The sequence below is a fragment of the Rattus rattus genome, chromosome 4, assembly GCF_011064425.1.
Source record: "Rattus rattus isolate New Zealand chromosome 4, Rrattus_CSIRO_v1, whole genome shotgun sequence".
Classification (NCBI taxonomy): domain Eukaryota; kingdom Metazoa; phylum Chordata; class Mammalia; order Rodentia; family Muridae; genus Rattus; species Rattus rattus.
The window spans coordinates 4,769,761-4,841,849 of NC_046157.1; the positions used below are offsets into that span (position 1 = coordinate 4,769,761).

Genomic DNA, 72,089 nt, shown 5'->3' on the forward strand with positions numbered 1-72,089 from the left:
TCTGGTTGAGCCAGCATGGGGGCATGTGCTTGTAATCCCAGAGCTTGAGAGGCAAAGACAGACCGACCTGTATAAAATCAAGGCCATCATGATCTACATGTACAGGCCAGTCATGGTTACAGTGAGACGCTATTTCAAAAGGGTCCTAAACATACATCTGCCACTTTTGTTCTGAATATTTGTGTGAAGAAGCATCCTCAGCATTGACAATTACAAAATAATAAAAGTTTCAGCCAAATCTAAATACATCAGAGATGCCCTGTGCCCTGCCATACCACGTATTCTCCCAAGGTTTAATTCTTTATGTAAAAAAAAGAAACAAGATGCTGGGCAGTGGTGGTGCACGTCTTTAATACCAGCAATTGGGGGACAGAGGCAAGCAGGTCTCCGAGGGTCCAGCCTCCTCTACAAAGCAAGTTCCAGGACAGCGAGGACTACACAGAGAAACCCTGTCCCCCACCCACCAAAACACAAAAACAAAACAAAACAATCTACCCCATGAGTGTTTGAACTTGCTTTCCTCTTAAATAAATAAGAAAATGTGTATACTAAATCACTTCTAAAATAAACCTAAAAAGCCTAAAGAAACCCTCATGTTGCCCTGCTTTCAAGATGTGGCCACTGGAGCTGGGAACCCACTGACACAGCGGGCAGCCTTCTGGGGTGGCAGCTTCACAGCACACACCTCTAGCCTTGGTTTGCCCTGAAGATTGTGACCCAAGAAGATGCCTTCTCTAAAATCACCTGGAAATAACATTTTTAACACCTAAATATTGTTTCCTGTAGCGATTCCTTCCAGCCCCCATGCTCCCAGAAATAAGACTTAGACTCAAAATACGTTTACAAATACCTTGGCCATATAGTTAGGCTCTACTCTAGATCATAACCAAAGCAAACCGATTAAATAACCTACAGTCTTCCTCTTGGCTAGTTACCTGTGCTCAGGAACCACATGTCCATCTCATCACATCCTCTGGGTCAAATCGCCCACCCCGCTTTATCCCAGAACTCTTTCTCCTCCTAGATGTTCCACTTCCTATTTTCTGCCTAAGCCATAGGCCATCAGATTTATTATTGACAGGTGCCACATCCATACAGACATAAGATATTCTCTCTATAGTTTCCAGCTATTTTAAAAATAGATTAGTGCTTGACATCTGAGAAATTTTATTAGTGTTTTTCTTCAGTACCTGTGGGAGTTGAATTAAGGCGCCTATACAGCTACAGGAACACTCAAGCTCCTTATATAAAATGATACGATATTTGCCTATCATCCATGTATATCTCAAATAGTTTTGATCCTGTCTAAATTAGTATCTGACATAATACAAATGCGATGTAAATAGAGTTGTTATGTTCTTTAGGGATCAATAATAAGAAAGTCAACATGTTCCCCAGAGATACAGCTTGTTTTTAAGTATTTTTCATCAATGATTGAATCGATGGGTGCAGAAACGTAGACAAAAATGAGCCAATCATTGTTTTTGTATTTTAATGTGTGGGATCTAGGCTTCCCGGAGGTCACTGACTGTAGAAGTGTGGGCTTTGGGTCCTGACCCCAGTAGGATTCAGAAGGAATGAGTGGGTGTGGTCTGAATACTTCTGTCCTCATTTCTACTGGCAGTGAGTAGCACATTTCTGTCATCTGAGACAATTACCCCAGACACCCTCGGACAACTTGACAAGCAGTTTGAAGAGCCTTCTACAGCCCAGCTGGATGTGAGTGTCCAGAGCAGGGTCAACAAGACCAGTAATACATGAGGTCAAAGTTTGTTGAGTTCACAAAACTTTGGTGGTTTTTTTTGTGCCAATTTCCTAAAACCACCTATTAATCCAGCCAACTCAGATTTGCAAGCTGAAGGCCTTACCCTTTCCCTTCTCTCAAGTCTCTGTCCAAGCAAAGGCGTCTCTGTTCATACTATCTCGTGACAGGCGCAATGTTCCCCTGCTAAACAAACAGCATTTGTCACAATAGTGTGTGTGTGTGTGTGTGTGTGTGTGAATGTGTGTGTGAATGTGTGTGTGTGAGTGAATGTGTGTGAATGTGTGTGTGTGAATGTGTGTGTGTGTGTGTGTGTGTGTGTGTGTGTGTGTGTGTGTGTGTGTGTGTGTGTAACCACCTACTTGGTTATCCAAAACTAGAGAGCAGGAGCTTTCTTTGTTCACAGATGGAACCTGAAAGGCCTCAGATATAATTTCAAGAGGTACACTCAGACAGATTGTTGGGATAAAGAATTTATTATAAGAGTTATTAATGTTATGAACAGACAGACAGTCTGAACAACAACATCATGGAAACTCCAAGGAAAGTTCTGGACCCAGCATCAGAGTTAGACAGCATGATGCAACCCTGCACAGAAGAAATCATGGCCCATGTGGAGAAGTGAGAATCTCTTAGGCTTTTCTGAGGGTGAGGTGGTTTCCCACCATAACCTTTTGTCAAGCCTCTCTGACTCCCAGTCAGGGAAGGGGCTGAAAACAGGACCTTTGCCAAAGTCCCTGTTTATCCTAGCAATCTGATAACTAGGAGTCCACGGACCATGTCTCTGGAGGGTGCTTGTGACAGGGAAGGCTGCTGAAGGGTCCTGTGGCCTAACAGCAGTTGGATTCCATCTTACATTCTTGTGGAACCCTGGTGCTTAAATGTGTCACTGTCACACAGTAGGTGTTCACTAGCTATCTGTTCACTACTTCATAAAATCTCAACCAACTTTTTCCCACTCCACTGTCTGCTTAAGACCTAGGACAATGTCTACAGTATGCCTTTTTCTCTGGGTTTCCACAGTTGCAATAGCTAGGTTTATGTCACCTGGACATGAAGTGTTCTGAAAGGAAAGTTTCAATTAAGAAAATGGTTCCAGGGCTGGAGAGATGGCTCAGTGGTTAAGAGCACTGACTGCTCTTGCAGAGTTCCTAAATTCAACTCCCAGCAACCACATGGTGGCTCACAACCATCTGTAATGGGATCTGATGCCCTCTGCTGGTGTGCCTGAAGACAGCTACTCTGTACTTATAAATAATAAATAAATAAATCTTTAAAAAATGTTTAAAAAACAAACAAACAAACAAAAAACAACAACAATGATTTCTCACGACCACCTATAATGGGATCCGATGCACTCCTCTAGTGTATGTCTGAAGACAGCTGCAGTGTACTTCATATAAATAAAAATAAATCTTTAAAAAAAAGAAAATGATTCCATTAGATTGGGCCACAGACAAGCCTGTAGGACATTCTCTTAATTAGTGATTGGTGTAGGAGATGCCCATTGTGGTGGGGCCATACCTGGGCTTGTGGTCCTGGGTTCTAGTAGAAAGCAGGCTGAGGAAGCCATGAGTCAGTAAGCAGCACCCTCCATGGCCTCTGTATCAGCTCTTGCCTCCAGGTTTCTGCCCTATTTGAGTTCTAGCCCTGACTTTTTTCAATGATAAACATGAAAATGTAAACCAAATAAGCCCTTTCCTGCTCAAGTTGTTTTTGACAACAGTAGATGAAACACCTACTCATGGTGTTTCATCACAGCAACAGAAACCCTAAGACAGCAACAGTCTACCAGGATGCAATTTGGCAGCTGAAAGTACTCAGCATTCGTGCCTACTAAAGCCTAGTACCTAGAGATATGGACCACACACTGTAGTCTACAGCCCATCTCAGACCCTACATTTATTTGCCCCTGGCCTACTCCCTTTTCCTGTTTCTCACTTGGCCTTGTGTTTCTGGGAAATTACTCAACAGATATGCCTATTACTACATTTTCATTATGAAAGAATAGAATTTCACCCACAGAACTCTTGTCTAAGGTCACACTTGTGTTTTTCTCTGCAGTCAGATAGGTCCCTCTGTTTTTTATGGAGTGCTGCTGTTGGGGGTTAAATCACACCAACTCTTTCCTCTCATCATCTTCGTACAGTCAACTCCCTCCAGCTTGTTTTTTTGGGTGTATATTGTGACTCCTGATGGTAGACAATTAATTGTCTGGAGCATTGGGTAGGCTGTGGTAGGTTATGAATAACACTGTAGAGAAATGCAGAATACTACACTTTATCTTGGTACATGTGAGGCTGTTGTTATTACTGTTTCAAATCTGACATGGTAAGTTCGTCCTATTGGTTGTGTTCTCTAGAGAACCCTGACTCAAACAGGGCTGCCCTGGTCCACTGCCATGGCTCTAGAGCTTGTCTCTCTGCCCTTGGGATCATCACTGACATGTGCCTAGTCTTGCTGATATGACATAGCCTCGAGAGTTAGGATAAGTCAGATCCTGAACACCTTTTTTAAAAAGAGAGTAATATTTTACTACAATATTTTCTGGTCTCAATACAGGCTGGGTGATAGAAAAGTTTGGGCAAAAAAAAATATTAACATCTAATACTATGCAATACAGCTACTTTATAGAAATCAAGGGAAATGATCTGAGATGCCTAATATACAGACTTTTGTGGCTCTCTACAGGATAGGGGGGAATCTAAGCTCTATAGCACTCACTTTTATGCCTCCAGTAATTCTCCCCAAGGGAAATGTCTAGCTTTTCAGGAATAACTAGAGCCCATATTTCTGTTTAAACACAAACCGTCATAGTACAAGAAGCTGGAAGGCTGTTCTGAGTCCTCACCACCCAGGACAGCTGTTGTCCACCAATGCCAGTCTGACTCAAGAAGAGTCTTATTTCCTTTTATTATCTCCTGACTTTTTCTATCAGATATTAGCCAGAGCTCAAGCCTTCTTTTAAACTCTGTAACTAATGCTTTGGACTTTTCCCTCTCTCTTTTCTTTTCCTTATGGGAACTCCTCAAACCCCAATTCTCTGTCCCATTTCATAACAGCTTCCTATCTTTTTGCCTTCCCGAATGGGTATAGCCTTTGCCCCAGGACGGTTTTACTTTTTACTGCTTAAAGACTATTCCTAAAAACTCAGTAACCCAAATGACTAGGCTGACACAAGGTCTTTCGATAATACAGAAACTCCCAGCTCCACACGCTTAGCTGTTGAACATTCTATTCTTTCTGTTAAACGAAGGAAACCTGGAGAACCCACCTATGCCATGGCCATCTTACAGAACTGAAGGCATTTCAGACGTAGGCTGACAAAAGGCAGCCTCAGAAGGGCAGGCAGACTCCGCTGAGCCTCCTGCTATCTCAGCCCATAGAGCTGACCTGGCTCCTAAGGACTGTGCTCAGCCTTCCTGGGAGAGGCTCAAAGCTGACCTGCCCATTGGATTAACCCTTGAAGGCATAGACAAGAGTGAATCTCCACCTAGCAGTAGGTTCCATTATTTACAGAATCTTACTATGTACTCCAAGTTGGACTCAAACTTTGTAGTCCCTCTGACTCAGCCTCCTGAGGGTTTGCACAGTTTATAAATTCTTTGACAGCTTTGACATATTCTAGGAAGGTATTGAACAGAGGGCTAGGTCATCTGAGCAGTGCGGCCTTGACCTTCAGAAAGATAAGGTGAAGCCCAGTCTGTATCTCTGGCTGACGGGTTTGAGGCTGAGCATCTCGTGCAGGGTGCTATTTGCTTAAGGAACTTAAAGACCAGGAGATCCGGCCACTTGCATGGATGTCAAAGCTACTAGTTTAAACGTTTGATCCTACAACAGCAATTTCAGTCTTTAAAACCAGATACCAAAGTAAAATGCACATTTCTGCCTTTCCAGATGATTAGAGTAACTTCCTTCCTGGCTTCAGTTACTCTAGGTGTCCTTGAGGAAGACTCCTGAGCAGAACCTCAAAACAAATGGAAACACTGGCTTGCGATCTGCCTACTCTAGGGCTCCCTCTCCCCAACAGCCAGTTTTTATACAACTGTCTTATATTGCCTTCCTCTCCCTCTCTCTAGGTTAGATTACAAAACTTTTGATGGAAGTGTCTGATATGAGCCTCTCTGAGGGTTTTATTTTGTTTTGTTTAGTGTTTCCTTGGAATAAGAAGGAGGAGTAGGGGGAGGAGGAAAGAAAACCAAAACAAACAAAGCAAACCTAAGTGACAATGTCTAAATGCCTTTGGCTCTTTTATTGTAAGTTGTCATTCAAGTTCAAAGTGGTTGCTTAGTTTCTGTGCTTTAAGTTTTGTTTTATTTAATCCTCAAGGATTTGTTTGCTTAGGTGTTACATTACTTTCTTGTTGTGGAGAGTGTTGTGGGGTGTCCACCAGCACACTATTTGGGTTTAAGCCAGTAAGAAGACATTACTAGCCAGCTGGTGACTACACTAAGTGTTTGGGATCCCAGTGTAGACCTGAGCCTTTCTTTGAGCCTTTAAAGCTCTAGGTTGACATGTTGCTTCAGTGAACAAGAACGGTTGCCAGAAGAGGAACTACAGAAGCCAAAAACTAAAGTTAGGAATTTAGAGACTTCCCCAGGCTGCAGACATTGATGGATTAGGTCTTTGTTTCCATTTTGGCAGATGGTGCTGTCAACTCCTTGCGTTTAATGATCTGAATGGTACTTCCACCATGGAATCAGTTGTGTCAAGGTCTCAGAGAGCCTGTTACAGAGAATGCATTTGAAAAGCCAATCAAAAGGAATCCAGAGTTAGCTTAGTTGCAGACCCTGCTTCCTGACCAGCAGGGGAAGACCTACAGGTTGCCTGGAAATCAGCAACCCACATAACTGCTTAGTTCTACAGTTAGTTTGTTTAGTGGAAAGAAAAAAAACTGACTCAAAATCTTACCGGGAACTGGGGTGCATGTCTCTCCCCACAATTCCAGAGTTACATTAATCAACAAAATCTAAACTTCCTAATCAGCAAGAGTTAAGAGCCACAACCAGCCTTGATCAGCAAGTACCAAGATCTACTCTTTCCCTCCCTTGTAGAAAATGTACGGTTGCCGCTCTCAGATATGTCATTAAGTATTTGAGATGTTGAAGAGGATAGTTTAAAAGAAAAGGCTGCCTATTCTGGCCACAACGTGTTGGGGGCACAGGATAAAGTAAATCTACTTTGTATTTTTAAATATTTAAATTATCTTATTTGCCATAAACCCAGTAATTATATAACACCCACCACGCACACGTATGCATACTTGAGCGCATGCGCGCATGTTTGTGTGTGTGTGTGTGTGTGTGTGTGTGTGTGTGTGTGTAATAACTACATAAACTAAAAGAACCCATAGTGCAGTTCTAGTATTACCTCCTTTAGATATATTGCTCAAGGGGATGCCTTATTATCTCTGTTCCCAAAGGTAAAGAACTGTCTTCAGTAATGAACGACCAAGAATTGAAGGTATAACAGGGGTGTAGGGGGATGTCTAATGGATTGCCAAGTTTGTTTTCTGCACAGGCAAACTCCTGAATATCTGGGAAAGACAGAAGAGCAACCCCCTCTCCCAAAGGAAAAGGAGCAACTTTAACCCTTCAGGATTAGAGAGGCCTGGTGCTGGAAGTCCATTAAATCAACTCTGTTGTGGGTGTTCTATATGATTCTGTGTCCTCCTGTTTCACCTATTGGTCCTGTTTAGATACTCAGAGCCAGCCTGTGCCCTCATGCCTTCTCTTCGCAGTCTTCTGAGAAGAAAGAGCCACCATCTCAGGAAGTCTGCTTTCACTGTCTTTGTTTACCATGTGCTTCAAAAGCAGTTAATGTTGGCATTCCTCCTACACTCCACCCAACAGTTACCTAGCAAAAGCCAGGCAGGCCTGTCTTGCTGTAAAAGGGACTCTTTGGTCTCTCTGACTCTGACTCTCTCTCTTTTTTTCCTCCCAATTCCTTCTTCCTCCTCCCCCTCACTATCCACATGTTTCTCTCTCTCTCTCTCTCTCTCTCTCTCTCTCTCTCTCTCTCTCTCTCTCTCTCTCTCTCTCTCTCTCCCTTTCTCTGCTTCTACTCCCTTCTCAATCCCCTTTCCCATGCCCCCAAATAAACTCTATTTTATTCTAGACCTGTCATATGGTTAGTACCTCGGGGAGGGAGGAATGTCTCAGCATGGGCCCCCTGAGGAATCCCCTCCCACTGTACCATACCATGCTCTATAAAACATATCCTGAGTTTTATAAAACACATTAGTTAGGATATAATAGACCAGGAAAAAATAAAACATGGAGTATAATTAATTCAGTCTTGAGAATGGAAAGAACCTATTATTTCAGTCTGACTAGAATCCTTTATTACTCCAGGATGAGGGTTTAGCCTTTAGGTAAAGTAGGTAGGACAATTCTCAGTCTGGCTTTTTGCCCTCTTAGGCTGTGTCAAGTGGCATCTCATTCTTTAATTTAAATCTATTGAGATAAGACCCCAGACTTTAAGTTCTTGTCATTTGGGATTGTCACTGTAGAGGAAAGAAATGTAATCTTGGAGACATTTGGAGGTATTATGAGATTCTGCAGGGTCAACATTCAACTTACAGACTTCCTTTATCTCCCTCCCAGGAACCTTCAGGGAGGGCAGGTCACAGCCCTTTATTCCTGATCCTGACAGTATAAAAAGGAAAAGAACACTGTATTCCTCTGGTTGCTTCATGCTGAGTGAAGGCAGAGTTGGGTTTTTAGGGTCTGTCTTCAGGATCTAAGTGGGAATGAAGAGTAAGACACCCAGTAGGGGTCTTACCCAAGGTAGCCATTGTCCTACTGTGAGTCATGCTCCCAGTGTTTCCTGCAATTTCTATGCTTGGTCTTGGAGGTTTTGTGGTGTCTTGGATGATTCTTGATTGGTTGAGGTAGAAGCAGCAGTCCTCTTGGAGAAAGAAGCATATGTCCCGCCCCCTCCTTCTTCCATTAGCTCTATGGCTTTCCTGTTTTGGAGAATAACCTATTCAAGGGAATCTATTTTGTATGGGAGAGTATTGATAGTGGTTGCCATCTCAGCTAGGGCATTGGAAAGTACCTTTGACAGTTGTTGAAAATAGTAAGTGGAGGTAGATATCCTTGCTGTGCCTATCCCCAAGGAGGATGAGATGCCTAACACAACCAGAATGAGCAGGAGGGGTAGTGTTCTCCTTGATTGAAAGTGTAGATTTAATGACATTGTTTGGGGGGATAAAAGCTGTCTGGTTGTGAGAACCTTTATGTCAGGGTATTATTGAAAGACTAGGGTGGAGATTCCTGACAAATTGGCTGACAGACGTATGTAGCTATCTGAGTCACAAAGAAAGATTCTTGAGGAATTAAAGAAGAATGAAGTGGGGAGTGTTGGGAGGTAAAAAAAAAGATCTTCCCTCTGACAGACCAACGTGTTTAGACAGTGATTTCATCTTGTCAGACATGATGTTCCTTTGACAGTGTGCTGCTTGAAGGGGTTGGTAGAGGAAGGTCTTGGGGGTGTGTAGACTTTACCTGTAAATGAATAGGAAAGTTAAACTCTGGAGTGTGCTGGTAAAGGAGTCAGAAATGGATAGGATCCAATAATTTGAGGTTCCATAGTATATTCAGGGTGCAGTGGTGGCAGTTTGACAATGGGTCAAGGTTGTCATGCAAGGGCAGGTAAGAGTCATGGGGGAGATAGTTTGAGACATGCAGAGACTCTAAGGGGGGGTTGTATTTATCATCTTGATGTCTTAGTGGGCCAGAGAATTTGGTGTTTCTGGAAAGGTCTGTATCTACATAATCATTAAAGGGCTGAAAATAGTTTGGGTTCCTGTCTAAGTTACTTTCTTTTTCTATAAAAAGATACCATGGAAACTTATAAGACACCAAGGCAACTTAAGAAAGCCTTTGATTTGGGGATCACTGTCCCAGTGGGTTAGAGTACATGACCATCATGCTGAGAAGCAAGGGCTGCAGGTAGGCAAGCCTGCTGTTGAAGCAGAATCTAAGAGACTACATCTGATCCTTGAGACAGGAGGCGAGGAGGACACTAATTAGGAATGACGTCAAAGCTCTCCCACTGTGACAAGCTTCCTCCAATAAGGCCATACTTTTTTATCCAGCTCAAAAATTTCTACCAAGTTGAGATCAAGCATTAAAATAAATAAGCCACAGTGACAGAGCAAAACTGAGAGAATGACCAGGAAGATGGAATAAAGAAGGAAGAGAAGAAGGGAGAGACAAAGAGAAGAACAATTTTAAAAGGAAAGAATGTGAGTATCTGTAGATATGAGCTCTCATATAGTGTCAGGGAAGGATTTGTATTGTGTCTCAAGGGGGAGGGGATATTTGACAGAGGTAAGTCAGATCTGAATGGAAAGGATGCTGGTAGAGTTAATATATAGGAAGAGAGTGATGGCTTATAGTTAGACATTCTAGAAAGGGAATGGAGAGGAATCAAGAAAAGCAAAGTGATCTCAGAGGTTATGGGTATAGGGCCTTGGAAGGAATCTGTCATTATGTAAAGATGTAGCTTGAGAGGGAGGGGTGTAGATAAACAGTGTTGACAGATCAGGAGAAGCCCAGGAATGCTAGACTTTAGTGGGTAGACAAACCCAGCAGTTGGATAAGTGAGTAAAATTGGCCACCTTTAGGATCTGGTGGGTTTGGTGTAAGAGAGCTACCCAGTACTTTCTTGAAAGATTAAGAGGAGAGTAAGAATATAGTCCATAGAAGAATTATAACTGTGGCTAAAAGAGGGGGAAAATGAAAGGGTGTGGCCAGTAAAAAGATATTTTAAATTGGGTGAGATTATAGTTGGATCATGAGAGCAAACAGGCAGTACACCACCTACAAGGGAAGCCACTGACTCTCCACCCTTGCTTCTAGGTGCTCTCTCTGTTCTCTTCGTTGAGTGTCACAAAGCTTTCACTATGAAAAAATTAGAAACAGAGGGGACTCTAACAGAGCTTAACTAAATGTATCAGTGTACGAAGCCAAGGATTGTAATGTAAGCAAGGTAAAAGAATGATAGAAGTTTGGTTTTCTTCCAGGTCCAGTCTTCAGGATGCAGAGTGCTGCACTGCAGTAAGCGAGCAGAATCAACAAGTAGGTAAAGAATGGGAGAAAATAGAGAGCCAAAGTAAAGAACCGTATCTGGGGGGTTGGGGATTTAGCTCAGTGGTAGAGCGCTTGCCTAGGAAGCGCAAGGCCCTGGGTTCGGTCCCCAGCTCCAAAAAAAAAGAACCGTATCTGACAACTCATCAAAATAAGTCAAGATCAGATAAATAATCTAAACTGGCCTATAACCACTAGAGGAATAGAAGCAGTCATTAAATCTTCCCCCACTCCAAAAAAGTGCCCGGGACCATATGGTTTTAGTGAAGAATTTTACTAGACCTTCAAAAAACGTTAATCCTAATGCTTCTCAAATTATTCCACAAAATAAAACAGAAGGAGCATTGCCCAATTCATTCTGAAACCACGGACAAAATTTCCTTATGAACATAGATGCAAAAATAATAATTTCTGGCAAAGAAAGTCCAAGAACACACCAAAAAGATCATCCACCATGATCAAGTAGGCTTCATCCCAGAGATGCAGGATGTGGAGAAAGACACTGCTCCATTGCTGTTCAGAGTACAAACTGGTACAACCGCTATGGAATCCAATCAGTATAGCAGTATCTCAGAAAGATGGGAATTCATCCACCTCAAGATACAGGTATAACCAATATACCCAATGATGCTTCATCCTACCACAGGGACAATTGCTCAGGCATGTTCATTACTACTCTATTTTTTTACACTCCAGATTTTATTCCCCTCCTGACCCAGCCTCCAACTGTTCCACATTCCATACTTCCCCTGCACCCCCACCTCCGTCTCCAAGAGGATGTTCCCACCTCACCAGACCTCTAAGCTTCCTGGGGTCTCCAGTCTCTTGAGGATTGGGTGAATCTTCTTTGACTCAACCTAGACCCGGGATTCTTTGACTCAACCTAGACCCGGGAGTCCTCTGCTGTATATGTGTTGGGGGCCTCATCTCAGCTGGTGTATGCTGCCTGTTTGGTGATCCAGTGTCTGAGAGATTTGGGGGTTCCAGGTTAATTGAGACTGCTGGTCCTCCTACAGGGTTGCTCTCCTCCTCAGCTGCTTCTAGCTTTTCCCTGATTCAGCCAGAGGGGACAGCAGCTTCTGTCCATTGGTTGGATGCACGTATCTGCATCTGACTCTTTCAGCTGTTCGTTGGGTCTTTTGGAGGGCAGTCGTGCTAGGTTCCTTTTTGTGAGCACCCCATAGCCTCAGTAATGGTGTCAGGCCTTGGGGCCTCCCCTTGAGCTGGATCCCACTTTGGGCCTTCACTGGACCTTCTTTTCCTCGGGCTCTTCTCCTTTCCATCCATGCATTTCTTCCAGACAGGAAGAAATATGGGTCAGAGCTTTGACTGTGGGATAGCAACCCCATCCTTCACTTGATGCCCTGTCTTTCTGCCGGAGGTGGGTTCAATAAGTTTCCTCTCCCCACTGTAGGACATTTCATCTAGGGTCCCCCCCCATCCCTTTGAGTCCAGACAATAACATAGGTGTCTTTTAACAGAAAACATAGATTTAAAAACCATTTGCATAATTGTGTATTACTCAGCTCTTAAAAAATGACATCATGTAATTTTCAGGCAAATGGATGGAACCAGAAGATAAAAATCATCCTGAGCAAGATAAGGCATTAGAGCTTGGTCCAGTCTTATTATAATTTACAGTTAGTTTGATATGAGTTTCTTTGAAGGCTCAGTGATGCATTTCTCTGACAGTTGGGCTGATATGGGATATGGAATCTTCAGGAAACCTGGAAGGAGGTCACAAATCCTTGGGTGATCATGGATCTATATTAAGGCAATTGCCTCATTGGAAAGAAGATGGGAGACTAAATTAGGAAATAAATTTAGAGAACAAGATATGGGACACCATAGAGGCCCTTTTTTTTTTTTTAAAGTAGTTAGAAAAGCCTCAACCTCTCCGGGAAATGTATTTACCAGTAGTAAAAGGTAACTCCCTTTTTACAGGAAGCATATGGGTAAAGGACAGTTGCTAGTTCATGTGTAGAAAATGGTAGAGTCTAAGGTGGATTCTTCTGCAGGTATCACAGGAGTGAGGTAAATCCCTTAGGAAGTGTTTGAAGGTGGAAGGGGCTCAGGAGAACACAAAAGTAAAAATAAAACAGAAGCTGTACACTGAGAGGCCAGGACACCAAACCATTGAGAAAGTAAAGAAATACTTACAAAAACACTTTCGACTTTTAATTCTATTTTACTTTTTTTAATGTGCCTGTGGCATGATTGTATTTATGTGTTCACAGTATGAAGGTCCAAAGTTGACGCCAAGTACGTTCTCAGTCATTCTCCACTTTTAAACTCTTGGACCCACACTCTCCCAGCAATGACTCTCCATTTTCATTTACTGAGGCAGGGATGAACCGGAGTCCTCAACTCTGACTAAGGATCCAGCTTGCCATGGGGAACCCCTGTCTCTACTTCCCAGGTACTGGGACCACAGGCAGCTCCCATGCCTGCTCAGCTCCCATGGGGACTCAAGGGCTCCTAACACTGATCTCCATTCTTATACAAGTGCATGGAGCCACCTCAAGCCAGGAATGGCAGTGAGAGTTCTAGTCCAAAATGGCATAATCAAAAACAACAGTTAAGATGTAGCGGGAAGCAGGACAAAACAACTTTCACCTCTTTCAAAACAAATGGGCCTGCCCAGACTAGTCACAACAGACCTGTTCAGTAGGGGATGCTCTTGACACAAAGTGGCCTGAAAAGCCCTAAGACCGGGGTTCTCCTGTTGTTTATGTACAAAGAATAAAAGGGAGACAGCACAGAGAGTTATCCTTAGTCCCTTATCTTTAGCAAACTTGCCAGCAAGCGACACCAGCCAAGTTTGGAGTTGGCTTTCTGTTTTCCCGTCTACGTTAAGCAGTGTGTTGGAATATACACTGACTAACATGGAAAGACCTGGGTTTCTTCTGGCTTAGCTACTTGCTTCCAGAGAGAGTGCCCATGAAAATTGGCCTGTCCGAAACTCCTTTTCCCTGCCTCTAAGACAGGCATGATACTATCTGGCAGCAGGTTATTACCATAGGTAAGTAAATTACAATGGATAAGTGCCTGGCACAGGCCAGGGTAAGTAGGGCATGTATGGAATGTTAAACATTACCCTTCATCCTGAGGTAGTTTACACAAGCATTCCTGGCTGGTCTCACATATCCCAAAGCTTTATCTTCCTAGGTGCCCCCATGATGAACCTTAAGCCCAAGCCAAGCCTATGACTCACGAGGGACGACATGGGCAGGCTAGGGTACAGAATCAGTGCTCAGAGACTCCAGGGGCACCCCTGATTCCCTTTGCTGTCACACAGACACTGCTCCAGGGACAACCCTCCGGATGTGAGTATATGACTTCCTGATGGTGACGCTGCCATGATGGGACACTCCTCGTGGTAGCACACATTCCTCAGTCAGCTTCTGAGCCTCAGGGTCCCAGCAGAGCACGGTGGCAATGACCTCATTCTTCTCGTCTCTCCCACCAGTGATATACAGCTTGTTGTTGCAGGGTGCAATGCCACAGCTGGCTCGCTCATGGCTGAGCTGTGTCACCAGACACCAGCTGTCTTCCAGAGGACTATAAGCATAGAGCGCTCTCATGGCACCACCTGTGGAGAAAGAGCATGCAGGGTGGAGAAAGATCTTTCTGGATCTTTTCTCACGAATCGTAGTTATACTTCTGATTAAGCCAAATCTACCATCTTACCAGAGAAACAGTAGACTGATGGTTTTCCTTTCCAGAAAGCCAGAAGGGATCCCCAGTCTACTAACCCGAATAAACTTCATCCCCTTTAAATTCTGATCAGTCGGGAATCTGATTCTAAAAGACACATGACTTGTCACTGCTGCAAAATGTACTGTAAGACTGGCTCCCTGGAAGAAGGCCTCAGGTACCTCAGCATAGCTACTTTCTGATCGTCTGCAACCATAAGCACTAGAATCACAGTGGTTATAAAGTAGCAAAAGGACTGTGCACACAGGGGGCTCCTAAAAGTCCTCAGCCTGGCATTAGCTAGGAATGGCATCGCTTTATAGATTAAGTATGGTCTAAGACACCAACCTTGGTTGCCTGTCTTGATACTGGACCTTTGAAACCTTCAGGAGCCTGACCACAAACAAAACCCGAAGCAAGGGAGAGCTGTGTCTCCCTTAATGTATTTCAGTGTTTTCCTCCCAGTGCCTTCTCCGATTAGCCCCGATTAGTCACTAATTGTATTCTGATTCTCCGATTAGCCCCGATTAGTCACTAATTGTATTCTGGCACTGATTTCATCGGTGGCTCTCTGGTGTAGCTGCACATTAGAATCAGCTGGAATTTTTAAAAATTACAGTTGTACTAGTCCCAGACACCCTCCTTCCTCTTCCCATTTCACATATCTGATGTAAGGCATAGCTGTCGTATCTTTATAAAAAGACTCAATCCTAAGGAATGATGAGGAGTGACGATTACCATCTAACAATTACATGCCAACTGCGGTCTGGCTTGCCAGGCTTCCTCTCAACTAAGTACATTTTTTTTCAAGGTCCCTAAAACCAAGCAGGAGAGGAGCAGATGTTCCCTATTTGCTGAGCACTTGTTACACTACGCGTTTCAGGTGCTGTGTATTTGCTTCCTTTGTTATACAACTTGACTCTGGCCTCTTCCTCTGATCTACCGTCTTTAGGCTTTGTGTGGCTGTGTTTATCTCCAAGACTTCCAGGGAAATTCCACCAAGGCCTAAGCCAAAACCATCTTCTCTTCCTTCCCATCCCCACCCACCTCACTCTGCAGTTCTCAAAGGGTTAATACCTGGTCTCCCAGGTGGCCACGTGGGCGAGGGGCTACAGAGAAGTTAGAAGTCATCCTGACTCACCAACAACGTAGATGTGATCCTGGAAACTCACTGCATTGATACACTTAGCCTCTACTGGCATGGCCGACTTCAAAACCCATTTATTGGTCGAAGGATCATAACACTGAGTCTTGTCCGTGGCCAGCTTCCCATTGGGTCCTCCTCCAATGACGTACAGCTTCTTCTTGTGGCTGGTGGCTGCAAAGGAACTGACATGGACAAGGAGGGGTGCAGCCTGCAGAGGCAGAGGGCATGAGAAGTCAGTGAGCTGCTCAGATTGCTGGAGGAGCTCACAGAGCACATAAATGCTCACAGAGCACATAAATGTTTGACTAAAATGACAAAGCCCATGGCTCCCCCTAAAGACGCAGAGAGAAACAAAGCCCAGCACCTCATTAGGCTCTAGACAGCAAGCCGTGTATTGGCTGTTTCTGCTTGCTTATCCTGGAGTTCAGGGAAGGAGGAATACAGGGAATGCTGAATGTCTATGTACATGAAGCCGGCATATTCATATTCATTCAATGGTGACCGAATATGACGTGCCAACAATGGGTTAAAGTTATGCACATATTCAGATACTCTCAGTCTGGGGAAACACTGCAGATTTCGGGGTTAAGGCAGATTTGCGTTTCTGAAGTTTGTGATTTCCCCAGAACACTAAAGGAGACCTCCAAGAATCTCTTGTCAATTTGCACAACCCTTTTAGTTTTGGGAACTAAGGATGGGACTTAATGAGTGTAGATCTTGCTTAGGCCCAACCCCCACAGGTCGGCCGGCCTTAGCTGGATTGTCCGGTAATGTGAATGATAACTTTCCCTTGGCCCGCAGTGACCACATTTCAAACTTTCTGAAGCTGCAACGTGGTCTGATAGTAAGAAAGAAAATCTGCACTTGACAACCATCTTGAACCGCTTCAGCTAAGGTGGTTTCTTGTCCTGGGGCAGTTTTTAACCAGCAGTGGCTTTGCTGGGTGCACCAAGGCCTGTAAATGGTTCATCATTAATGAGAAAATAAATATGGCTGACTTCTAGCCATAACCAAATGACTTTGGGTGCACAAATGGTGCAGAAAATGGATCCTGGGGTTTCTGGTAGGAAGAGGAACAGGACAGAAGGTGTCTGAGGAGACAGATTCTGGGCCAGGCTATGCCACCAACAGAGCTAACCATCTTGGAAAGGCCCAGCCTTCCCTCTATAGCTGAGGCTCTGGCTAGTGCAGAACAATGCCTATACAGAGCCCCATCCACCTTATGACTGGGACTGGATTAGCACCGTTGATACCATGGCTACTAGAAAGAAAGAAGGTCAAAGCATCTGAGAGAGCAAAGTAGTCAAAAAGCCTGCCGCCACCACCCACAGTATTTTTGTTGATATTGCTGTTGTTTGGGCTTTGAAATTACTTACAGAAACAATCTCCCATACCTCTGACCAGCAGTTGTGGAAGGGGTCATACGTCTCCACATTATTGATCCTTTGTAAGCCATCGAAACCCCCAATTACATAGACTTTGCCACCCAACACGACCATCTTATGTCTCCAGCGGCCTATATTTAAGTATTCAATCTGAATCCACTTGTTGATTGAGGAATTGTATTTCCAGACATCGTGCTGTGTTTCTTTACCACCTGCAAGAGATTCAGTGCATTTAAAAACACCAACTAGACGTCTCGAAATACAGTTTTCCCCAGCATTTCCCAAACTCTCAAAGTGCTAAACTTTCAGATGCCACAACAGCTGGGGTGGGAGGTGTCCCAACAAAGGTTGGGACGATGAGCAATTCCCTCCCACCTCCACCACTCAGGACGGGGAGCAAACTGAGAGGATCCAGGGAAGGAGGCTTCAGCAAGGTCCGCCTTTTGGTGGGTCGGAGCCCACTAATTTAGGGTTTGTGCCACCAAAAGGCTGGGCAGGGGCCTTGGCAGCAAGGAAGTTAAAAGGGAGCTTACGTTCTAAGTGTACTTACTTATAGAAGGGGGAAAGGAGGGGGATAGTTTAGAAGAAATTGTCAAGAGATCTTACAAAATTATTCGAGTTTATATCTTCAATCTATATAAAAGAGTAAACCGAGTAAAGAATGGAGTCCATCTCAAGGTAGAGACAAGCCTTTGTCTCTTCTCAAGGGGTAACCCAGTGGAGCAGCTTGCAATCTGGCTGGGGGACACTCCCAGGAAGGCCGCTCTACCTTAAGACAATGTGCTTTTTCCTTTCCAGAATTCCCACCCCAGAGCCTTCCTGGAGTCAGGCAGCCCCTTAAGCCAAGTCACCATTAGATGGGGCTGCATCTGCCTGTCTTACTGAGGCCCAACTAGTGCTAGTTCTTTTGTCTTTTTCTGTCAACTGCTGGCTAAGGCTTTAAAATCCCTAACCAACACTGCTGGACTCTGTATTCTTTCGAAAGCTCCCTACCAGCACAGGAGCTGTTTCTGCTCAGCTGCCTGTCCTCCAGAGACCCTATCTAAAGAGCATGGCTTTTGTTTGTTCCTCCCTTCTCCCTTCCAGAGAACATGAGAATTACTGCGTTCCTCTCCTGTGGTTTCTTTTAAACTCTAATAAACTGTCCTTAGCTTCCGTTTGTGTCTGTTCTTAAAATCTTTTATCAATAAGACCAAGAATCCCAAATAGAGAACACTGGCTTCTTGGTTGCCATCTGGTGGCTCTTTTGGGGCTCCCTAAAATTTCTAACAGCACCTCTTGGTCGTTTTTTTTATTTCTTTAGCTGGCAGAGCAAAAGAACCCATTCCTGCACCCACTAGTCAGCAGTAGGACGTGTCCTATTTTTAAATTAATTTTTTATGGAAATATGAAATGCCGACTGTTAGCATTTTAAGCTCCGTCCTCACAGTTACCTGGCAACAACCAGGTATGCCTAACACTATAAAAGGGGCTGCTTGCCCCACTCCTCATTCTATTGTTCTCTCTTGCTCTCTTACCCTCTTCCTCCTTTGTCCTTTCTCTCCCATTCCCCTCCCCGCTCTCTCTCCACATACTCATGGCAGGCCTCTACTTCTCTACTCCTCTTCTCTTCTCTTCTCTTCTCTTCTCTTCTCTTCTCTTCTCTTCTCTTCTCTTCTCTCCCCCGCCCCCCACTACCCTCTTAACTCCCATCTCCATGCCCTGAATAAACTCTATTCTATACCATCCTATGGCTGGTCCCTCGGAGGATAGGATGTCTCAGCATGGGCCCCCCAGAAGCACCCCTTCCCCCATACCTCACCACGCCTCCATAGAACATATCCACCTTCTCTTTACCTTTTTATAAACACATCACTGACAATTGATCATTTGAAAGTGAAATGGCCAATATTTTCTTTTAAGACTCTCTTAGAAGACAAAATTATGGTATCTAGGTCAAAAACACAGGCTGGTGAATTTTTATAGGTATTTCCAATAGTCCTCAGGACTGCCCGAGTCCCACCGTTGTTATAACGATGTAATAAGCATGCCAGGGATGAAGATAATCCGAAGAGATGCTCGTATCCCTCCGTCTATCTTACTACTGAAAGGAAACCATGGCCCCCAAGAAGTGAGAATTTCTCCAGGAAACTCATCTTGGGAGAAGAAAATGACTGAGCCCCTAGCACCAGCCAAGTCAAGAACTTGTCCGCCAGAAAGAGATGTCATGGAGTTCTAACAAGTTGTTAGAACACTTGGTCAGGTAAGATCAAAGCCCAGACAAGAATGGGTTTGCAATGGGAAGCACCACATCCTGACCGGGCCTGCTTGGAAGTGCACAGTCACATTAAGCTGACCGGGTATGGCAATGCCTTTAACCCCAGCACTCTGAAGGCAGAAGCATGGAATCTCTATGAACTTGAGGCCAACCCGGCCTATACAGAGTTCTAAGGCAGCCAGATCCACACAGTGAGACCCTATCTCAACAAAACAAATCAAACACCTGTAATTTCATTTTGGGTTCCCAAAGATAAACTTGAACAGGGTCACAGGATGTTCTTTCCAATGTGGCTACATCGAATAAATCTTCTCCTGCTTTTGCTATTAATTTGGCTGTTTTAATTGGCTTCTTGAGTATAAGTGTGGGTAAGCATGGCTCCCTGGTACGCAGACTGTGCCTCCTATGACTGCGAAGGGCTGCACTTCCTTTCTTAGTGTTTTGTACCCTGAGCATCTGCCTTTGCTTTGTACCTTCCAAAGGCCTCTATTGAAGACAGTGCAATATGGATAACATTTTGGGTGGTACTAAAGATTACGAAGCACCATGAAAACTTTCAATGAGATCTTTATTTTAAAAAACAACAACTGTTATTTAGAGACTTAGCACCTGGTTAGTTTGGAAAGCGTATTGCGTGCCCAGATGAGAAGAGTTGCAACTATAGATGTCCAACCTCACTCAGGTGTTTGTGTCTTCTGTTCTTTTAAGAGCACTTAGGGAACCTACAATGCTAACAGTCACTGGGAAAAGCTTTCCGTGCTTCGAGTGACAGAGCACACGCCAGGCAAGCGTTTGCTGCCAGAGCACTCTTGGGAAAAGAAGAATAAAGAAAGAAGCTACCTTACCAAATAGGAAAAGATACTGACGGTATAATAAAATGAGCGTAGTGTGAGTATAAGATTGGATAAACTGATCAATTAAAAATGAATACAGAAAACAACTCAAATATATAGAAAATATTAGATAAATGGTATTTAGCGATTGTCATTTGGAGACAAGTTAGATATTTTATACTTAAAACAACTGCCAACTGACTTGAAGAAGCAACTAGAGACTATAAGAGACAAACGCAGTGATTTGGAGAATGTGACATGAAATTCAGAATCACATAGGAAAGAAAACAGTTGTATAAATATAAATCAAAGTTAAAAGACAACCACAATCAAGAGGAAAAACATTTATTCCACAAAGCAAACTATATTTAACAAAGGATACAAAAATTAGTAAGGAAAAAACCATCACAAAATGGTATAGAAACAACCCAAGGGTGTAAACAGACATATTTTAAAATAAATACAATTAGTCAATAATTATATAAAAATAAACTCATCACTAAAGATACAAGAGTATAAATGAAAATATTCTAGTCTATTACATCAGAAATAGTCGGTGATGATAACTACTAGTAAGAATGTAGAAAATGGGCACTGGTTAAGCTACAAAATGTGTTACCTTTGTGGAGGACAATTTAGCAATTGGCAAATTCTCAATTCACTTACCTGAAGACCACGTCCAGGAGCCTTTCTACAAATTCATAAACTATTGTGTGCGCAAAGGTCTGCTACAGTATTTTCTTAAGGAGATTACAAACAGCAAGCACAGGTGCAGTGTAAGGGCCGAGATCAGTTCTGATCACCTTCCTGGATCTATAATAAACTACATCACCAAACCCACATCTATTCTTGGAAACAAGGGCACATTGCTGACTCTTTCCAGTGAACTCTTTGTGGCCTTTCTGGCTAAGGCTTTATAGAATAGATGTGTCTTCTCAGTCAGGCCACGTGTGGGAGACGGCAGAATCACAAGGCAGAAGGAGCCCGAGTCCCTGAATGGACTCCTGACACCGCCATTGCCAGACACTCTCGTGTTCATTCATTAAGTGGGACTTCCGGACTTGTCGGAAATAGCATTACTTATTCTAACAGATTATAAAAATATTTAATAAAAAATGAATACATGGGGAACAGAAAGACTGCCATATTTTACTTTCTATTCTCTGTATTTTTCAAATCCTAAAACATTTGAATAAAATGAAATGTATATAGCCTAATCAATATTATGAATAGACTTAAAGAATGGCTAATGTTAACCTCTGGAGGACACTAAATACATAGAAGGAAGGGAGTCTTTGCATCCTCCTTTGATCTGAATGAGGGCTAAGACTTGGGCCTAGCCCCTGGATTGTGACCCTGTCCAACACCAGGCTGTAACCTTCACTACCTTCTAGAATGTCTCTGAGCTCTCTTTTCTCCAACCTTATAATGTACCTTCCCATGCTGTGATGGGTTAGGGTTAGGGTTAGGGTTAGGGTTGTTAAAGTGCAGATTTACCTATTATACAGTAAAGAAAGTGGAGACTGTGTTATTCAAAAATATTTATTGAGCATTTGCATTGCTAGGTATGAGATGGTATTAACGCTCATGGAATTTTAATTCTAAGGAGAAGACAAGCACAAGTAACTGTTATTGTTAGTGGTTAAGCAACGATTTAGTAATGAAAAAGTATTATATCCCTCAGTACTTCAGGAGGAGTGTATCATAGAATTTATGAAATTATGAAATTTGGAAAGGTTAGGTTTATGGAAGGATAAGAAATTTCTCTTCTCTACTCTAGTACTACATCCAGATCAGTGCCCCGAACAAACACCAACATAACTTTCATGTTTGCTCCTGCATGAGGGCTAGAGCTGTCTGTCCTCATATATCTTAGTACAGTGTTGTTCATATTTCAGTGTTTATTAAGTGATAATGTTTTCTCCAGAATAAGACTACCTGAGCTCCTGGTTCCATATCCTGGGCCAGACAGATCTAGACCTCTGTGAACTCGGGTATTCTTATAGGGTGGTTGGTTGGTTTTCCACTTAGGTAAAGGAGGGATGCTTGCTACTGGGGAACTGCTTTAGTGCCAGCCTCCTGCTTACCTGATATGTACACCTCATTTTTTAATGTCACGCACGCAAACTCCACCCACTTCTTATTCTCACTTTCCAGCTCATGCTCTGTCAGTGGGAGCTTGGCCACCTCCAGGCGACTGCGCCTCAGGGGGTCCAGGCAGGTTACCTCTGCCACAAATCGTTCATCCTTCGTACAGCCACCAATGATCATGAACACCTCAGACTGGAACTCATGCATCCTGGGCTTGGTGCGCTCCGAAATAATCTAGAAATCAAGGAGAGGATGTGTGGGCAAAAGACGTACAATACGACAGTGCAGAGCTCAGGCTGTGGAATCACAAAAAGCAGGTCACAATTTCCATCTCCACCATTGTCAGTCACGTGATTTTACCTCTCTGACCATGATTTGATGGCAATTTGATCTTAACTACTCAGTAGGTTTGTTGTATTAAATAGCATAATATATGGAATGTGTTGACCCAGAGCCTACCGTAGAATAGTAAATGTTACCCGTCATCTTTGTTGCTATTTTAAGACAAGAGTCTGTTTGCCATCAAATGCATTTTCTGTCTCTACTACCTCATCAGAAACTTGAACTCCTGGAATGAAAGTCAAAGTTAATATTTATCCAGTATCCACTATCATAATATAAAAAAGAAAGAATAGAATGGCAAATCCATGGGTAGGAACTGACACACTTCACCCTTCCAAAGAGCTTTAGTAGGAGAAAGGGGCCCTGCGGGGAACAGGAGGCCTTCAGGTTCAAAGAGAAGCTTCCGAATGAGAAATGAAGCATCATGTCCACAGACAGCCATATTGTGGCCTTAAAGGGGTGTGTGTGTGTGTGTGTGTGTGTGTGTGTGTGTGTGTGTGTGTGTGTGTGAGAGAGAGAGAGAGAGAGAGAAACAGACAGACAGACAGACAGACAGACACAGACACAGACACAGACACAGACACAGACACAGAGACAAAAGAGAGCCTTTGTTTCAGAGCCTGAGAGCATAAACAGCAGAAAATCCATGGAGGAAGAGTGGGACCAGAGGAATAAAGAATTCGGAGACACTTGTGCAATGCATTGGTACCAAAGACAAACTTTGCTTCTCTGCACCTTTCTTCCCAACTTCACCTGCTTTCTGTCTCCAAACCTTCCCTCCCCACAGCTAAGACACAACCTAAAACATAAACAGACATCCTTGTTCAAGGACAGTCATGTAATTTACTATAAGGACAGCCCCTTCTCTCTAGTGGATCCTCAGCACCAGGAACGGTACATGGATCTTGTGGTCTTCCATGAGTCAGTGAATGGATGGATGGATGGATGGATGGATGGATGGATGGATGGATGGATGGATGAATGGATGGATAGATGGATAGATGGACAGATGAATGGATGAACAAGACAGGTAATCAAGGCCTCTGTGTGGACTGCTTTTTATAATGTAAATCACTACAGTACTCTCCAAAATGGCCTTAGGTAACGTCTTCCTCCCAGGACTCAGAGCACATGTAGTTCCTTTTATACTGTCCACAATCAGTCTCTCTAACTAAAATATTACAGTACAGTAGATGAGGGGAAATTATGAACAGTTTTATGCCACTAAATTCAACTACTTATATGGGTGAAGAAATTGTCTGCAACTCCATGTAAGAAGGAACAAACAATCCCAGCAGCATTACTGATGCAATTTGAAGTGAAAACCTCCTCTCTCAAAGAAAACCCCAGGCTCAGGAAATGCTGTAATACCAAACACCCAGAATACCTGTGAGGAAAAGACAGGTGACAGGTTTAAGAAAAACAAAAAAGTTGAGAGATCTACATGAGTAAGGGGACATCCTCTAGAGGAGTCCCAGACAGATACCATTCCAAACTTTTGGCTAAAGTTTCTACCATAATGGCTAATCTTAGAGCTTTCGCACATTGATAGGCACACAGGAAGTTTCATGTGTGTAAATCAGTAGCAAATTCTCATAATATAGCTTTCTCATTAGCTTCCTCCTCCACTAAACCTTACCTTGTCTTTATAAGATGCTGGGTAAAAGGCATCTTCAGAAATTGCAAAGGAGAATATATAGGAGTCGATGCATTTTGGTACCCATTTAATCATAAATATGGAACATTCACAACACACCAGGGATTTCTAAGCTCTAGAGATGAAAAGTTCAGTAGGTCCTAGTTCCTATTTTTAGCAAGTTACAACTTTAGATTATTTACAAAATTATGAAGTCAATGGTTATCATGTGGTATTTGATTGAATCAATAGCCATAAGAAAACAATGGGTTCTTTGGAGAAGTTGACCTTGGCTTGAGTTTTGGAGTAGAAGCAGAAGTTAAGTAGAGGAAGTAAAAAGAAGACGACATTTAGATAGTATCTGCCTTGTTTTAAAGGCTGGGAAAACATATTCTTTGGAGGAACTGGATGCAGTACATCAAAACTACAACAGAATGTATACATCAACAATTAAAGAAACAGAAACAATGAATTTGATCAAAAGAGGGACACAGGGCTGGAGAGATGGCTCAGCGGTTAAGAGCACTGACTCTCTTCCAGAGGTCCTGAGTTCAAATCCCAGCAACCACATGGTGGCTCACAACCATCTGTAATGAGATATGATGCCATCTTCTGCTGTGTCTGAAGATAGTACAGTGAACTCATATACCTAAAATAAATAAATCTTTAAAAAAAAAAAGAGGGACACAGCAGAAGAGTTGGAGTGAGAAGAGGGAAGAGGGGAAATAATATAGTTGTATTTTAATTTAGAAATACATGTTAATTAAATTTGTTTTTAATTAAAAAAATAAAACACCATAGAAGTGGGTGGTAAATGATGGCGGAGACCTGGGCAGGAGATATTCCATCAAAGTGGAGTTTAGGAAACTGTAGCAGAAAGAATGGGCATCTTCCTGAAAGTGAAGAACCAGAGAAAAGGTTAGGCCAGGGGCAAAGCTCACACCTGTGTCTTCTACCAGACCAGGGGCGGGAATGAGCTGGAGGCAGGACAGACTAGGAGCACAGTGATGAAGTCTAAGGGATTTTCAGAAATTCTGGAAAGAAATGATGAGACTCTGGATCTAGGCAATGTTAGAATAGAACAACAGATACAAATTCTCACAACAGCAGGAAAATGGAAGAAAGTAGAACCCCTTCATTAATGGTGATTTGACTAGACCACACAGACCTGGGCAGAGGATGAATGTGAAGGCACAGGGCCACAGCTTTCCAGGTCTCACTTAAGCTGTATGAAAATGTGATGTTATCCTCACTACACTGAAACTCAGCTTCGGGAATGACGGACTTGTGGACAAGGAGAGTCCCTGGCTATAATGCCTTACATTCCCCACAAAATGCAGTATCTCTCAAGTCCAACTCACCTCGTTGCCAGAAAGATGGTACATCCTGGCTTCCTGAAGCAGCGGGAAGACTTCAGGGCACTGTCTAATGAGAGGGTCTGCTTCCACCATCTCCACGAAGTACCAGGGGTCCAGAAGCGGTAAGCGCACGTTCTCAAGGACACAGGGGAGCAGGCAGAGTCGTTCTGACTGTTTATGCCGGACCCAGCTCATCACAGTCTCAAACACTTGCGACTCTTCAGTCACACACAGGTCGTCGCTCCTCAAAATGTGGTACAAGGTGTCCACGGGAAGTTCGAGGAACTCCTCAGAATTCAGAATCTGAACAAAGTTTTGAATGATGTAGCTTTGAACTTGCGTCTTTAAGCTGTCCAAGGAATGTGTGTCTGCCAGCCTCAGTATTCCAATACAATTTTCTGGGTTTAATGCTTCTGTGAGAAAGCTGGCACAGGCATCCACCAGCTGTAGAAACTAAGAGAAGGGAAGAAAGTCAGGCCAGAAAGTGATCATCCTTCAAGGACATTTATCAGTGAGTTGCGTGTGCCAGCCAAACTTAGACACATCCTAAATGCTCAACCACAAGGGGAGAGTCTAAAAATAATACGTTCGCATAACAACAACTCTATAAATAGTTTAAGAGCGTGTTATAAGATTACCTTAAGTCACGTGAAAATGTAAAGATTTTCAAACCTCTTCATCAACCGATCAAACCCCTAGATTATTTTATTTTATTTTATTTTATTTTGTAGTGCTGAGGGCAGACACACATCACCACGTGCTAAGTGTTCTGCCATCAAGCTGCAGTTCCCACATTTAAGCCTCTGTATTTAATCATCAATTTACAGAAATGTTATAGAAGTAAATACCTGTTAAATGATACCATAAATAGACATTTGGCTATATCTATACAGTGGGATACTCCATGGGACAACTGATTGAATTTCTTCTGTGAATATGCTACAAGTGGGAAAAAAGAGGGAGAAAAGGAGGAAAAGGATGTAGGAACCTGAGCTCCGCCTACATCTACAAGTCAATGGGCAGCACAAGATGGATGTAGTCGTTATTTTTAAAAGAGGGATCCTAAAGTTGGGAGGAGGGATGAGGGGTCAGGATGAATCTTGAAAGAATTAAAGAAGAAGTGAGATATAAACAAGATGAAGAGACATTCTATCCATGTATAGATTATCAAAGAATAAAAGTATATTAAAGACGAGAGACTGGGGAGATAATATCAACTTACTTCAACGTATGAACCGTATTTGGATCACTGATTTAAGTAACAAATGAAGTCAGAGAAGTGTCTACAGGCACTAATATTTAGGGGCATGAAAAAGTATTATTATTTTTAAGAGCGATAATGGCTTTATCATTATTTTAAGTAAGAATCTTTGTCTTTTAAGCTATGGAGATGGCTCAGCGAATAGAAGTGCTTGTTAATCAAACCCGATGACACAAGTTCCGATCCCCAGAACCCACAATCACTCGATTAGTGATGAAAGGATCTGCTATCCCAGCATTCCCTATGGGAGACTGGGACAGGAGGACGCATTACAGCACATGGGCCTGCCAGCCTGGTTTATCTATCAGTGAATGCACCTTATCTCAAACAAGGTAGAAGGTAAGGCCCAAATTCAAAGGTTGTCCTCTGACTCCACAGTCAGGTTATGGCATGCACACACCTGTACCAATATGCGCGCAAATTTTCCTCCCTCCTTTCCTCCCTCCCTCCCTCTTTCCTTGCCCTTCCCCGTCATGACACTTTTTTTTTTTTTTACCATTTAACTTGTTTCAATGTTTCTTCACAAATGGTGAAAATCCTAAAGTACAGACAAGGAATAACCATACTGCTGTCACCAACATTATAAATATGAAATTATAAATTTAAACATTTTCTGGTTTAAAAAACAGATCTGTTCGTCAATGCAGCTCTGCAGGTGTCTAGTAAGGTGGGTCTCTGTGTTCCTGACGGTGTCTGCCTTTATCCATTTTCCCAGGTCCTCCACATCCACCTCTTTTTCCTCCCATCTGTCCCATTAAAGGTCCAGGAGGCCTCCCGGAACCACCTCACCTTCCTCCACCAAAGCCACCTCGTTCCACGTCATGGCCACCTCAGAAGCCTCCTCTGTCTCTACCTCTGCCACCTCTGAACATTCCTTGAGGACCGCCACAGTCCATGAGTCCACCTCTTCCTCCTCGCATGCCACCAGGGCCACCTCAGCCTCGATCACCACCCCAGGTAGAAAGGGTGGCAGGAGGAAGCCTTCGAGCTTAGGGGCCGTACACTGATTGCATTCTGTTCTCCAAGGGAAATTCTGGTTTCCACAGCCCGGGCTGGGACACTGCCAGTCTCCAGCTCGGTGCTGGGCATTTCCTCCTCCAGAGGGGTTCCCTCTGGAGCCTCCTCTGTCTCCTCCACAGCCTCTGATGTGACCCAGGGGTCCTCCGGGACCTCCACAAAGTGATGATGGCGTCCCTCTGCCCTCACAAGGTGGCATGCCACCCCGCATGCTGTTCATTGGAGGCTTCTTTCAGGCAAGAGAAACTAAGTTTGCTTCCTTGAAAATCCCATCACACCGTTCCACGGCAGCCTTTGCAGTTGGTGGATCTTCATAGGACACTGTGGCGTCACCTTTGTGGTTCATCTTGACAACCCCACACTGCTTAAAGTCTGCCAGATCATCCAGACTCACGTGTCATTTAATCTTTGTCATAAACTGCACTGTTGTCAGAGTCCTCATCGGGTTCTACAGGAAGGCCTACATCAAGATCTGGTCCTCCCTCCATGGGTCCACCAGGCTTATTGAAGCCACCTCGCTCTCCAGCGCCCATTCCACCGCATCCTTCTCCCCGCCCACCTCTGCTCATGCCTCCACAATCAAATGCCCCTCTTCTCCTGTCCCCATTATCAGGTCCACTCAAGCTCCGGTTCTCTCCTGGTCCGGAAAATCCTCCAGATTCTTGAGCATAAACACCCATGCTACTCGAGCGGTTCTGTAGGAATGAACTCTGCTGCCCGTAGCTGCTGCTCTGTTGGCTATACTGACTTGGAGCCTGGCTGTAGGATCCAGTCTGAGGGAAGTAACTTGTGGGAGGCTGCTGCCCATAGCTGCTCTATTGACCATAGCTACTCAACGGTTCATAGCTGCTTGCTGCCCATAGGTGTTCTGCTGAGAGTAACTGCTCTGATTGTAGTCTGTGAGGAGGATAACACGGAGGTGTGGCGACTGGTTGCATCGGGTAGCTCCCAGGTATCTGGGGAGAACTGTAGTCCCTAACTCTGTCCATATCCTAGGCTGGGTTGGTTGTAACCCCCTGTGCTAGGTTGAGGTTGACTAGTCTCGGCAGGCCTGTTACCATCCTGTGGTCTTGTTAGTGTGATGGCTGCCAGAGGCAGGGTAGGCGGGCTGGGTGCCATATGCAGACTGAGCTACATAAGAGGCCTGCACTGTGGTGACTGTAGCAGTGGCGGTGTCATAAGCACCATATCCTTGGATAGGTTGGCTGTATGCCTGGGGAGCAGTTGGAGTGGTATAACCAATGGGAGACTGTCCGTAAGAAGTTGCGTATGCAGTCTGCCGGTAGATGGCAGTGCTCTGAGCCTGGGTATAGCTAACACCGGTAGGCTGTCCCCTAGGTTCCATGGCTTTGTTGCCCATATGCCTGGGTGGTCTGTGCATATCCTTGACTTGGCTGGGCAGTGTAAGCACTGTAACCCGGCTTAGCTAAAGATACTGCAATCCGCAGACACCATTTTCTCTCCTTCCTCCTCGTTCTCTCAAGGTCTGTCTCCCTCTCGCGTTACTCATAACACTTTTAGAAAGAGTTCTTGCCTTTTAAAGATACACCCGAAAAAAAAAAAGTAGCTGACTGTGAGCAAAGAAAAAATGATTACAAGTTACACAAGCACAGAAACGAACTGAAAGGTCATAAATTGAACTAATAAGTGTTTAAATATCACATATCTTGTGGCAAATTAAGCTAAAATAAACCACACAGCCTCAAGAACTAATCGTTAGTGTCCATCCCCCACTGGCTTTCACAGGACCCTTCATTCCAGGACCTAAGTGAAATCTACTGGCCCAAAATAGAAGAGGAAACAGCCTTGGCAGGGACACACAAACCCTCTGAAAGCTTCAGAGGTAGCCCATGCCATTACCATCCATACTTAGCTGACCAGAGTAAGCCATGATGCAAACTCTGCCATCCAAGGTCAATAAATCTCCACAGAAACCAGTCCCACAAGGGAATATAATTTGAGGCATCAGACTCACTAATAAAGCTATAAGGATATTTTCTGTATCTTTGTTAATGTCTATGTTTATTTACCCCTCCCCAGATGAATTAAAAAAACATTGACCGGATCCCACATCCCACTTTAACGCTATCGACCTCCTCAAGGGTGTGTGTGTGTGAGCTTAATGTTTAGACAGCGTTCTACAAATTCCAAAGCACTGCCGCAGCCTTTAGGATCCGCGCTGGTTTCGCTGACAACATCTCACAAACATTTCAGTTCACTCTGGAGCTTTGCTCTGAACGAGTCCAGTCTCCTTCTCCACTGGGCTCCACGGGGTCACATTTTCCCTGTGCTTGAGTTGCATTGACCATTGAAGGGGGAAGAAAAGGGAGATCCCAGGTAGGACAGGAGAGAAAGCTGATCTGAAGGCAGGTGCTGGTGGATAAGGGGACAGACCTGACAAGTGGGGTGTGGTATGCAAAATACAGGTTCAGGTGAGGAGGGGGAGCTGTTGGGATAAAGGGAGAGGCGGTTTTGAACTGGCAGACTGAGTAGAGTGGAGTTCAGTCTTTATACTAGAGTAGCCTGTGACACACATCCCCAACTCTCAGTCTTTTGTTCAATTATGAAACATGATTTTTCCCTATCAGACCGTATCTTCCAACTGATTATATAGAAAAATGTTTCTTTGTAGCTGTTGTGGTTTGGTTTTGTAGGTTTGGGGGTTTTGTTTGCTTGCTTGTTTTGTTTTTGTTTTGTTTATTTTAGCAGCCCAAAGTGGCCTCAAACTCTTCATCCTCCTGCCTCAGCCCTCCAAATACTGGGATAATGGGCTTGTGTCACTGTGCCCAGCTCTGGGAAACTCTATGAGCTAATTATTGCCGTGGCGATATAATGAAGCATCTGGCTCATCTTGGACGTTTCAGTTCCGGGTAAACGACTGCGTATAGAGAAAAAGAGGAATAGGGAAAGCAGAGAAATGACACCTCCCCTGGAAGCTCCTTAAAAGCTGGTTCTCCAGGATGGCTTCTCCAACGAATTATTCTCATCCCCTCCTCAGCCCATCTGTAGGGAGCCTTAGGAGCTTGGCTCTGTGCTCTCCCCAGTCAAGTCTAGGAACCCAGGTTCTAGGTTACAATTTTGGGTTTTTTGTTTCCAGCCAATACCTTCTCCAAATTTGACAACAGAAGTTAGAAAAGACAAAGGAATAAAAGATCTATTAGGCATCTGGGATGTACTAAGACCTGTGCACTTTTTCATCTGTCATTGAATGTAACAAACTACTTTTCAACGAATCTGTTTTTATTTAATTAGCAAAAAAGAAAATATTCAGATTACATTTTTAGAGAGGCGGGGATAGAGAGTTCAGAGTAAACAATGTTGCCTGAAGTCAACAGATGGGAAGCCAGAGCAGATGGGAAGATAATCCAGCTTGTCACTTACAGCTGCTAATTACAGCTTCAGGCTTACACTGTTGAGCTAACGAAAAGTCAGAAGCTTTTCTAAAGACCTTATGACCGCAAGGGAAGGTAGGTTTCTCTGATTGCCTAAGTTCTCCCAAATATGTGTCAACAAGAATTTCTGAGTGACCTAACCAGCTGCTGGGAATTTGCTGGCATGCAAGACAGCTATGAGAACAAGGAATTGTTGCTCATATATTTGTCTTTGGATGAGTGTTCAACTACTGCTCCATGAACCTGGTTTTCAGAACTGAGAGATGACATATAATGGCAACAGGTAGCCAATTTCCTGTTTAGAGGGATACATGAATAAAAGGTTACAGTAAGCACCTGACTCTTTGACAGGAACTCCTGAAATAGCACCAAACAGACAGTGGCTACACAGGAACTCCTAAAATACCATCAAAGACATGACCACAGTTCCCATAAGAAGTGCCTGCCTTAAAGAGACCATTTGTAGGTATTCTTTTGAGGAATATCTATTCAGATTCTTGACTCATTTGAAGTCTTTCAGGGTGTGTGTGTGTGTGTGTGTGTGTGTGTGTGTGTGTGTGTGTGTGTGTGGTACATTTGCATAGTGGTAATGTCAAATATCAAAATGCCAACATGGTTGCTCTCATGATCAATTACCTACTCAGAGAGTAACATATACTTAACAGTAGGCATCCAGGTGTCATGGAGCTGCTGGACTACTGAACTATTTTCTGAACACTCAACTCTACCACACCTAAGTCTATTTGAACACTGCAAATACTTCAACTAATATTTGATTTTAAAAAAAAAAAACAAGCAAAGAAATAACACCAGATACAGTCAGCCCAATTGAAGTACATATGAAAAGCCAAGATAACATAACTCCGTCAAGAACTACTAATTCCACAGTGATGACATCTAATGAGAGTGAGCTAAATAAAATCCCAGACACTGAACTCAAACGAGTTCAAAGAAGAAAAGAGGCACCTGAGTTAGAACATAACCAGCTGAATGAAATAAGGACATTGATGCAAATTTTAAAAACTAATTTCCACAAGAGAAATAATGAAGAAATATGAGTCTGAATTGCTGGAAATGAAAAACCCAGTCAAAACAAAAGTTCTACAGAAGTTACATCAATAGAATAGATCTACAAAGGCTTGAATAGCTTAGCCCGAAGACAACGTGGAAAAAGAGGAGCAGTCAAAACAGGGCCGAATAAAAGAATAAAGTACCAGCGGGATGTAGGCGACACTCTGAAAAGATAAATCTATGGACAACAGGCACAAAAGAATATAGTTCTGAAGACATAGAATACAGTTTTAAAAGAATTTTTTTTTTTTTGTTTTTTTGTTTTTTCCGGAGCTGAGGACCGAACCCAGGGCCTTGCGCTTACTAGGCAAGCGCTCTACCGCTGAGCTAAATCCCCAACCCCTTAAAAGAATTTTGAAAGTACAAGGAATGAGATACCTCCCTGAAGTTATAGCTCGGTTAGGCACCATGGGTCTACAAAAGAGCATAAGCCATTCCTATTTCTCTTGGTTGCCTACCATAACTATAATGTAAGGCCACAGTGCTGAAGACACTGTATACTTTGGTTGTGGAAAATATAGAAATCAATCACAAACAGACTGGGACCCTCCTGTGCAGGCTGCTGTTGAAGAAAAGACATCAATGGTATTACCTAGCACTTGCTTCAGTTTCATCTTACCAGTCATAATAAGCTTAATGTGCCTAGCAGATTGACTTTTATGACAAAACAACTTCCTGGTTGGACTTGAGGCCCATCCCACAGGAGGAAATTATGCCTGGGTCAAAAGCCCACGAGTAAGGGACTCATGGGCCCTGGGGCTATTTATTCAAATGTTCATGATGTCTACTTTCCTTCTAAATATTATCCTTATACCCGCTCTTGACCTTGGTCATAGAGGCTTCTTTTTGCAGTGGGCAGCAGTCAATGGAAAGATGCATAATTGGGCAGGGTGCTGAGAATGGGTGGCTGGGTTCTCAATCCTAAATGGGACATCTACATTAACTACACAACCCCCGGGGCTCAGGAAGCAGGTGGAAGAAAAGACAGGAAGAAGGAGATGATGAATAGAGAGGATTAACATAAAATGCCACCTTCTGGATATGACAAGTCACATATAAAGGCAGTTCCATCAGAGTAACAGATATTTTTCAAATTAAAATGTAAAAGCAGGGGGCTGGAGAGATGGCTCAGCGGTTAAGAGCACCCGACTGCTCTTCCAGAGGTCCTGAGTTCAATTCCCAGCAACCACATGGTGGCTCACAACCATCTGTAAGGAGATCCAATGCCCTCTTCTGGTGTATCTGAAGACAGCTACAGTGTACTTATATATAATAAATAAATCTTTAAAAAAAAAATGTAAAAGCAGGGAGGACCTGGAAAAAATATGTTTTCAAATTCTTATAAACAAGGGCCAACTCAGGCTATTATACCCAGCAAAGCTATCTGTTATAATGAGAGGAAAAATAAAAATTTTGCATGATAAAAATAAGCTAAAAGAATCTATGGCTATTAAGCTAGTTCTGGGAAATTCCTTGAAAGAATGCTACAGACTGAAGAGAAAAACAAATCTAACCATGAGGCCACAGCTTCAGGATCTCCTTGCCTCTCTATTACTTCCCTCACTTGGGTGTACCTCAGTTGTGAAGCAAGAGAAGTGTGCCAACACCTCACATATCTTTAGTACACACATTTATTGCTGGGCAACTCCTGACCCAGGAAATAAGAGGATGTGATCTGTCAGCACTTGGAGCATACACAGTGTTCCTTACACATCCCAACTAGTGAAGTTAGAGGCTGTAAGATACCCTACTCAGATGTACACTTACATCACACACTTCTACTTCAATGAAGGTCATATTGTTAAAGTAGTGGGAAGGAGGGGGTGAGTTACAAATAGGCATGAAGTTAGTGATTTCTCCATCCCATAAAGAGGAATAGTTTCCTACCAATCAAAGGGGTTAATGGCAAGCACAGACATTGGGTCAGGAGAATGACTTGGAGACATTACCAGGAAAGCAGACCTGCTGAAAATGATTGGCTTGGCAACTTCAGGATGCTTCAGGGAATGAGACAATAAAATTGACTATTACTCAAAATTCATTAAGGCTGCATTGTGATGGATTTCCTTTCCACACTCCTCTCTTTTGCCAGATTTTTTAATAAATCCCTCCCTAACCCCAACTTCAACAGATCTAAACCTGCTACCAACCATCTTGGATCCTGAACCCTTCAGGGATACTTACTTTCCCATACTTCGGGTTCTGTTCCCTTCAAGTACCAAGCCAATTATGACATAAACAGAAATCACCTCCATAAGAGTCAAGCCATACATAAGATTTGATGCTCATCTCTGGTCCCTAGGTGTGACTTGGCCTGTCCCCAGACTCTGTTTCTTACACATCTAGGCAACAAGACAACATTAATATGATGAAACCCACTTCAACAGTATAATCGGAGTCCTGGCCATAGGTGATAATTTAGACGGGACCTTTGTTACAATTATAGATGCAACTGACATAACCCCTGGTCTAATTAGTTTATGAAGCCAGTGTAATTGCTATAATCATATTGAAGCAAATATCATTGAATAGGAACAATATATTATTTTAAAATAAATCATAATTCTGAACTCTTCTCTCTTCTGTGACATTGCTTACCTCTCGATGTTCTCCTCTCATAGCCACCAAGTGCTTGTCACACGGACCTTGATTCCCCCACATTTAGACAGCATCATTGCCTGAAAGCTGCACAGCGTGACCGCAAGCAGTGCTTTCTCCAATCAGAAAACCCAGTTTCAACTCTCAGCACTTTCCGTCATATTCTGTGTTCCCTTAATTTCCTGTCCAACTCACACTCAGATCAGATGTTCGGTACAGAAAGCATGGGCTCCATCACCGGCTCTAACTGGGCTGCTACACTTGGCAGCCACTGTTCTACACTTAGATACTAAGTGTAGAACCAGGCAATACATTCCCCCCTTCATCTGATGACATAGGCAATGCCTCATCCCATGACCTGCCACTAACTATCCAAACAAACACCTTCTGACCTTCAGGTAACCTTGCCCTGTGTGTGTGCCTCTCTGTCTTTCTCTGTGTCTCTTATGTCTGTCTCTGTCTCTGTCTCTGTCTCCTCTGTCTCTCTCTGTTTCTCTGTGTTTGTATCTCTGTGTCTATGTCTGTCAGTCTGTCTGTCTGACTTTGTGTACATGTCTCTCTCTCTCTCTGTCTCCTCTGTCTCTCTCTGTTTCTCTGTGTTTGTATCTCTGTGTCTATGTCTGTCAGTCTGTCTGTCTGACTTTGTGTACATGTATCTCTGTGTGTGTGTGTGTGTGTGTGTGTGTGTGTGTGTGTATGTGTATTCGCATGCATGTGCAAATCTCAGATACAGGTCTGGCAGCCACCCTAAACAGGTCTCTGGGGGCTCCCTGCTTCCATTTGTTTCAAAGAGTACAGAACTTGTTTGATCACACACCTGGAAAAGGTTGGCAGCCTCCAGAACCCGCTGAACATTCTGCTTGGTGATCAGAGCCTTGCTTGTGTATGTGTAGTTCAGGAGCGTGTGCATGGTCTCAGCATCCACCCCTTTAATAATGATCCTCTTCTCATACTTTTCCTTTAAGTCGTTGCAGAACATGGCCCTAGAAGAGAGACCTGTGATGTGAATCCTTCCAGGATCCTGTGTTCCAAACCTGAACAGATTTCCCCCTTTAAAGTCATCTGACCTCCTGCAACAGTGAAGTCCCAAGGTCAGGACCTAAACTGATGGCCAACATAAAAACAGTCATTTGACTTGCTGGCTTCTTGGTATCTTTCCCCTTGGTTCTTTATCTCTCCTTGAATATGCTAAGTCAATGACTATCGCAAAGAAGAGTTCTTAAACGAAGTCAATGTATTTCAAGGTGACACATTATTAGTCTCTCTAAGATCATCTATACTCTTTTTTTTTTTTTTATTAACTTGAATATTTTTATATACATTTAGTGTTATTCCTTTCCCGGTTTCGGGCAAACATCCCTTCCCTCCCCCACTTCCTTATGGGTGTTCCCCTTCCTCCCCCCCATTGCCGCCCGCCACCCAACAGTCTAGTTCACTGGGGGTTCAGTCTTAGCAGGACCCAGGGCTTCCCCTTCCACTGGTGCTCTTACTAGGATATTCATTGCTACCTATGAGGTCAGAGTCCAGGGTCAGTCCATGTATAGTCTTTAGGTAGTGGCTTAGTCCCTGGAAGCTCTGGTTGCTTGGCATTGTTGTACATATGGGGTCTCAAGCCCTTCAAGCTCTTCCAGTTCTTTCTCTGATTCCTTCAACGGGGTCCTATTCTCAGTTCAGTGGTTTGCTGCTGGCATTCACCTCTGTATTTGCTGTATTCTGGCTGTGTCTCTCAGGAGAGATCTACATCTGGCTCCTGTTGGTCTGCACTTCTTTGCTTCATCCATCTTGTCTAATTGGGTGGCTGTATATGTATGGGCCACATGTGGGACAGGCTCTGAATGGGTGTTCCTTCAGTCTCTGTTTTAATCTTTGCCTCTCTCTTCCCTGCCAAGGGTATTATTGTTCCCCTTTTAAAGAAGGAGTGAAGCATTCACATTTTGATCATCCGTCTTGAGTTTCATTTGTTCTAGGCATCTAGGGTAATTCAAGCATTTGGGCTAATAGCCACTTATCAAGATCATCTATACTCTTGATTGAACATAATTCCTAGATGTAGTTTCTGAATTCTCTCTTAGAGTCACGTGCAGTGGATGACACGATACTCCAGTTTAACTCACATTTGGATTTCCCAGAAAATTAAAGGAATTTGGCATGCAGTAAGCAGTACATGAGGAAGCCAAATAAGACCAGGTGCTTAGAGAAGGTTGCTTCAGCCTAGTCCTGGAGGGACTAGAGGACACACTTCACAACTATCACAAGAGATAAAGACATTGCTTGACAGTCAAGGACTCCTCCAGGAACAGATAATTCTCAAGCAACCTGGTTTTTTCAAAAGCCCAGAAGAAAGTCTGCCCAATGGTTGTGGCAGGCAGAAGCCTGGAGCCCACGCAAAGCTTAGACTCATTCACATCATCCAATAAATGAGAAAATACAAATCAATTCATCTGCTTGATGGTAATTGATAAATTCTCACTGATTGATAAATTTCCTGAAGTATTTGAAGGCTAAGTAAGATAACATACATAAATAAAAACTCAAACAAGTAGGCCAGATCAGAGGGATTTTAGCTGGTGAGAGACATGGTGTTTGATGGATGAATTAATTAATTTTCTTGTTGCTGTAGCCAAACAGATAGCAAGAATCAACTTAAGGGAAGAATTCTCTGGTTCCTGTCTTGAAAGCACAGTCATATGAGAGGGAAAGCACAGCAGCAAGGACGATTGTGGTAGCAGGAGGGTGAACCACTTCCTTGTATTTTCAAATCACAAAGCAGAGATAGGACAGGAAGTGGAGCTGGGTCGTAAGCAAGAAAGCCTACTCCCAGATACCCACTTCCTCCAACTAGGTCCCACATCCTCCCTATACAGCACAACCAGCTAGGACTAAGCATTCAAACGCACAAGCATGCTAAAGACTATTGACATCTAAATTCTGAGACCAGGTCATACACAGCTTCAGCCCTTAGCCTGCCAGTCTCTCTTAGCTGGTCCTAGTCTCTCGTAAGTCCCTAGTCTCAGACTTTCTGCATGCTGTCCACCCTATATCTACAGCAAAGGTGGAGCCAGGGTTATAGTAGCACCACTCTAAAGACACTAACTCTAAAACCCTTTATGAACTCAAGAAAGAAGACAAAAAGAAGTATAAGAAAACTGTCTTTCTCTCCAGGTCTCTCTATACATCTGACTCCCAAAGTCTCAGCATTCCTTTATCTCCTCTAACATGTTGTCACTGCCCTTGGCCATGGCCAGCATGTTGAACACAAATAAAGGGGAACTAAAGCTAAGCCAACAAACTCTTCATCGACTGAACCCCCAGGCAGCTATTGCTGTCCCCCCCAGAGATTCATTCATACACATTCATGAACAAATTTTGGTCTCCATGATGGCCAGTCACAGAAGAGACACTATAAGTAGAACTTAGGGCCCTTGCTGGAGCCTAACAGAAGACAATACTCAATAAAATCAGTAGGATACAAAGTCAAACACTGGGGAATTAATTCAGCATTGACACTGAGTACACTAAACAGGGTCTGCTCTCTGGTAGCAGAGCCAACTTGGTTGTTAGCAATTTACCTCTTAGTGGGGGTAGTGGGGATATAGAGGGGTGATGCATAAGAATAAAGTATAGACATATGTGGCACACGCCTGTCATTCCAGTACACAGGAGGTGAAAGCAGGAAGATAAGGAGCTCAAGGTCAACCACCCTCCCACTACACAGCCAATTCAAATTCAGCCTAAGCTAAATATCTCAAGGGGGGAATGGAAATGCCATAATGAACCCCACCCTTTGTATGCTAACTTAAAGAGATAAGAATAATTAAGAATAATAGCAGGTTGTGATGGTACGTGCCAGTAGGATATGCCAAACGAGCAGAAATAGGAGGGTCAGATAGATATATTTCTCTTTTTGTAGGCTAGGTGTGACAGCATAAGCCTTTAGTCCCAGTACTTGAGAGGCCAAGGCAGGCAAATCTCTGTGAGTTTGAGACTTGCCTGTTTTAAACAATAATAACAAAGAGTTAGGAAGAAATGAAATGAAATGAAGGAGAGAAGTAGAGAGAGAGAGAGAGAGAGAGAGAGAGAAGGAGGAAGAGGAGGAAAGGAAAGGAAAGGAAAGGAAAGGAAAGGAAAGGAAAGGAAAGGAAAGGAAAGGAAAGGAAAGGAAAGGAAAGGAAAAGAATAAGGAAGCCCCAAGGAGGACTAGTAAGAAATGTGAAGGTTTGAGTTCAATCCACAGGACCCTTATGATAGAAAGAGAACCAACTTCCAGAAATTGTCCTATGACCTCCATACATAAGCCCACATACATGTTTTCCCATGTATCCACCTCCCTCAATAACAAAAATAAAAATAAAAAATGTACCCCTTAGCATGTAAGTGAAATATTACATAATAAAAAGTAATTTCTAGAAAGATGTGGACCAACTCGCATGAGATCCTCATTTTAAAACAAAAATAGTTTCAGAGCAGTAAGTCAGTTGTCCAGTACAGTGACTCAGTGATACCTCAGTGCAGAGCCTGAGTCATTCAGCACATCTCCTACCACACGGATGTAGCCATGGGCCTGTGACTCCAGTCTCCCATACATGGATGTAGCCATGAGCCCATGATTCCAGTCTCCCATCACAACCATGGATGTAGCCAAAGGCCCATGACTCATCTACATGAAGTCAGACCCAGTTGAGAACACTTCCTGGGCCACACAGCCCTTCAGTGTCCATGGGGCTTAGCCCTCAAATAGGGTCCCTTCTCAAATATTGTTTCTTCAAAGATGCTCTCCCTCATGCTGTACCCAATCAAAAATCATCACTGTACCTTTCTTTCGTTTTCTTTATAGAACCTTCACAGCCTGACATTGTACTATACTTGTCCACTAATTTAATGATCACCCTCTCTGCTACCCTATGAACAGAACGAACTGACGGTCACTGCCGCTGAATCCCCAGTGCCTAGCACAGTGCTAGTGGAGATTCCATCTCTATAGAAAATCAGTAAATAAATGAGTGAGTGAGCTAGTTGATGGAGGCTCTTTCCGAGATCCTTAGAACTGTTTCTTGTTGGTCATCCTCCCACTAAAAATTCCTATCAGACACACAGGGCCTGAATTTGAAAGAGATAAATCTCCACAAGCACTCCACTTTCTACTCTGATGAGCTCTGCGGGCTCCTGAACATCCTGATATGTCTCTGATGGAACTTTTCACCCATTCCAACTGACCTGTGGTTTACCCTCTCCTACACCCTCCCTGCCTCAACACCAGGCCTGCAAACAAGTACTCCCCAGTCACATCTACTGTCGCATGCATTTTAACCCATGCCTGTCCCTACTTAGTTCCCTGCTCAGCCCTTCCCGTCCTCTTCATATCAAGGATTAACTTCTCTGCTACACGAAGATATTCTGTGTTGCGTCACTAACATTAATTGCAAAGTGGATAAAATTCAACTCAAGCATACAAACAAGTAGCTGTCTTGTAGATAACACAGAATAACAGCCTGCAATTCCAGTGCTCAGAAAATTGAAGTGAGAGGATTTTAAAATCAAGATCAACCCAAAATACCTATCAGGAATCTGTTTTAAAGTGTGTGTGTGTGTGTGTGTGTGTGTGTGTGTGTGTGTGTGTGTGTGTGTGTTTTCACATATATGCAACTAGGTTAAGACATTATTTTCAGTTTCATCATGTAATGTACTAAGAGCAGCATTGTTAAAAAGGAATATGCTTTCAGGGTAGGCAATCAAAGGAGTTTCCATTGCAAAAAGATCAGGAGTCAGCAGATCCAGCCGTGATGGAAAGTAACATGATTTTGCTGTTTATGGCAGTGCTGCAGGCACTGAACCCTTCCATTCCCTAACCCAATTCCTTTTTTTTTTTTTTTTTTCTTTTTAAATTTATTTATTTTAAAATCTGGATGGTTTCTCTGCATGTGTGGTATGTACTCTATGCACGCAGTACCTATGAAAGCCAGAAGAGAACATCAGATCTCCTGGAACTGGAGATAGAGACAGTTGTGAGCTGCCACGTGGGTCCTGAACCTCAGTCCTCTGCAAGAGCGGCCAGTGCTCTACCTGCTGAGCCATCTCTCCAGCCCCTCCCCGAGACAAGTCTAGCTAAACGAAGGATGTATGCATTCAGCTTAGTCCAAATTCTGATCTCTAGTTATTCTCTGAAGTCCTACTTGCAACCTCAGTGAAGGGACTCTGGTCAGCATGGCTCCGGCAGGCCTTGCCCTTCTCCACCATTCCCTTCTCCCTGCTAAAACCACTTAATTGCATTCCAAAGCTAGCCACCAAGGTCTATCCCTTTATTTGGCCACATTCTCCTCCTGACTATGAAGGTCCAGCTATCAAAGTATTTAAATCCAGCAACCAAAAGTCCCCTTTGGTTCACCTCATTAACATGCCCAAATAAAATACACCACCACATCCTAGCCCATTCTAACACAGCCTTCCCCTTTTTGTCTTCTTAAAACTTACACCTACAAGGTCATTTGCTGCTGTGTTTGGGTATGGTTTGTGCCTAATCCGGGGTCAGAAGGGGAAGCTTTCTGTTCTCCTAATACTCAGCCTCACTCTCCTAACTCACGGGGTGAGTCATGATGTAAGGTCCAAGGCCAGCCACATCTGAATACTGCGTGAGGAGAGCAGGATCCTGAACTTTACCAAGCCTAAACCACATGAGTTAAAATCTTTGCCAATGGGGTTAACTAGATGCATCTTACTAGACTCTACTCTGGCCACGATTCCTTAACAAACCAAAACTTAAAAACCGCTGCCCTGATTTAAGCGTGATAGTAATCCCAGACTGAAGCTGAAGGGCCATACATTCAAGGCAAGCCTGGGCTACTGTCTTGGTTACTTCTCTATGGGTGTGTTACAATACCATGACCGAGGCAATTTATAGAAAAAGCGTACTGGGAGCTTAGAGTTTTGGAAGGTGAGTCCATAACCATCGCAGCAGGTAGCATGGCTGCAGACGGGCAGATGTGGCACTGGAACAATAGTACTGAGGTCCTACGTCCTAATTCACAAGCATGAGACAAAGAGAGAAAGCTAAGTGGGCGTGGCATGGGCTTTTGAAACCTCAAAGCCCACCCAGTGACCTACGTTCTCCAACAAGGCCACACCTCCTAATTCTTCTCAAACCATTCTACCAAGTGGAGATCAAGCATTCAAATATGTGAGCCTTGGGGATAGTCTCACTCAAATGGCCACAGCTACCGAATGAGAACCTGAGGGTGAGGGGTCCCCTAAGACAGGCCCCTTTGGCTCCCACCTAACAAGAAGATACAATGAAGATCAAAGTCAAGATAATTGGCTAGAGCTAGGACAAATATTTGCCTGGAAATTCGTGTTTGTTTTTGTAGTAAAGTTCTCTTCCACCTTTTGAGATCCCAGGATCCCATCAGGCCTAGGGATATTTCACAAAGGAGAGAGGGACAAGCAACCTCCTCTTCTCAGCCTGGAAAACTCATGCTACCAGGCCTTACGCTGGCCTCTTATGTCTCTAGCTAATAGACTCAGAAAAAGCTCTGCAGCCTGGACTCAGGTAGCACAGTTCATTGGAGCTCAGAGTTTCCATAAACAGCCTGATATAAAAGCCTTATTAATAATAAATCACATGAGATTTTGATCTTGTCTGTTACGTGCATGCAAATCCACTCACATCTGGAAGCGCAGCTTCTGCTGTGGTTCATTCCCCCCAAGGGTTTGCGTGTTATAAACATGGTCCTCAATGTGGCAGTGTACGAGTACAAAACCAAGTACCAAAGCAGTGAGGCTGTTAGGACACAGTCATCAGAAGAACCAATGTGGTTCTCATGGGACACTGCTCAGTTGTCAAAAAGGGCTATTTGAAAGAGGAAGACTGGCTCTACCCACGCAGCTGTCTGGCTTCTTGTCTCACCATGGGACCTTGCTCCCTGACATACTCCCACCATAACACAGCCTATTAGGTAACTGTCAAGGCCAGAGCCAGGCCAGTGCTGTCACCATGCCTTCGTACCACCAGAACTATACAACTCTTCCTTCTTCTTAAAGTTCCCAGCCTCAAGTATTTGTTATAGTAATAAAAAATACACTAACATTTGAAAGTTCAGAAATACCTTTCTTTCTACTACAGACACATATCTGACAGACGGCATCCCACATTTCTTTCTTGAGTTTAAAGTCAGATTGTTTAATACTTCTAGCCATTGAATGAGCATTTGAACTAAAGTGAGAAAGGATCTTAAAGCTGAGCATTCCCTCCACTGACTGTAAATAGCATCAGATCTTAAAAGAACTTCTGTTTGCCAACCTTCTGGTTCAAGTTGACCACTCCTCAAAGTCACTGCATATGGCTCTGGAGAAGCAGAAGTTGGCTCGCTTCCTGTGCAAGCAGAACCCTCAAAACCCCACCAGGGCAATACTGGTGACTCAGCAAGCCATGGGGCTCTTATCCAAATTTATGAGAGAAAGGCTCGTTCTGTCCTACAGAATTGGAGCACCAGGTTTCCCACTGGATCCACCCTTCCCCTTACACCGTCTTGAATGTCCGTGTGGAGCTAGCCTCAGTTCTTGTGGCAAACATAATCCAAGTCATATACTACATCCCCCAAGCCTTAGTGACTAGTGAGGGCGGAGTGCAGAACAAAGTGGGTCCAAGCAGAGCCAATTTCAGAACCTTCTCTGGAACTACTACTATAAGAAGTTCGTTTCCCATTGAAATTGTTGAGCTGGCAGAAGTCAAAATTCAAAGACATTTGTGACCTCCTTGTCTCTATTCAACAATGCAAGGGGAGGGGAAAGGAGACACACAAAGAGACAGACACACGTAGAGATTAGCTTGGACACACAGATCCATCTGGACCTACAAGCGGTAGACCTAGATTTTTAAACCATGAATGGGTTAATACACTTGAGTCTTTTAAAAATGTCATGGCAAGCACTTTTTAATAATTGTTGGGTGCAAAGATAGATGAACAGAGAGATGAGAAGACACCCACACTGACAGTTAAGGCCAAGAAGATTTAACTACGCCACTCCACACTCTGACCTACACTGCAAGTACTGTGAGTATAAATAGCAGTGAACTACAGCATGACCTTGCACAGATACATGTAATAGTGTAATGAGAACTCGATTCTTGGAATCAGACCTCCAAGGTCCTGATGCTAACTCTTCTAACTGTGCTTCTGTGTTACGCACATGGTGGCTATTACTTGACTCAATTTTCCTTTGAGTTTATCTCACACTCACCACTGGAAGTACAACCTGCTTGTCCCTGACCCAGTGGTTCTCAACCTGTGGGTCATGACCCTTTGTGTGGGGTCAAAGGCACCCGTTTACAGTGGTCACCTAAAATCATCAAACAATGCAGATATTTAGACTACAGTTCATAACAGTAGCAAAATCACAATTATGGAGAAGCAATGAGAATATTTTATGGTTGGGTCACCACAACATGAGGAACAGTAATAAAGAGTTGAAGTGTTAGGAAGGTTGAGAACCACTGCCCTAACCAAATACCATTTGCCTCCCAGACCACTTCCGTGAGGTCCTCTTAGAGTAGCACTTAATTAGATTAGGTGAGCATTGGCACGTGCTGGTCACTGCCACAGTCCCACCCTATGCACCTCATAACATCTTCTTCCTCTTCTCTGTTCCATCTCGACTCACACAGGACCCTGTAGAAGCTCGCTGTGATGGCCACATCATTATCCAGAAGTTAGGGATCAGTCTCTGACTTAACTACTTAGAATCCTACAGACAGACTTTGGTCTGCATCTTCTTCCCAAGACGTAGAGGTTCTGCTAGTAGCAGAGTACCCCTGCTGCGGAGCACAGTACTAGTCACATGCGTGTTCCAGAGTGCTCCCTCTGACAGCTGCCAGACTGATCTGGACCACAAGACTGAGATTTTGCTGTCTATGACACAGACACCAGAAGGCAAGAGGACAAAGCTGGGCACCCCTGCCAGAGAGCAACAGCAAAACCAGAAAAAGGGGAAGGGTAGATGAGGAAGAGGGGAAGTTGTACAACGGCCAATCAGCACCCATGACACTTGCCAGGCTTTGGCCCTGAATGGACTTCTTCAGTACACAGGGAAAGAATCTCTACTTCTGGTTGGTCCTCCCTCATAGAGAACTTTTTAAAGATTCAAAGTACAGCACCCCAAAAGCGTAAGCTAACCTGGGTGACACAGGGCACTGAGTGTAATAGCTGTAGTACTTCCTTAATGTATTCAAAGATTGCAGGCAGTTTTCAGGGCTACTGAGCAGTGAGGGAAGACCCTCACAGAAGCCTCTTGGGATACCTCTGATTGTCTTTTGGGCCATATGCTTCATTTGTCTTCAAATATTTGTATCCCTTGGGTCCATAGTTCCATACCCATGGGAACAAGAGCTCCTGGGAAGAAGCTGTGACCACAAGAGACTGATTGATTAGAACATCCATCACCGTGGAGAGATCATGGAGAGATGTTAGAATGCTGCAAGTTCCAAATTACGTTGAGCCATTATCAGTGCCCTCAGCAGCCATTTATCACCCTCTTGTGTGTGTGTTACCCAACATCTTTGTGACTATTAGATAAGCTTTGGGATGTACACTAACTTTTACCAACAGAAAGGCTAAGAATCTCAACAGATAGCATCTAGCTGTGGATTCTCACCTTGTTAAGAACATACTGACCCAATGTACCCATCAGTGTATTGGGCAAGCATGTTGACCCATTACTTCCTTTGTTCTGTTTCTGTAGAAGCTTCATGAAATTGCTACCTCATGGAAACATGGCATTCAGGAAGAAACCATATTTTGTGTTCCTAGGCTACAGTCTCTCATATTTGCCTCCAGAATTTGCCTCTGTTCCTGTGAGGTGAGAATTGTTCCTTTCGTCAACACCTAGAACTTTTCCTAACCAATTATCAAAGCATTTAACTTCATACAAAAAGCTGTTACAACTATGGAAGTGTTCACAATTAAGTAGTAAGTGAATTAGAATACATCCACAGTTGACAGAAATCATTAAACTATGTCTATAGAAAGTATGGAATAACAAGGAAAATGCTTACACTATATAATTGAGTTGGAAATAAAGGATAATAAATGACAATATGTGGTATAAGCATGATGACTTTCCAATGCCTGGAAGAAAGAGCTGAGAGTATTAAATGATAATAAAATTCTTCTGGGTAGTTTTTCTGTAAATTTATAGCTCAATGCATCAGAACATTCAGTACATATTTATTAGTCTTTAAATGTTCTTCTTTTTTCCCAGATTTGCTTTAATCAGTATGACTTCCATATGTAATAGAAAACAAGCTTTTAAATGTTAGGATTACTTACTGTGGTAGGTACAAGAAAATAGAGAAAATATAAAACCAGGTTTCTGCACAGGAGGATTCTGGGTAACTAAAAACTGAAACAATAGAGGAGCAGCACTGTGGAAGAGAGGGGATGACAGAGGAGAGGGATGATGCCAAGTGAATATAGCAGTCTCTTAAACACAATGCTTGCTTTCCTGACATAGAAACACCATCAATATTTAAACACAATAGGAAAAGGAAAGCTGTTTACAAGGAGGAGGCTTCTAGATCTGCTAAGTCGTTATTTAAATCACATAGCTGGATCTAGAGGCCAGCCGACCACAACCAGTGGGCTAACCACACCTGTGGAACAATGACAAAACCCTCTTTTTGGAAACAAAGTTTCAGCAATGCACATTAATTTATGTGTTGAACAATTACCATAGAGACCAGATGGCTCCAAAGCTTAAACATTTGCCTCTTGGCCCCTTACAGAACAACTGTGTCAATCCTTGATCTAAAGTAATCCATGGGTTCTAAGTCTTCTATGGTTAATACATGTATATAATAGATTGTGGTCACTTTCACACACACACCGCTTCCCCTCCATCACCTCTCTCCTCATGCTGAAATATTCTTATTCCCAAGTTCCCCTCCTAGTTTTATGCTTCCTCCCTATGTGTGGCCCACTGAGTTAAGTAGAGTTGTTCTCGCCACTGTGGGAGTATAGGTGGGCGTTTACTGGAGTAGAGGCAATTTATTAGAGGCTACACCAAAAAAAAAAAAAAAAAAGTGGTTATCTCCTTCTCCAGCAGCTGTTAATTGCCAACAGATCTCAGGGAAGGCTAGGCTGTGTGGTCCCTCCCACATCCACGATGAGAGGCTGCGGAGATTACTCCTGTGCAGACAACCAGAACTGCAGTGAGCTCACGGGTGCCAAGGCTACACTGTATCTCACTCAGAACCTCTTTTCTCTGCACATCTCCCCTGCCTCTGGCTCTCAGAATCTTGCCACGCCCCTTTCTGTGACAGGGCTGGGGAGATCCTAGGCTCTGGGGGGAACCTACAACTATTGTTTTGCTAAACAGTCATGTTGAACTGCCCTCTAAATGATCATGTTTATGTCAATAGATTAGTGCTACTCTCCCAGCTGCTTACCATAGTGCCAGTGGTTAATGCGGAAACCGCCACCTCACCAAAAAGCCAAGAACAACCCATGTTTTATTTGATTTAATTTTTTTTAAGATTTATTGATTTATATTTTCTGTGTACGAGTATTTGCCCACATATATCTGTGCATACCACATGTGTGCGTGGTGCCTGAGAAGGTCAGATCTGGATCCTCCTTCAGCCTCCCGAAAACCTGTGTCACTATGCCCAACTACACTGTAACTCGTTGCAACTTCTAGAGGGTCTCTCTGATGTGGTTCTCCCTACTTACAACCTAACAGGGCATTTTTACACAGAGGTCAAATCATGTCTTTTTTTTTTTTTAATGTTCTAGTACTTCATGTACTCCCCATGCCGGTAAGATACATTCCACTCCATAGCCAGCTCTAACAAAACCTTTCATGGTCTGACCCTAGGAGTCTCTCAGCTCTACTGAACTGCACATCTACTCTACTTCTGGTGATCTGCATGCGTGTATGCATGTTACCTCTCCAGAAGGTCCACCGTGGGTCTGCCAGCCTAATATGCCATCCTGAGTCTTACGATGCTGCTAAGGAAATCTTCTTATCTCTCCTGTTTGTGCACACTACAGTGTGTGTGTCCATGTGTGCCCATGTGCGTGTGCCCTTGTCTAGTAATCCCTTTTTCCAGAATAGTCACTGGGTTTCAGACCCTCTCCTAAATCCTCCCAAACCAAAATGCCCCAGATAATCCAACTTACTCAATATGACCAAAGACCCCATGGATCTGGTCAGTTCTTATTTGACCCCAGGCATGGACCATTGTATCTATTTTTTTATCATTGCTCCCTCCTGCAAACCATTAGTTTTCAGCTTCATCATGTTTTAAAATCATAATGGTATCATCACTCATGTAATTAGTATGGCCTTTGCACGGAAAGTAGGGCTAAGGTAGTTAGTCCATGAGCTTCCAGACAGCCAAAGCAATACAAAGTTACAGTAAAAGGAAGAAAGCAGAATTTTCTTTTTGTTCAGTGTCTTCCTTTTCTGGGACATTGCCTCTTCTAGCCAGAATTCACTCAGACTATGCTGTTCAAGTGGTGTGTGACTATTCTCATTCTCTCTCTCTCTCTCTCTCTCTCTCTCTCTCTCTCTCTCTCTCTCTCTCTCTCAGACACACACACACACACACACACACACACACACACACACACACACCTATCTCTTTGGCTAAGCTCCTAAATTAGATTGATCATTGTGTCCCAATTCCCTGATGCAGTTATTGGTCCAGGAACGGTAATTGAAGTCTAAGTCAATCAGCATCTGTCCCAGGAGCTTTTTGTACTAACAGCAGAGAATCCCTTAGTTCCCTTTGGAGCAAAAGCTGCAAGAAATGAGTCTCAGATCTACCAAAAAGCAAACTTCAACCATGGCAGAAGTCTAAGCTGAGAAGTCCAATAGGAGGTACAGCCAGGGAAGTGGGGGGAGGGAGGAGGGAGGGAGGGAGGGGGGGGGGGAGGGAGGAGAGAGAGAGAGAGAGAGAGAGAGAGATTCCCAACTGCCCTGAAGGCCTGAAATTCTGCCCTCCCTGCTCTCTGCCACATTCCAGTCTTCCTATGATTTAGTACTGTGCTAAAGCTGACCTCATTTGAGTTCCCACTCCTTGGAATCTGTAATTTTACTACTGTTACAAATCATAATATAAATATTTTTGGAATTGGAGGTTTGCCAAGGGAGTCATGACCTACAGGTTGAGAACTTCTGTTCTATACTATGGCCTTCAGGATTCTGTAGCAGTTGGGCTCCTCCTGACACACGCTGAATGGCTGAGATCTCAACTGCTGCCTGACCTCCTTGCACCTATTTCCTTTCTCTGGGTTTGCTTCTCTGTACTCCTTGGGAGGGATTTTCTAAGTCTATACTATCACACACATACATTTATCTTCTCAAGTGAGCCAGAGGCAATTCTGATCACAAAAACAAAAACAAAAAAATCTGACTTACTGCAACATATAACGTGTTTTTAAGCAGATTAATAAATGAACTGTTTTATTATTTGCATTCTATGACAACTCACTTGTAAATGTAGACCTGCAAATCTTTAGCTGCAGATTTGGCTGCTGGGCCTTCGAGAGGCCAAATAGTTCCTCCCAGATTTACAAAGCCAAGAAGCTAACTTTTATATTTTTGGTTGTGAGCCTAGCCTTTAACGGCTGAGCCCTCTCTCCAGCCCAGAAGCTAACTTTTAGGGTTTACTATCCATTGTTCATGTCTCACTCTTCACAAAACACATTTTCTCCAACTTCCTCGTTTCTCTCAAGACTTTAAAATAGACCCGCAAAGGGAAATCACTGTCTGGGTGACTAATGTTGTCCTTGTTTGGCTGACACATTCCTACCCTATCATTCTTCTGGTGCACAAATAAATTCTTCCAACTGCTTTTCTATGTGTGCAATGAGCCAGAATAGCAGGTTGCTGTGGGTCAAATGGCTCCCACATATTTATTGACAAGGCCAGGGGCTAAGTTTGAGGGAAGTGGTGCCTGCTCTGTGTCACACACAGAGGCTGCTAGTTTTGAACTGCCGTGGTGTCAGGACAATAACAGATGTCTCACCCCTTCCAAATCTTAGAAACAAGGCAAAGAGGCGGCGAGCCACTGTCAGACGCAATGCTGATCCTTGGTCTTAGGATTCAAGTTGACTATTTCTTTTTAATTAACTGACACCTAGACTTCACACACACACACACCCCGTAAGATGAACACAGTATTATTGTGTGCACAAAAGAGTTGTACACAATATTTTTGTACACATTAAATGAGCCAAGTACATGTGGTACAAAGCCTATCTACCCCACACAATTGCTCGGTGAACAGAGAACAGAGTCTAATCTCCAGAGTCCTGTATCCATTATAGGAGGGAAACTACATTGGAAATACCTAGATATAAATCTAAAGAAAGGTTAAGAAAGTCTTTATCCACAGGCAGACACTCACATCTGTGTGCGCTCCAGCTTCTTACTGCCCTACTGGCCCTGAGGACCAGCGGAGTGTTTCCTACATTGGCAAGGACAGAGGATCTGAGCTAAGGCACCTTCTGTTTATGAGGAGAAATCTATGGACCAAAAAAAGTAGTGTCTCAAGGGAAGACAGTCAATAGTCTTGTCTGGTAAGCAAGCAAACACATTTATAAAACTACCAACCAATGATAACAGTTTTTCAGTGACTCAAAACATGAAGAATAAACTGAAAGCATGAAAACCCAGGGCCCTGAGACAGACTGGCCTTCATTCTCTCCTGAATGAGAAAGCTCTTGGCCAGTACAGGGGCAGGTGAGGTGGTGCGTTTGTGTCAACCCATGTTTATGACGTGCTTATATTTTACCAAGCTATGCTGCCAGGAGAATGATGCTTCACTCCTCGTGGCAGCTCGTCCTGCAAATAAAACAAGGACTCTTAGGATGTGCGGAATCCTCACTCCTGCAACGGCCAGGTACGTAATGTGCGGTTTTCATTTCCTCATCTGAAAGAGGGGGCGTTGGTCACCTTCATCGTGCCAGTGCAGAGTGAAACCAGTGACCGTTGTTTGTGATAGAGAGCAGGCATGACTTCCTTCAAACTCGCATAGGCCCTGCCCCTTGCCTTGTCAACATATGGGAGCTCTTTACGTACAACAACCTTCTGACTCTGCTCTTCGAATTCTACAGAAAAATTTTCTCCAACTACCCCAAATAAAATACTATCTTATACACACGCACATGTATATATGGATGACATGAGCTATATATGTATATGTATATTTGCTTGATGTTTATCTATTTGACTGTATACAGTCATATTTTATTTGAAATATGTGATATTTGAAAATATCATATGTATTCACATGATACTTTCTTAAAACCCTCAACCAGAGCTGAGAGGTAGGAAAATCTCACTAAAAATAAAGTGATTTTTCCCCCCTACTTTCTGAAATGCCTCCCTTACTCACTGGTTCTCCACATGACCACACTGGTGCTCACAGTGCTGGTGCAGCAGTATTCATATAGGGTTTCGACAGAGACCTTATGAGCCTATGTATCTGCCAGACATCGTGTAAGACCGTTCCACTAAGAGGATTGTTACAAACGATGATGAGAAACTGTCACTGTCCTCATCTTCCAGTTGACAAAAAAAGAAATTCAGAGTAACAGGAAACTCGCCTAAAATTCATGGCCAGGAAAGGTTCAAGTGAAATGAAAACAAGTCTTCAAACTCCAGGTCGTCATCCCACTAGGACACCTCAGAAGCCTTTTACATCCAGAAACTTCTTGCATTGTTTGTCCTCCCCACCTTCTCCTTGCACACCAGAAACCCCTAATTTTCAGTAAGTTATGTGGTAACTCCAAAAGCAAGGCCACATTCTTGTTCTCTACCTCTACTGATGAACAAAGACAATATCGTGTTTTAAACACATTAGTCAAACTGAGGAGAGGGGGGAAAAATCCCCCTGACTTAAGTAATTTCACATCCTTAAAATTAAAGATATACTTATATATTTATAAAATTATATACTTGTATATGTATAAGAACACACACACAGAGAGGGGGAGGGAGGGAGAGAGAGAGAAAGAGAGAGAGAGGAGAATAGATGGAGATAAGGTTTTAAAGCATATTTTCAATTTTATCATTACTAAAATACACTTGGCAAGGTAAAAGATAACAAAACATATTTTTAAAGTATGTCAAAAATATCTTGACTCTAAGATATGATAAAGAATATTAAGACAGAGAATAATTAAATCTTTCGAAGAAAAGTATCAAAATGGTGGAACCAGACCAAGGATGGTACTGAAAGGTTCCAAGTAATAAATAAATACTGCTTCTAAATGGTCCCAGTTTCTCTTGGCCCAAATCAACTCTAAAGGTTGAGAGTTTCCTTTCCTATATTTTAAGTAAGCACAAACCTTACTGTATATACGCACATATTTACAGTCTATATAATATATGAGGTAATATATGACAAGATACATAACATATTTTATGTAAGAATATATGTAACCATAAGTGCTCGATCTTGTGGACTGCAGAGCTCTCGAGTCTACAGTTATTTTCTGTGCAATATGCGTGCAGTTTGACAGGGACTCAAAGCAGGCTGACCTGAAATAGTTGCTGGCTGCAGCAAGCACCACACGATGGCAAGAGAATTCCTGAATGTCCACACACAAGATGACATCTGTCAAAGCATTTTCCTCTCGCAGGGTCTCCAGGCCATTCTGAAGAATTAAAGAAAGTCTCGTGTCGTCAAATTTTACCTTCTCCCCAGTTAATATCTCCACCAAGTCTCCCCGTTTCTGGGAGGACTTGTCTGTAGTGAGTGCCAAGGGTCCTTCCAGGCTCCTCTCTACCACATCGCTCATGGTGCAGGCGCCTCTTTGTCCTGCCATCAACGTCTAGACTAAAGGAGCTGCCAAGTTTCGGGGAGGTCACACTGCAGAAGCCGAACGGATTTCCTGCACAGGCCCCTCCACTTATCACCAGCTGTCACACATACATAACAGGAAGTCTCGCACTTTCTCATCCTGTTACTACAAACGCCACCAACTCCTCCTCTTCTTTCTGAGGATTGTCACAGGGTTAGGAATGTCTTCAAGTGGGAGTGTAGAACGGGGATCTGGGAAAGAAAGGGTAGCTTCTCTGTATCTTTCGGGAGTACAGTTTAGTCCTCTCCCACCTCACACTCGTAGGCAGCAAACCTCTGCTTCCAGTTATCACCTGTTTCCTTATACCTGCTTCAACAACCCAAGACTTCAGGGGGAAAAAATGGGCATGGGGTCTTCTCTGTCTTCCACTGTCTGAGACCCCTTTGGAGCCTAACAACCGTCCTTCATGGCAACTTGTATCCCATACTCTCTCAAATTATGGGCATGAGGCCAAAAACTGTTCTACCTCCTTACCTCCCCCTGACACACACACACACACACACACACACACAATAGAACGAGATTCAGTTTCTCATTCATGATTGTGTCCACCAAACTCCTTGATTGTTTTATCTTTATTTTTCAGATGGCCTAAAAACCACTAACATAGCCAGATGTCAGCTCCTTCTCCTTACCTAGTAGGCGACACATGAGGCTTTGTATCATAGGTTTAATGAGTAAACAGCAAATGTTACAACAATTTATACGTTGTGGTTGTTTGAATATGCTTGACCCAGGGAATGGCACTATTAGGAGCTGAGGCCTTGTTGAGTAGGTGTGGTCTTGTAGGAGGAAGTGTGTCACTATGGGCATAGGCACTAAGACCCTCATCCTAGCTGCCTAGAAGTTGTTTGCCTTCGAAATGAGATGTAGAACTCTCAGCTCCGCTTGCATCATTCCTGCCTGGATGCGGCCGTGTTCCTGCCTTGCTGGTAATGGACTGAACTTTTAAACTGTAAGCCAGCCCCAATTAAATGTCCTTCATAAGAGTTGCCTTGGTCATGGTGTCTGTTCATAACAGTAAAACCATGACTAAGATAGGAGCTGGTGGGGCTGGTGAGATGGCTCAGCGGTTAAGAGCACTGACTGCTCTTCCAGGGGTCCTGAGTTCAATTCCCAGCAACCGCATGGTGGCTCTCAACCATCTGTAATGAGATCTGATGCCCCCTTCTGGTATGTCTGAAGACAGCTACAGTGTACACATATACATGAAATAAATAAATTAAAAAAAAAAAAAAAAAAAGACAGAAGCTGGTGCCAAAAACTGGGGTATTGCTTTGATTGAACTGACCATGCTTTTGTTTGGAGGAAGATGGATTTGGGGGCTTTGGATTTAGAAAGCCCTGGGATGCTTTAAAAGTGGGGCTTAATGGGCTACCCTAATAGGAATATTGAAGACTTTGTTGCTGAGAATGACTTGAACTGTGCAGACCTGGCCCAGGTTGTCTCAATGGAGAAGAATTTCAGTATGTGGCACAAGACTGTTTTTGTGGTATTTTGGTGAAGAACATGGCTGTGTTTTGCCAATGTCTGAAAAGTCTGCATAAGGCTAAAGTGAAGAGATTTAGATTAATTGCTTTGACGAGTCTGAAAGCAGCCTGGCTTAAATTCTGTTGTGTGGTTACTAAAGTTCACTCTTATGAAGAGCACTTTAATGAACAGGAGCAAGCTGAGGAAGGAAAGATATAAAATATATGGTTCAAGTAATAAAGGGGCACCAGGAAGAGAAATGGAGCTAAATGTTCAAGGAGATAAACGGATTAAGGGAGTGGTGACTTTGAGACAAGATCCCACTCAGCTTAGCTTAGGTTCAAGCATAGTGGAATGCACCTTTAATCCCAGGAGGCAGAGGCAAGCATATCTCTGAGTTCTAGGCCATCATGGTATAGAGAAAGTTCTGAGTTGAGGAAAACTTAAGTCCAGACATGGTGGTACATGCCCTTTATCCCAGCATTCGGGAGACAAATACATGCAGATCTCTGAGCTCAAAGTTAAATCTACAGAGCAAGTCCCAGGACAGCCAAGCTTAGACAGTGATGGGGTTCGAAAACAGAAGCCTAGTGACAATGTACTAGGTAAGAGATGTCATGTTCCAGCCCCAGCAAGCAGCAGAACGTGGCAGCCTCAGCCATGTCTCAGAGTCAAGAATAGAAGGGTCTACTGGGACAACTGATGCTGGCTAGCTGGAGCTAAGAAATTAGTGGTGATTAAGAAGATACCAGCATCACTGAGGTAAAAAATCTTCTGGGAAATATTTTCTGAGAGCACAGAGAAGCTGTGTTCTAGAGAGTTCAGATCCCCAACACCCACATGGAAGCTGAGTGCGGTAGCATTTATCTGTAATCCCAGTACTGTGTGGTAGAGAAGGGAGTGATAAAAATAGAAAATAAAAACTGGTCAAGCCAAACATTAAAATAGACACAGAAGGAACACCCATTCAGAGCCTGCCCCACATGTGGCCCATACATATACAGCCACCCAATTGGACAAGATGGATGAAGCAGGGAAGTGCAGGCAGACGGGAGCCGGATGTGGATTTCTCCTGAGAGACACAGCCAGAATGCAGCAAATACAGAGGCGAATGCCAGCAGCAAACCACTGAACTGAGAACGAGACCCCCGTTGAAGGAATCAGAGAAAGAACTGGAAGAGCTTGAAGGAGCTCGAGACCCCATATGAACAACAATGCCAAGCAACCAGAGCTTCCAGGGACTAAGCCACTACCCAAAGACTATACATGAACTGACCCTGGACTCTGACCTCATAGGTAGCAATGAATAGCCTAGTAAGAGCACCAGTGGAAGGGGAAGCCCTGGGTCCTGCTAAGATTGAACCCCCAGTGAACTAGACTGTTGGGGGGAGGGCAGCAATGGGGGGAGGATGGGGAGGGGAACACCCATTAAGAAGGGGAGGGGGAGGGGTTAGGGGGATGTTGGCCCGGAAACCGGGAAAGGGAATAACAATGGAAATGTAAATAAGAAATACTCAAGTTAATAAAAATAAAAAATAAAAAAAAAAAACAGCCAAGCAATTTTAGGGCAGGAAAGTCAGTACAAAAATGAGTAAAACCTCAACGCTACATAAAGAACTATAGGCAACTAAGGAATGCTGAGAGTGGAAGAAATAGTCTCCCCCACGGTAGAGCACATCTGGTTTATTCACTACCAAGATGGTCAATCTGGTAAAAAGATATATACAAGTAACACTGTACAGACTGAGCAGTTTGTATTTATGCATTTAGAAATACACACACACATACACACACACATACACACACACACACATACACACACATACACACACACACGTGTGTGTGCAATAACATTTAATGAAAAAAACAGCTATGGACTTGAAAGTGAGGGAGAAGGGATGTGGGGTGGGGCTTGGAGAGAGGAAAGGGAAGGAAGAAATGATGAAATTGCATTATAGTCTCCAAAAGTAAAAAGAAAAATTAAAAGCAAATATTTTGTAATAATGGATTTTTAAAAAAATCATTTTGTCTTCAGAGAGGATCTGAAGACAAAATAATTTAGTACTAGTGGATTTGGAACCATACTGTATAATCATTACATTATCCTCTTCCTAGTTGTGGTAGCACTAAACAAGAACGGGCCCTTGCCTCCTACCTCATCTTAAAACTACAAAGAAAATGTTAGAATATTCGGTTCCTGTTGTAAAGCAATTTACTCTGAGATAAAACCTCCATCTTAGAAGGAAGAGTCTTTAAGAAAAGGATGCTCTAAAAGAAGGTAAAACATTCCATCCTTCAGGGAAGTTCCTTAAGCTCAAAACGTAAACAACTCATAAGTTTTAGAAAGTCTCTAAAACTGAGCAGATACATCAGGCCCTCCTTCCCCAGTTCTTTACAGGTAGTAAGGATTGCTGAGATACATTCTCAAATTGGCCGTGTTTCCTAGAAGACTTTCAGACCAACCAAGTGACCTAGAAGACACAAGGGCCCATCAAGCTGCCTGGAAAAAAATACTCTCCAGCCTGTTTAGCAAACTGAAGGTTGTATGGTGGGCTCTAAGTTTCCCACTTCTGTGAGCTGTCACCTGTGCTGTCATAGACTTTGGTAGCTGTCTTTAAGTCATTTCTGCTCCTGTAACTCCTCACCCATACTCCTGTAAGTCACTCAAATAAAGCTCATTGGCTCATCAATTTAGACTTCAGTAATATCCTTATTTTGGTCTGTCATTGGTTCCCTATGAGTGGGTAGACATTTGTTCATGTTTCCCCAGGAATATTGTGTCACACAACAGCTCCCAAAGGAAGAGGAAAGGAGTAAGTTAGATCCGCACTTGTATTTTCTGTTTTCTTACCCATCCTTATCCCTGAGGTAGAATAAAGGAGGAACAGGTTGCAGAAAGGATGCTGATGTAAAGTGAGGATGCATTAGAAATAGGAGACAGCATTCGTGCTCAACAACACCTGTCCTGAGTTAACAAAATTTGTGCTGTTTATTACTCAAATGCAATTGTGGACAAGCTGTAATGCTGTACCATGCTTATCTGGGCAGTGTCTGAGTCTCTAGTAACTAGCAAAATTCAAAACCAACTGATTGTTTGCAGAAATAATGCTTATAAACAGACTATTAGATGTATAATTCTTACTTGGATCCTGAGTTTTAAGAGGAAAAGTAGTAAACAATACTCACAGTCATAGCACCATTGTTTACAGGTGCTAGATGGCAGAAGTAAACTGTTGACCAACAGATGCATGGATAAATAAAATTAGCATGTATGTAGGATAGAATATTTCTCTACCTTTTCAGAGACCAAAATTTTAGCCTATGTTATGATATAATTAACCTTGAGAACATTATGCCAAGAAGAATAATCCCACCACAAAATGACAAACATCATCTAATTCTCTGCACATGAGGTGCCTGAAATAGAATATTCTTAGAAATAAAAAGTAAAACGGTGGTTGCCAGATGCTGAGAGGAGAGAGACATAAAAATTCTCATTTAATGTGTACAAAGTTTAAGTTTTGCAAGGTGTAGAGCATTCTGGAGATTGGCTATTCAACAAATGTGAAAGTAATTAACACCACTAAAATATGCACCTCAAAATACTAATATTTGACATTAGGATCAACAACCAACAAAATAAAACAGTTAAGGAAGAGATCTTTCTTTCTAGGTTTAGCATGTTTAGAATATTAAGTAGGAGTACTCCAAAGTTTCAAACGTATTATCAACACGGTATACCATCGAAAATATCCTTACATCACCTAGTGTCGGACTTAGATTTGAAATTGAAAATCAATGCAAGTTGAATCTTGGCACATTTAAAATTACTGAAGATGTTTTTATGTATGAGAGTGGTCATAGAGGTTTGATTATTACTGCTTAAAGAGTAGCCAGTAAGGGCATTTGTAAATAAAGGAAACTTGAATGTGAACTATACTCCATGAAATTCTTCATGTGTTTCCAACATATGATGATGGCATGATGTTCATGTCCTTCTTCTTGGGGGACACATGTCAAGCACCATGACATCTGCCACTTATTTTCAAGTGATTCAGCAAACAAAAATGTCTTACACAGGTGGAAAGGGCAGCAGACAAATCAAAACTCATTATTCTCTCCTTTAATATTTCAAACATACAATGGGGAGTTGCATATGGATCACAGGAAATCCCAGCATGGACCATAACATAGTTTGTGTATAATTTATCCCCCAATGGCTCAAGATGAACTTGGGTTACAGCATGGCTGAGGGAATCTTAGTGGGTCAACATTAGGTCTTTCTAAAAGGTTAACACTTTTCTTGAAGGAAATATGGTCTCACTCTCTCAGGATGCCCCAAATTGTTCTATTTGAGTTTGGCACTCCCCCTAATCCCCTCCAGATGCTGACTACTCTTGCTGGTACCCCACCCACAGAGTGATATCACTTGCCCTGAGGCCAGGTATACGCCAACATCATCCTCTTGAACCTCCAGAACCACAACCCAATCGTTCTTGTTTCTTATAAATTATCCAAAGTACTCCAATACTTCGATTAGAAGCTTAAAACTGATCCAAAGCTCAAAAACTGCCAACACAGAGTGCTTGGTGTCACCACTACCTGTGCAACTGACATCACCAACGATTTTGCCAAAATGTCCAACTGAGCACAAAAAAACTCTAGAAATGGTCACTCTGGGTGTACCATCAACAGTAATGACATGGCCCTGCTCAGCTGAGGTTAAGAGGAGGGTACGGGAGAGAGTTGGGAGCTAGGGACTGGGGACTTCCACTCAGTCTCATTGCGAAACAGACAGGTGGCCTTTCACACTTAAAATACTTCAGCCAGGGGAAAGAAAGGTGATCAAGTTCACTGAATCTCAAGCTACAGATTATCAGCAGCACACCTCTAGATAAAAGGCGAGAAACAAGGAAAATAATGGGCAAGCAAGATCTGCTTTTCTATTTCTCCATGTTGTCTGTATCCACGGGGCTACGATCTACTTTACTGGGAGACCTCTGACTTTGAATTAAAGTATTTCTAGACTCCAAACCTTACTGATATAGTAAATATGATACAGTGTTTCTAATCTTACGAGGGTCCTTAAAAACATGTAGACGTATTAACACATTCCAAATGCAGTTAAGATCTTTTAGACAAGCTCCGGTTTGTCTACTAACAGTTAATGGCACTGCTCAGCACTGTGGACGTGGGTACAAAAAGAGGAAATGTTGTTAAACACTGCTTACTAAACAGTCTAGTTCGTCATCACATTGATTTTTTTCCAGGTACTAATTTGGCAAGAGAAGTGGAGGTTAGTGAGATTTAAATGTTTAACACTCCATGGACATTGTATAAATTGCTCTTTCCATGTAGGGGGAGGTGAAGGTGTATTTTTCAATTCTAATTGGGATTAGAAAATTTAGCCATCATCTTCACGGAGGGTTACTTGTGATTTTTGAGGGTTTGTATCTGAAGTAAGAATCTTCAGAGAGTTTGGAATCCATTGCCCGGTTTCTGGACCCAGCAGAGACCTGGGGAAGCAGAATAGCAAAACACTATCAGGAAGGGCTTAAACTCGAGACTCACATAAATGTGAATTTAACTCCTAATTATTGTATTAACAAGCTGTGGCCTTGATGGTTTGCTCAAACTTTTAAATGTTTGGTTTTTCTTATCAGTCTGACTTTCTGTTAAAATTATTTTAAGAAAGTCAAAAGTGATTTACATGTCAATCGGCCTGTACCGAAAACGGTTCTCAGTGTATCTAGAGGGAATTTCTACCTCTGCCTTTTTTTTTTTGCATACGATTTAGAAATTTTATTATTTAACAGTAGTTGCTATTTATTATTACTATGCCAGGTGCTGAGGACATTCCATAGCAACGTCTCACCTAACAACCCCCATGAGAGACCATTAAAGAACGTCCTTTGTGCGTCTAGATTAGACAATGCAGCCTTTCACCACAACACACCCTTCCTTCACCTTTTGGATCCTCTCTGGGTTAATGTCATGTACAAGGGAATGCTAACAAAGGGGATTTTCACGTTGTCTTTTTCCAAAAATTAAACCTACTTGATTGTTACAAAATGCCGAGGCCGTGCTTTCTGCAGTGCAGACACAAGACACGGAAATTTCCCCCAAGCCTTTCACTGGAGGAGGCCTCCAACCTCATAAGACACATGTGGACAGAAAGACTGCACGTAGATTGTGCAGACCGCTATAGCAGGGAATCAAGTCCAAAATCCTATCGACACCTTTAGGCAAAATCTTTAATGATATGTTTTTAAGACTTTATACTGTTCTTCAATTTAGTTCTTTCCAGAACAATAAAAACTCAGGAAGTGGGCACATGGAGCTGCAACTCAGTTTGCAGAGCGCTACTGGATTGGCCTGCAAGAACATCCTCATGGAGGATATATTGGGGACTCCTACAGGGGAGTTGGATCACAGAGGGAAACAGCAATCTTTGTAAGGGCAAATGTATTTCTCATATCCACCGAAACTCTCCCACATGTCAGTTCCTATGAGACGTAATAAAGTACAATGGTTCAGAGAAACGGTTGGAGACAGAATGCCTGAGTCTAAAACTCATTTTATCACTTGTTTAGTACAACCTCGAACAAGTCAGTTAAACTCAGTGTCTTAATTTTCTCGTTTATAAAACAAGAGTCAATAATACTTGTACCTATACAAGTATTGTTCATATAGATGACATATTCTTCAATGAAATATCTCCCCATAAATGTGAGGTTAGCTCTTTTTCTGCATAATATACACTTGACAAATTTTAGTCCAATGGGGCAATTTACAAAGGAAAATTACTGTTGGGGTTTGAGTGATATAATAAACTTTCCACACAAGCATGGGGCCATCTGATACTGACATTTCATAAGAAATCTAAATGGAATCACCAAAACTACAAGGAGACAAAAGCCCCAACTAGACACCTCTTGCCACCAAATGAAGCCTCCAAGAATGGGCTCCACCTAATTGAGCTGTTGGCCAAAAGGGGTTCATATAAGCACCCCCAAAGAGCCCAGGTTATTGACAAAGCCATTGATTGCTATCCAAAAATTAGACTTGCTGAAGACAGCACCTATATAAGTCAATGAACCTTGAGCAGTTGAGCTAGTACCCACCTAGAGTCCCCACACACACACACACTCCCCTACTGACTAGTGTACATGCTGCTGGAAGATACCGTGCCTGCTTCCAGAGGAGAAAGATAAATAACAACACAGCTGAAAAGCCAGCCTGCCTGTAAGAATCGCTGGCGTAATCGTGGCACGAAAGTTGTAGGAGTAACCAATCATTATCTGATTGGATTTAAGGTCCACTGCATGAGAGGGAACCCACTCCTGATGCTGCCCAAGGTAGCCAAGAACATAACCTCGGTGTATCATGTACCCAGAGAAAAACAAAACTCTATTGTTCTGCTAGAGGAAATAGCAAGAAGATGACTTCTTCATAAGTCAGTCTTGCTCAGCCATCATCAGGAAACTTCCTGCCTGAGTTAGTTACTACTGCCATGATGAAATACCATGACCTGAAGAAACTTGGGGGAAGAAATAGTTTATTTGGCTTACACTTCACTTGTCATCATCAAAGGAAGTCAGGACGAGAATTCAATGATGGAAGGAACCTGGAGGAATGAGTTCATGCAGAGGCAGTGAACTGTTAACTGGCTTTCTTACCATGGCTTGCTGGCCTGCTTTCTTATAAAACACAAAACCACCAGCCCAGAGATGGCACCTTCCATCATGGGCTGGACCCTCCCCCTATCAACCGATAATTAAGGAAATGCCCTACAGGCTTGCCTACAATCCAATGTCATGAAGACATTTTCTAAATTGAGGTTCCCTCCTCACAGATGACTTTAGATTATGTCGAGTTGACGTAAAACTACCCGGCACGCCTTCCTGTTACAGTAAATGGGAACAAATGCCGAAACCTATCACTGAACAATGTGCAGGAACTCTCAGTTCTAAATGAGACATCTCCATCAAACCCCTCCCCTCAGAGCTCAGGATGCTGTCTGGAAGAGGAGGCATAAAGACCATAAGAGTCAGAAGGAATGGATAATTTCGAGAATGAAACAGTGTCTCACGACACTGATACACAACAGGACTGATACACAAATGAACTTACAGAGACTGTGGCAGCATGCACAGTGCCTCCATGGGTGTGAGAGCCTGATGGGGTCCCAGCACTGACAGGAGAACTAGACACAGTTCCCATCCCTAACCTAGAAGCTCTCTCCAACTGATAACTGCTCACAAAGGAAACAGAGTCTCCGCTGGTATACCAACCATACTTAAGGGCAGGTCCCATGCCCAGCAATAGATGGCCCACACAAGATGAACTCAGCGGTATACTGGAGGCTTTTTGTCTCATGATGCTTAGTCTGGGGATGCTTTTTCATTACAGGTCTTTTGCTTATATTATCCTTTCTGGTTTTGTATTTTTATGAGATTTCTATGTGTGCAAATGTGCATTTCTCTGCATCTTTGGCTTTTGTTTTTGTTTGCTTCCTATTCAGATTTGATTGTTTTTATTACATGTGGTTTTATTTCTTTTTATTTTATTTTTCAAACGCCTGTCTTTTTTTTAACGAGAGGTGGGGGGGAATAAATTTGGGACAGTGGGAAGGTGGGGAGGATCTTGGGAGAGTTAGGGAAGGGGACACCACAGCTATAATACATAAAAAATATATTTTCCAATTTTTGCTTAAGAAGTAAGGGACCACCTCAGCCATCCCACAGACCAGCATTAACTTGTTGGCCAATGAACTGCACACATGAGCAACAGTGGTCTGGTGAAAAGCAAATGGAGAGCACCCCAGAGCAGGGAAGCATAAAGGTGAGAGGGGGCCCTGACCGTGAGACTGCAATTCAGACAGAATGGCTCCTTCTCCCCCACCACTGCAAAGCTGAAGTATAATGGAGCTCTGGGCTGTGTATCCAGCACTATGCTGGTAGACATTACACCCAGGCGGGAGGGTCTCCCACCTCCCTGCAGAATACTGAGTACAGAAAGCCCTGCCCATATAAAGTTCCATTCAGGATTTATTGAGAATAACTGCACCTCACTGGGGTGTGGCACCAAGGAAATCGGTCAGCAAACTCTAGCAAAGAGTGATTGATGCTCACAGAAACCCTTGTCTGGAAGGGCACCCCGACTTCACGTCTCTGAAATACTGAGACTAGCAGTCTACCCCAGAACCTCCTGAGATTGGTACAAATGACAGACTCGGAGGAAAGAGAGAATCATTCCAATGAGGGGTAAAATCATAATAAGAGCAAAGTGTTTTAATTTCATATTATCGACTTTCTAAATTTGCCTCAGGTTTTATTCTTTTTCTAAATTTGTTAGCATCATTTACAATGTAAATAGTGTATATTAGTCATTAAACTACTGCGTTTTGACTTCTGTCTTACCAGAAAAGACATTCGTGACTTTTCTACGCCCACATTCCTGCACCTATAATTGTCTCCCTACTACCCCTCATGTCTTCAACTGATATACTTTCCTTCTCACTCATAATTTACTTACTTCCTCCCTCCCATTCCTTCTACATTCACTAAATATTAATATTTTTATGTCAAGAACAATGCCCAGCATGGTAGCTCACATCTTTTAACCCAGAATTTAAGAGGCAGAGACAGTTGGATCCCTCTGAGTTTCCGAGACTTGAATTTCTTGTCATACAGATCTTTCACTTGCTTGGATAGAGTCACATCAAGATACTTTATATTATTTGTGACTATTGTGAAGGGTGTTCTTTCCCTAATTTCTTTTTCAGCCTTTTTATCCTTTGAGAAGAGAAAAGATACTGATTTGTTTGAGTTAATTTTATGTCTAGCCAAATTGTTGAAATTGTTTATCAGGTGTAGGAGTTCTCTGATGGAAGTTTTGCAGTCACTTAAGTATACTATCATATCATCTGCAAATAGTGATGTTTTGACTTCTTCCCTTCCAATTTGTATCCCTTTGACCTCTTTTTGTTGTCTAATTGCTCTGGCTAGAACTTTGAGGACTATATTGAATAGATAGGAGAGAGTGGGCAGCCTTGTCTACTCCCTGATTTTAGTGGGATTGTTTCAAGTTTCTCTCCATTTAGTTTGATGTTGGCTACTTGTTTGCTGTATATGGCTTTTACTATGTTTAGGTATGGGCCTTGAATTCCTGATCTTCCCAAGACTTTTGACACGGAGGGGTGTTGAATTTTGTCAAATGCTTTTTCAGCATCTAATTTTGTCAAATGCTTTTACCTTTTAGCACCTAATGGTCATGTTTTTTTTTTTTCCTTTGAGTTTGTTTATATAGTGAACCATCCTTGCATCTCTGGGATGAAGCCTACTTGATCATGCTGGATGATCGTTTGATGTATTCTTGGATTCAGTTTGTGAGAATTTTATTGAGTATTTTTGCATCAATATTCACAAGAAAAATTGGTCTGAAGTTCTCTTTCTTTATTGGGTCTTTGTGTGGGTTAGGTGTAACTATAATTGAAGTTCAATGAAATAACTGGGTAGTGTTCCTTCTGTTTCTATTTTGTGGAATAGTTTGAAGAGTATTGGTATTAGGTATTCTTTGAAGGTCTGATAGAATTCTGCATTAAACTCATCTGGTTCTGGGTTTTATTTGTTTGTTTGTTTGTTTGTTGGTTGGTTGGGAGACTTTTAATGACTGCTTCTATTTCATTAGGGGTAGTGGGACTGTTTAGATAGTTTATCTGATCCTGATTTAAGTTTTGTACCTGGTATCTGTCTTAAAAATGTCCATTTCATCCAGATCTTCTGGTTTCATTGAGTACAGGCTTTTGTAGTAGGATCTGATAATTTTTTGAATTTCCTCTATTTTTGTTGTTATGTCTCCCTTTTCATTTCTGATTCTTTTATTTTGGGTACTGTCTTTGTGCCCTCTGGTAATTCTGGCTAAGGGTTTATCTATCTTGTTGATTTTCTCAAAGAACCAACTCATGTTTTGCTATTTCTTTGTATAGTTCTTTTTGTTTCTACTTGGTTGATTTCAGTCCTGAGTTTATTTCCTGCTGTCTATTCCTCTTGATATTTGCTTCTTTTTGTTCTAGAACTTTCAGGTACACTGTCAAGCTACTAGTATATGCTCTCACCAGTTTCTTTTTGGAGGCACTCAGAGCTATGAGTTTTCCTTTTAGCACTGCTTTCATCGTTTCCCATAAGTTTTGATATGTTGTGCCTTTATTTTCATTAAATTCTAAAATGTCTTTTATTTCTTTCTTTATTTCTTCCTTGACCAAGTTATCATTGAGTAGAGCATTGTTCAGCTTCCACGTGTATGTGAGCTTTCTGTTGTTTTTGTTGTTATTGAAAACCAGCCTTAGTCTGTGGTGATCCGATAGGATGCATGTGATTTTTCAATCTTCTTGTATCTGTTGGAGCCTGTTTTGTGACCAATTATATGGTCAATTTTGGAGAAGGTACCATGAGTTTCTTAGAGAAAGGTATATTCTTTTGTTTTAGGATGAAATGTTCTATAGATATCTGTTAAATCCATTTGATTCATGACTTTCATTAGTTTCTTTCTGTCTCTGTTTAGTTTTTGTTTCCATGATCTGTCCATTGCTGAGAGTGGGGTATTGAAATCTCCCACTATTATTGTGTGAGGTGAAATGTGTGCTTTGAGCTTTAGTAAAGTTTCATTTATGAATGTGTGTGCCCTTGCATTTGGAGCATAGATATTCAGAATTGAGAGCTCATTATTTTCATTTGATGAGTGTGAAGTGCCCTTCCTTGTCTTTTTGATACATTTTGGTTAAAAGTCGATTTTATTGGATATTAGAATGGCTACTCCAGCTTGTTTCATGGGACCATTTGCTTGGAAAAAAAATTTCTAGTCTTTTACTTTAAGTTATTGTCTGTCTAAGCCACCACAGAATTGAGATGTATATTTCTGGCATGGTTCCTGCCTTGGGAACTGGATGGGTAGAGAGATTGTTGCCAGGCTCAGAGAGTAACCATTGGCAGTGTGATATGGGATGGAGCAGAGTGGGTGAGAGGCTTTGCTGACTGAGATTAAGATGTCTAACAGATATCTTGGGCCACTGTGGTGCCGGACCTAGTGGGGGATAAAAGACAGCATTTTATGTTTTATAATTTTACAACAACACAGCCTAATCTACAAACAGCCAGGGCTTTGTTATGCAGAGAAACCCTGTCTTGAAAAACCAAAACTAAACAAAATCCAATTAGCTTTGTTTCTAAAAAATGCACTTAGATGTCCAAACTTGAGAATTAGTAAGTGGGAATAAATCTACCAAGCAAATGGAGTCCATTAACAATCATAATGGTTCTTGTATCTTATAAAGTAGACTCTAAACCATAACTAGTCAGTGAGATAAATTAAACCACTACATATAAGTTTCACCAAGAAAAATATAACAATTATAAAAAATTACACACTAAAGATTGGGGCTCCCAATTTCCTAAAACATTAAAAGAATAAAATGTCACATAGGTCTTGACACAATAATAGTGGAAAAGTTTAATACTCCACTCTTAGATTTAAATGAAGCTTCCAAGCTAGACATCATGGCACATACCTTTAATCCCAACACTGGGACATAGAGGCAGGCAGACTGCTGAGTTCAAGGCCAGCCTGGTCTACAGAACAAGCATTAGAGCAGCCACAGCTTTACAGAGAATAATTAAATAAACAAAAAATAAGTAAATAAATAAATAAGGCTTCCAAAAAAAATCAATAAAGAAGAAAGAGTCAATTAAGACATTTCCCAGATCAGGACCTACTGAATATTCAATACAAAAAATAGAATACAGTCTTTCCTATGGCACATGAGACACTATAAAATTGTCTTAGTTTGCTTTCAAATGCTGTGATAACCACCACGATCAAAAGCAACTTGGGAAGAAAATGTTTTACTTCATCGTAAAGCTTACAGTCCAACATAAAGAGAAGTCAGGGCAGAAACTCAAGAAAGAAACCTGGAAGCAGAAATAAGCAGAAACCACAAGGGAATGACAGTTACTGCATTTCTCATCATAGCTTGATGAATTTGCCTTGTATACACCCCAAGACTACCTGTCTCAGACCTCTCACATTGATTACCAATCAGGAAGTTTCTGGTTTGCTAATGCAAATCTTATACAGGCAATTCCTTGACTAATAATGTCCCCTCTTTCAAGATGGCTCTAGCTTGTATCAAGTCGACAAAATAAAAACGAACAAACAAAAAACAAAACAAAACAAAACAAAAAACTCACAATTAACCTCTTGTTAACTTGAAACATGAACACAAAACTATTAAATCATAACCTTTCCTTTCTTTTCTAATCCCCAAGATCTCATGTTAATTTCACAATGTAAACTATAGTGCAGCTTTTTTTTTAAAGCCCTATAGTTTCGAATTTTTCTTTTAAAACACACTCTTTTTTTGCAATAATACTTTTTTTTATTAACTTGAGTATTTCTTATTTACATTTCGAGTGTTATTCCCTTTCCTGGTTTCCAGGCCAACATTCCCCCAACCCCTACCCCTCCCCTTCTTTATGGGTGTTCCCCTCCCCATCCTTCCCCCATTGCCGCCCTCCCCCCAACAATCATGTTCACTGGGGGTTCAGTCTTAGCAGGACACAGGGCTTCCCCTTCCACTGGTGCTCTTACTAGGATATTCATTGCTACCTATACAGTTGGAGCCCAGGGTCAGTCCATGTATAGTCTTTAGGCAGTGGCTTAGTCCCTGGAAGCTCTGGTTGCTTGGCATTGTTGTTCATATGGGGTCTCAAGCCCCTTCAAGCTCTTCCAGTTCTTTCTCTGATTCCTTCAACGGGGGTCCTGTTCTCAGTTCAGTGCTTTGCTGCTGGCATTCGCCTCTTTAAAACACACTTTTAAAACTATAAGTTCTCTTAAATTCCAATGTCTCTTTAAAAAGTCCGAATCTCTCAATTGGGGCTCCTTCAAAATAAAGATATTTTCTTAATCCAAGAAAGAACTTAAACATAGTGTGGTAGTTTGAATATGCTTGGCCCAGAGGGTAGCACTACTTTCTTGTTAGAGTAAGTGTGTTCTTGTTGAAAGACGTATGTCACTGTGGAGGTGAGCTTGCGGCTCATATACTCAGGTTCCACCCAATGTGAAATGAGACCCTCCTCCCAGCTTTCTGTAGATGCCACTGTCCTTCTGGCTGCCTCCAGATCAGGATGTAGAGCTCTGAGCTCCTTCTCCAGCACCCGTCTGCCTGGATGCCGCCATGCTCCCCACCATGATAATAATGAATTGAACTGACACTGTAAGCCAGGCCCAATTAAATGTTTTCCTTTATAAAAGTTGCCTTGGTCATGATGTTGCTTCACAAAAATGAACCTATGACACAGTTTTAAAAAAAAAAAAAAACAACGGTGTTAAACCAAAAAAAAAAAAAAACAACGGTGTTAATAATTCAATGCCTAATATCTGGGACTCACTTATGATCTTCTAGGCTTCACATGACTTGGGCAGCTCTAATTCTCCGCCTGTGCTATTTACAGACACACAGCTTGTCTCATAGACTCAGACTGGCTTCATTCTACATCTGCCACTGTTGTCATTCCTTAACCCTGGCATCTCCAAAACTCTGGATTTAACACTGCAACTGAAGCTTTGCCTTTATTAGTGGTCTCTACTGGGCCTTCTTCAGGGACTCCAACCCTGTCACATGATGCTAAGTAAGCTTTCATATCTCTCCACAAACTCTTCAATCCTGCAGTTTCTGTTCTGCCAAAAGCAATACCACATGGAAGCCTCTTACATGTTGCCAAGTTCTGATCCCAGCATAAGCTGCAGCCTTGGCCCTTCTAGACCAGAGTTTCTGTGTGCTGATCCTGAGGAAATATTTCTCAGAAAATTTTGGCCCAATGATCCTGGTCTCTTGTTTCACTTCAGGGGTGTTGATCTCTTGTTAATTATAGCTGATTCTTCTGCCACAGCCGGCCAGAAACCAGATTCTTAATTCCAAAATATTGTTTAAAGACCCCTTGCTCTTTGCTGGGCTGATAGAGTCTTTGCTTTCCTTTGAAGCTTTGGAAGTCAGGTCTATATTGCTCTCAGAATTATCATCCAAGTTCTCACAGACAGCTTACCAAGTATTGAACGGTAATGTATTTTCCAAGTCAAAGTTCCAAACACTTCTACAATTCTCCCTCAAACAATATGATCAGATCTATCACAACATACTCCACTTCTGATATTAATGCCTGTATTAACTTGATTTTCTAATGCTATGTTAAAACCCTGACAAAACAAAGTTTTAGAGGAAGAGGTCAGGAACTTAAGCAGAAGCCATGGAGGAATAATGCTTACTAACTTGTGCCTCTTTTACACAACTCAGGACCATCTGACCCAGTGTGGTACAGTCCACAGTGGGCTGGACTTCCAATATCAAGCATTAGTCAAGAAAATTCCCCACAAACTTGCCTATAGGCTAATCTGGTGAAATTAACCTCTTCCTCCCCCAGGTAGTTTTGGTCAATGTGTTATCACAGCAATAAATGAGCAAACTAACAACACCACAGGCACAAACCAAGACTTAAGAAGTGAAAGAAAGAAAGAAAGAAAGAAAGAAAGAAAGAAAGAAAGAAAGGAAGGAAGGAAGAAGCCTTGCATCTTACCAGACTACATTGGAATTCAATTAAACATCTACACCAAGAGGGAGCTCAGGAACCACATAATACTTAAATACTGAATAATGTGCATTTTAATGAACAATAAACCTTTTAGCTAAGCAGGGAGCACCACCCACCATGAACTGGACCCATCCATATTAATCATTAATCAAGAAAATGTCCCACAGACTTGCTGTGGTTGTTTGAATAGGTATGACCCCCATAGACTCATGTGTTGCAATGTTTGACCCATTATAAACTGCATCGTTAGGAGGAGTGGCCTTGTTGGAGTAGATGTGACATTGTTAGAGGAAGTACACCTAAGTGCTCTTCCTGCTCACCGTAGATCAAGATGCAGAACATTCAACTCTGTCTTCAGCACCATATCTGTCTGCATGCCAGGCTTCCTGAAATGTCAATAAAGGACTAAACCTCTGAAACGTAAGCCAGCCCCCAAATAAATGTTTTCTTTTATAAGAGTTGCTGTGGTCCAGCCTAAAACTGGTCCTCAATAGCAATAAGGGAAGAATGCCCACATATACATGGAAGTTGAACAATGCTCTACTCAACGATAACCTGGTCAAGGAAGAAATAAAAAAAGAAATTAAAGACTTCTTAGAATTTAATGAAAATGAAGGTACAACATACCCAAACTTATGGGACACAATGAAAGCTGTGCTAAGAGGAAATCTCATAGCTCTGAGTACCTGCAGAAAGAAACAGGAGAGAGCATATGTCACCAGTTTGACAGCACACCTAAAAGCTCTAGAACAAAAAAAAAAAAAAAAAAAAAAAAAAGCAAATACACCCAGGAGGAGTAGAAGGCAGGAAATAATCAAACTCAGAGCTGAAATCAACCAAGTAGAAACAAAAAGGACCATAGAAAGAATCAACAGAACCAAAAGTTGGTTCTTTGAGAAAATCAACAAGCTAGATAAACCCTTAGCCAGACTAACGAGAGGACACAGACAGTGTGTCCAAATTAACAAAATCAGAAATGAAAAGGGAGACATAACTACAGATTCAGAGGAAATTCAAAAAATCATCAGATCCTACTACAAAAGCCTATATTCAACAAAACTTGAAAATCTGCAGGAAATGGACATTTTCCTAGACAGATACCAGGTACCGAAGTTAAATCAGGAACAGATAAACCACTTAAACAACCCCATAACTCCTAACGAAATAGAAGCAGTCATTAAAGGTCTCCAAACCAAAAAGAGCCCAGGTCCAGACAGGTTTAGTGCAGAATTCTATCAGACCTTCATAGAAGACCTCGTACCAATGTTATCCAAACTATTCCACAAAATTGAAACAGATGGAGCACTACCAAATTCCTTCTATAAAGCCACAATTACTCTTATACCCAAACCACACAAAGACCCAACAAAGAAAAAGAACTTCAGACCAATTTCCCTTATGAATATCAACGCAAAAATACTAAATAAAATTCTGGCAAACCGAATCCAAGAACACATCAAAACAATCATCCACCATGATCAAGTAGGCTTCATCCCACGCATTCAGGGATGGTTTAATATACGGAAAACCATCAACGTGATCCATTATATAAACAAACTGAAAGAACAAAACCACAGGATCATTTCATTAGATGCTGAGAAAGCATTTGACAAAATTCAATACCCCTTCATGATAAAAGTCCTGGAAAGAATAGGAATTCAAGGCCCATACCTAAACATAGTAAAAGCCATATACAGCAAACCAGTCACTAACATTAAACTAAATGGAGAGAAACTTGAAGCAATCCCACTAAAATCAGAGACTAGAGAAATCTGCCCACTCTCTCCCTACTTATTCAATATAGTATTTGATTTCCTAGCCAGTACAATGAAAGGAAGTCAAAGGGATAAAAATTGATGGGGAAGTAGTAAAAATATCACTATATGCAGATGATATGGTGGTGTACTTAAGTGACCCCAGAAGTTCCACCAGAGAACTACTAACCCTTATAAACAACTTCAGCAAAGTGTCTGGGTATAAAATTAACTCAAATAAATCAGTAGCCTTCCCCTACACAAAAGAGAAACAAGCCAAGAAAGAAATTAGGGAAATGACACCCTTCATAATAGACCCAAATAATATAAAGTACCTTGGTGTGACTTTAACCAAGCAAGTAAAAGATCTGTACAATAAGAACTTCAAGACTCTGAAGAAAGAAATTGAAGAAGACCTC

The 72,089-nt window shown here is 42.5% G+C and overlaps 1 protein-coding gene and 1 pseudogene across 1 annotated transcript; both read right to left on the minus strand.

Annotated features, from left to right (window-relative positions):
- Positions 1-13,030: 13,030 nt before the first annotated feature.
- On the minus strand, positions 13,031-52,796 carry Klhl6 (kelch like family member 6). Its single transcript, XM_032899942.1, has 7 exons — positions 52,480-52,796; positions 35,759-35,924; positions 25,606-26,055; positions 22,263-22,500; positions 17,095-17,297; positions 15,695-15,908; positions 13,031-14,449 (listed from the first exon to the last, which is right to left on the minus strand). Exons 1-7 carry the CDS (start codon positions 52,764-52,766, stop codon positions 14,148-14,150), a joined length of 1,860 nt encoding a protein of 619 aa, XP_032755833.1. The 5' UTR covers positions 52,767-52,796; the 3' UTR covers positions 13,031-14,147.
- LOC116899733 lies at positions 27,523-29,771 on the minus strand (annotated as a pseudogene).
- Positions 52,797-72,089: the final 19,293 nt, after the last annotated feature.

Coding starts and splice junctions, on each gene's coding strand:
- Klhl6 (XM_032899942.1), bottom strand. CDS start 52,766: ATGGCAGGACAAAGAGGCGCCTGCACCATGAGCGATGTGGTAGAGAGG. Junction 35,925..52,479: donor GCAGCCAGCAACTATTTCAG/GTCAGCCTGCTT, acceptor TCTCTCTTCTAG/GGCCATGTTCTGCAACGACT. Junction 26,056..35,758: donor AGGCTGCCAACCTTTTCCAG/GTGTGTGATCAA, acceptor CCCTTCTCTTAG/TTTCTACAGCTGGTGGATGC.